Source organism: Equus quagga, chromosome 7, assembly GCF_021613505.1.
Source record: "Equus quagga isolate Etosha38 chromosome 7, UCLA_HA_Equagga_1.0, whole genome shotgun sequence".
In the NCBI taxonomy this organism is placed as follows: Eukaryota; Metazoa; Chordata; class Mammalia; order Perissodactyla; family Equidae; genus Equus; species Equus quagga.
The window spans coordinates 26,006,952-26,079,040 of NC_060273.1; positions in this window are offsets into that span (position 1 = coordinate 26,006,952).

Sequence of the window (72,089 nt, forward strand, 5' to 3'; positions counted from 1 at the left end):
GCACTTAGATCCACCAGGTGCCAGGCCCTTCCTCTGCCTATCTACATGTCCTTCCCAATCTGTCCTTGGGCCACCAACCATCCACCTGTGGGGGCTCCCCTGGTTCCTCTGCCCCACCAACTCACTCGGATAGAGTCTAACCACGTCCCTCTGTCTTGGAGATTGGAAAGAAAAAGAGGGGAAAGGAGAGTTCCGGGGGCACTCGAAGAGCCACAGGGTCTTCCTGATGTTCCTCTTGAACTTCAGCTCCAAGTCCCAGGGGTAAGTAAAGCTTTCATGTGAGCGTTGGCCTTCTTTGAGCAGGTCATGAAATTTGGCTTCCAGAAAAGGGGAGCCGAGGCAAGCTCTTTCCATTGCAAAAGGGGATTGGCCGATTAGGCGCCATCCGAGCTAGAGTGGACAGGAGCAGTTTATAAAGCAGTGGTGGCCCATTATCTTGCTTGATGCTCACATCAGCCTTACCAGGGGAGAAGGTGTGTATTGCTACCCCATTTCACAGAGGAAGACCGAGTCTCGGGGTCACATCTCCTGAAGGGGCAGAGCTGGGAGTTCTTTGCTGTCTTTTCTGAAGACCTACCTACCACAATTGTGAGCAAAACCAACTTTTCATCCAAATGTTGAGAATGGCTCCTTAGTAACTACAAATTGGAGGCTTCGTGTATTGCGTGTTAAATATTTCTTCCCCAGTGGATGCTAAAGGAGGTTGCCAGTTGCTCCGCTTGGTGAAAACAATCCCCCTGCCTAAAGGTGAAGAGAGGCAGAGAGGGGCAGCTCTATTTGGGGGAGGTCCAGTCCTGAGGCCCCTCTGGGAAGGGACAAAACAGGGAAAGGTCAGCAAGACATGCAGGGGCAGTTCGGCACTTCCTGGGAAGCTCCTCCAGCCCGTGGGCTCCAGCTGAGGCTGCCCAGCCATCATGCATTCGGAGCCCCATGGAGCAAGGACAGTGGAAGAGGAGAAGGGACCACAGGCAGGGTCTCATGGAATGAGCCTTGGGGGATGGGGCCCCATTTCTGAAGAGGCCCGAGAGCTAGACCACCAGAGGGCACGGGAGTTCCCCCAGGGGAGCCCAGCAGGGAGCCCAGCGCTCTCCTACTCCTGGGCTGTTTCTTTTTACTATTTGCTTGTTTGTTTCTTGCACCCCCTCTGTGTTTTCCTACCATTAGCGTGTTAGGGGCTTCCTGCCACCTGCCTTTCCCCAGTCAACCTCTAGTTCCAGGCCTGCTACAGGCAGGAGATGTGCCAATACACAGACTGGACAGATGGACCTGGGCCTTGATCCTCCCATAACTGACATTCTATTGAGGGAGACACCAATGAACAAGTGGACTAATAATTACCAGAATTCCAGTAGGGATGAGGGCTTTAGAGGAGGGAAAGCAGGATGGTGGGAGAGAGTGGCCAGAGAATAGAGAGACCTTTGAGCAGAAACCTGAATGATGAGGAAGAGCCAGTCAGAAGATCCAGAGGAAGAGCATCCAGGGAGAGGGAACAGCCAGTGCAAGGGCCTGGAGGTTGAGCAAGGTCGGCATACTCGAGAGGCGCGTGAAGGTGAAGGCGAGCATCAGTGGGCTGGAACCTGGAGGGATGCAGGAGGTGAAGGTGGGGTTGGAGATGTAGCCGGGGGCACAGCATGCAGGCCAGGCATGGGGGTTGACTTTCACTCCCAGGATTATGCGGGGACCTTGGAGGCGTTTGCACACAGGTGTGATGTGATCTGATATATCTTTCAGAAAGGTCACTGAGCTGCTGTGCAGGTGGCCAGGATGGGAGAAGGCAAACATGGAAGCAGAGAGAATAGTCAGGAGCCTCTGCAGTTGTCTGGATGAGATGATGGCAGCTTGGCCCTGCGTGCTAGTGGCAGAGGATGAGAAGTGGTCAGATTAAGGGTTTATTCCCAAGGTAGTGCTGCTGGGACTTGCAGATGGATGGCTTGAGGAGTGAACAAAAAAAGGATTTAAGGAGCGTAGGGCTTTTTAGCCTGATCAAAGGGGGCCATTTACTGAGATGGGAAGACTTGGGGAGAGACGTGTTAAATTTGAGATCGCGGATATGCAGTGCCAGGCTACTGTAGAGGCTGAGTGAGTGTAGACATAACTAAGAATGCTTTCCCCCATGGCTGCTGCACTCCAGAGCCAGGTGGAGGCAATTCTGCTTCAGAGACAGGGCTCTGCACCCCCACTTCAATCTTGGGACAAGGGTCACCAGTACCAGCTTTGGCACCAGTATGCAGAATAGGAACTCCACAATGGAAGGTCCTTGACTTAAACTCAGAGCAAGCTGATGGATCTAGAAGCTGACACCTCACACAGAATCATGGCCTGGCCGCCCTGCCCAGCACCACAGCCATCTGACTTGGGCCATCCCTCAGACATACATGCAATTTGGCAATTATTATTACTCAGAACTTCTTCTAGGCTTGACCATGTGCTAGGAAGTGGACATAGAAAGATGAATTTAACAACTTCAGGGAGGAAACAGACTCTTAAATAAGTGACTTCACATAAAATAGCGGGGGAAACATGCTACTGGAAGCATCAGCAGGATGCAGTTGGCCTGTACAGGGAGAATTCATTCTGCCTGAAAGGATCAGAGAAGCTTCATCAGGAAGTGTTATTTGAGCTGGCCTTGAAGGATGATGAAGTGGGTAAGGGTATTTCTGTTCAACAGAACAGCAGAAGAAAGAAACAAGGTTGGGAAAACATGTGGCCAGTGGGCAAAGCCCGGAATGTTTGGAGAAATGTGATGAGCCTGAGTAGCAGACTGCACCTCCCAAAGATGGCTGCACAAATACATATCCCATCCTACCTGCTCTTCTCACAATATGACATTGACAATCCTCTAGCAAGAGATAGAAGTCTTTGTTCCCTCTCCTTGAACCTGGGCGGACCTCTGGAACTGCCTCGACTGATAAAATATGGCAGAAGCAGTGGTGTGCGGCTTCCAAGACTAAACTATAAAAGGCATTTGCAGCTTCGACCTGGCATCTTGGATCATTCACTCCAGGGGAAGACTGTCACAATGCTGGGAGGACACTCAAACAGCCCTGTGGATAGAAACTAGGGCCTCTAGGCAACAGCCAGCACCAACTCACCAGTGAGTAAGCCACCCTGAAAATGGATCTCCCAGCTTCAGTCAAGCTTTCAGAAGATTCCAGCAGTCATCTGACTGCAGCTGAACCCTGACTGCAACATGAGAGACCCCAAGCAAGAATTACTCTGCCAAGCTGTTTCTAAATTCATGACTCACATAATCCATGAGCATAATAAATTCCATTGTTTTAAGCCACTAAGTTTTGGGGTGGTTGGTTTTGTAGCCATAGTAACTGGAACAGACTGGAAGAATTATAGAAGACACTGTACATCCTGCTAAGGAGTTTGTTTTAGTCTTTACAAAACTGATTTTCTGGATGGCGAGTTGTGTGATTCAGTTCATATATCTTAGAAAGACCATTTTGACAATCTGAAAGATGGAATGGGAAGAAGAGACGGGACAATGGAAAGGAGTATCCACTGAGGGCAGCGAAGCTATCTAGGGAGGAGATGAAAGTTTAGGCTAGGCATGGGGAAGGAAAAGGGCAAAGACATTGGGGGTTGGGAGGTCAGTAGAGTGGTGAATGACTGAGAATGTGGAAAGAAAGAGAAAGCCAGAAGAAGGATGGTGTTGATAGTGATTCTGGTGGGTCTAGAACGGTAGACCAGAAGCACGATGATATCGTTAATGGGATAAAATATGAGAGTTTGTTCATTTAACAAATAGGCATGGCTTCATGTAAAGCAAGGCTTACACCTTGGCCTCTTCCTAGGGCTGCCAAGTTTCCTCTTGCCTCTTTACTTCACGTCCCCTGGGGCATGGCCAGCCCACCAAAGCCCTGTGCATCTCCAGGGCCACTTGACTAGATACCCTAGCTCTGTCATTGAGCCTCACTGAGCCAGAGTAGGTGGCCCACTTTGGCTACCTGATTTTCCTCTGTGATCTTCCTTCCCCAAATGCTTCCAATCCTTCAGCAAGTCCTCTCAGCTAAACATCCTGAATATAACTATTACTCTTTCCATCTCCACGAAGGCCTTTTCCCAAGCCACCATCACATCTTATCTAGAAAACTGCTGAATTCTCCTAACTAGTCTCCTTGTTTTTTGTTTTGTTTTGTTTTGCTTAATAGAAATCAGGTCACACCACCCCTGTGCTTAACATCTTCCCCCTGGCTTCCCATTGTGCTTAAAACAAAACCCAAACTCCACCTCAAGGACTCTGAGGCTGTACATCTGGCCCCGTCTCTCTCTCTCTCTCTGACTCTCCCTTGACACTCTCTTAGTTGACCACTCTGTCGAGCCCCACTCACCCTCTTTCTGGCCTTCAAACACGCCAAGCTCCCTCCTTCCCCAGAACTCTCGCACGTTCTCTTTGCTTCGCCTGGAGCCTCCTTCTCAAAGTTGGGGTTTGGAAGCGGGCCCAGTAATAGCACTCCTTTTCCCAACTTGAGTCTGAACAAACAGAGAAGTAAGACAAAGAATGGAAAAAAAGATCAAAATGTCCCCTTTATAACTAGTAAAGGCCAGGCTACAGGATGTAGCTTAATGTGAAAAGTAAATGGTCTGCAAACTGCACCCCAGAACCAGCACAACCTCTCCATGCAGACCCAAGCCTCTTGCCCCAGGCAGATCTCGCCAGGGTAAGACTCAGAGCATGGGGGAACAGAGGAGAAGCCCAGCACCCTGTGGTCCCAAGATGGCAAATGGGAGCAGAATGAGCAGAGGGCCGGAGGGTGCCTTGTCAATTCTCCCCACCTCTACAAATCAGATCAGCCCCTCTACCTCCCCTGGGTCAGTGAGGAAAGGGGCAGAGAGAAGCCAGGTATGTGATGCCACATCAAGAGTAGAGAACGTGCACCCCCAGCAATCAAGGTCTCCAAACACCTACGTCATTCTCAATTCTCAGGTCTCAGAGAGGCCTTTGCTGGCTACTCCATATAAAAGATGCCCCACCCTCACCCCCCGACACACACACACACACACACGCACACACACACACTCAGTCTCTATGTTCATCTTCACTAACTGAAGTTATTTCTTTGCAACCTGTGGAAGATCAGTCATTGCCACTAGAACACAAGCTCTGTGAGGTTAGGGGCCTGTCGACTCATTCACTGCTCAAACCCAGTGCCTACAGCAGTGCCTGGCACGTGGTAGGTGCTCAACAAGGATTTTTTAACGAACTGAAGAGACAAGGGCAGGAATCTCTGAACCTAAATCCCTTCAGCTGTGGCCAGGGGCTGGGGGCTTCTGGTCCTCTCAGTCCCGGAAGGAAGTGCTCCCAGAGCCAGGTGGAGCGGGGCCCAGAGAGAGCATGCGAGTGTGCCTGGTGAATGCACGTCTTTACTACCAGTCTGCAAGCATTAAGCCGCTTCTCACCAAGCACAGATACTATTTTAAGAGACAATTTGTGACTAGCTGCCATGACGACAATGTCTCACCTATTTCCTTTGCTCGGAGACTTGGAGCACTAAAAATGCTGTGCAATGTAATTGGTTTCTTCAGCGTGGGGTCTAAGCTTTCCGGGGTGTGTTATGTTCCAAATGAAAAGGAACAGCAAGATAAACCATTGCCCCCGCTTCCTCTTCCAGAGAAAGCCAGTTCTTCGTGGCTCCTGGCAACCCATAGGGGGTCAGAATGATGGAGAAGCTATCTCCCAGGACCACTCTGTGAAATGCCTCCTCTTTAGCTCTGAGAAAGGAAGCAGGGCAGGGCGAGAAGCCAAACACCTACATGGCAGCCAGCCTTTCAAGGCATCAGCGATATGATCTGAGAGCATCTGACAGGTCACCAGTCCACATCCCAAGCCAGGCTCTCCAGGCGGCTCCCCCATCTCACACTGAAGAAAGTGGTTGTTGCAGCTGACCTTGTTCCCCATGAGCATGTTGAACGTCTGCTTCGTGGAGGAGTCGGGGCAGACATCACAGGACAACATCGCCCCACCCCCCAGGGAGCGTATTCTGAAAGGAGCAGGGAAGAGAAGGCAGCTCTGGGGTTTTTTAGAACAAAGGGGCAAGTGTCTTCTTTTTCACAATAGGGACAGGACAGAGCAAGTCCATCTGCAGCTCCCCACTCAGCATCCAAAGTCCCCAAACACCCGTCACTCCAGCCTCTCAAATCCTGGCTCTCGTTCTCAGTCTGTGGAAAAGAGAAGAGGCTAAAGAATTCTCTTTCATTCTGCTCCATTAATAACTAAGCGGCACTGCCTGAAATATTTATGGTCATGAGCACAGAGCGTGTTCTGGGCAGGACAAGGCAGATCGTGGTGATTTGCAAGGCTGCTATTTCAACCCTTTGCAGAAGAGGCAACTAAATGGCTTTGGTGGCCATGAGGGGCCAGTGATGATGAAGGCAGCCTCCAGGTGTGTGCCATTTGTCTGGGAAGCCCCAGGAACCAAGGGCTTGATCCAGCAGCCAGAGCAGGCACCCATTCTAGGAGGCATTGCTAGGGTTTGCTGCTGACAGTGCCCCCTGCCCTTTATCTGCCCTTCCACCTCCTAACACTCTGATAGGGCCCAAGAAGACTGTCGCAGGCAGAGCTACAAGTACCCTGAGCCTGAGGGGCCCCTGCACTGTAGCTTCTGACAATGCAGATGTTTGGGTTGTTTGGAAGGTGCTGAACTGCAACTGATTTGTGGCCAGAAGAGAATGTGCTCAAGCTCCAGCTCAGCAACAATGACCCAGGTGACCATGGTGTGTCACACGGCTTCTCTGAGCCTCCGTTTCCTCACTTGGAAAATAAAGAGCTTAAATTAGATCTCCCCTGAAGTTGTTTCCAATATTATGACTCCAGTAGGAGAAACTACATTAAGCTTTACCTTTAAAAAGAAAGAAAGAAAGACAAAGGAAGGGAGGGAGAGAGAGAGAGAGACAGAGAAAGAAAGAAAGAGAGAGAGAGAAAGAAAGGAAGAAAGAAAGAAAGTAAGGAAGGAGGGAAGAAAGAAAGAGAAAGAAAGATGATGACGATGTAATGAAAAAGTAAAGGCAAAGGATTCAATTCCAAATAAAAATGTGAAGAAGAGTCAGACTTACATTGCTCTCACTGTGAGCCAGACACTTTTCTGAGCTCTACCTCATAGATGCCTTTATTATGCCCATTTTAGAGATGAGGAAACCAAGGCACAGGGAGCTTTAATAATTTGCTGCAGCTTAGCCTCTACAGTGGTAAAGCCATGGTTCCAATCCAGGCAGTCTGGCTTCCCAACCCACCTCTTAATCACAGTGTCATACTGCCATGTCGATGATATTTCATTCACTCATTCATTCAGTCATTCATTAGACAAGAGTGTGTAAAGCTCCTGCCATAAGCCAGGACTGCCCTGGATGATGACTTAGAAGTCTCATCAAGCACACTCATAAATTTGCACACAAGAAGCCAAGCAAGGATAGAGAAACAAGTTTGTCCCAGAGGTCATCTGTCCCAGATGTCCAGACTTCTGGAGTCACTTTGTCCTTTAGGATTTCAAATTAGAAAGTTGAGCCTCATCCCATGTATAGGTCCAGGATTTCCCCAATATATCAGAATTCTGGCTGGAAGGAGCAAGCTTACATTTCTCCTAGCCACTTCTTGATCCAGCTCACTACTTCTGCTGGACTCTTATCTCCTTCTTGTCATCCTTAGTCTCCCTTCTCTCCCACCATATCCACCCAAACACGGATCAGAGTACAGTTGAAAAAAGAAAAAGCACATGAGCATGTCAATCGACGCAGAAAAGACATTTGACAAAATTTCATACCTACTCATAATTTTAAAAACTTCTCAGTGAACTAGGAATAGAAATTCCTCAAGCTGAGAAAGGCTGTCTACTAAAAAAAAAAAAAAAACCTTACAGTTAACATCATACTGAATGGGAAAAGATTGAATGCTCTTCCTCCTAAAATCAGGAACAAAGCAAAGATGTCTACTCTTACCAATTTTATTCAACATCATACTGGAAATCATAGTCAGTGAAATAAGCCAAGAAAAATAAATAAAAGCCATACATATTGGAAAGGAAGAAATAAAACTGTCCCTATTTGTAAATGACATGATTGCCTACATAGAAAATCTCAAGGAATCCACAAAAAGAACTCCTAGAACTAATAAGTGAGTTTAGCAAGGTCACAGGATACAAGGCTGACCACAAGCATCAATTGTATTTCTACATACCAGCAATGAACAACTGGAAGCCAGAATTTAAAAATTAATATCATTTAGGGGCTGGCCCAGTGGTGTAGTCGTTAAGTTTGCATGCTCCACTTCCACTGAAGTTCGCAGGTTCGTAGGTTCAGATCCCAGGTGCAGACCTAGCACTGCTCGTCAAGCCCTGCTGTGGCGGCATCCCACATAAGATAGAGGAAGATTGGTGCAGATGTTAGCTCAGCGACAGTCTTCCTCACACACACATACAAAATTAATATCATTTACAACAAATCCAAAAAATGAAATGCTTTAGCATAAATCTGACAAAACACGTACAGCTTCTGTTCCTGAAGACTATAACGTTGGTGAAAGGAACCAACAAAGACCTATACAAATGGAAAGACATGCTGTGGTCCTGGATCGCAAGACTCTGCGAAGTAAAGTTGTCAGTGGTCCCCAAATCAATCTATATATTTAGCATAATTCCAATCAATCAAAATCATATCTGTATAAGTATATGGAAAAATTAAAGTGCTAGAACAATGACAATTATTTTGAAGAAGAAGAGTAGCGATGGCAGAATCTCACTACCCAGCTTTAAGACTGAGTTCATCACTCCAGTAGTCAAGACAGTGTAGTGTTGGAGAAGCAATAGACACACATCAACACAATAGAATAGAGCCCAGAAATAGACACACACAAATATAAGCAATTGGTTTTGACAAAGATGCAAAAGGCAATTCAATGGAGAAAGCTTTTTCAATAAATAGTATTGAACAATTAGACATCCACATGCAAAAAAATGAACCTTGACCTAAACCTCACCCCTTATATAACAATTAATTCAAAATGGATCACAGATCTAAATATAAACTATAAAACTGTAAAACTTTTAGAAGGAAATAGAACAGAAAATTTTCATGATCTGAGGTTAGGCAAGGAGTTCTTAGACATAATAATCAAAAAGCACGGCCCATAAAAGAAAAAAGGGATTAGTTGGACTTCATCAAAATTTAAAATTTTTGCTTTGCAAAAGACATTGTTAAGAGAATTAAATAATAAGCTACAGACTGGAATAAAATATTTGCAAGCCATATATCCAAAAATGACTTATATACAAAATATATGAAGAACTGTCAGAACCCATCAGTAAGAAACTAATGGTGCAAATAAGAATGAACAAAAGGATTTGAACAGACTCTTCACCAAAGAGGATACAGAGAAGTCAACTAAGCATGTGAAAAGACGCTCAGCATCACTGCTATTAGGGAAATGCACAGTAAACCCATGAGGAGCTACTGCATTGCTTAGAATGGTTTTAAAAAAAAGACCAACTAGACTCTTATGCATTGCTTGTGGGAATGCAAAATGGTGCAGCCACTCTGGAAATTAGTTTAGCAGTTTCTTATAAAGAAATCATACCACTTCTGAGAATTTATCCTAGAGAAGCGAAAATTTATGTTAATACAAAAACTTGTACATGAATGTTTATAGCAGCTCTATTCATTCTCACCAAAAACTAGAAACAACTCAAATGTCCTTCAACAGGTAAATAAGAGGTAAATGGAAAAACAATCCATGATATTTCCATATACATGGGAATACTACGCAGCAATGAAAAGGAAGGAACTACTGATATACACAACAACTTGGATAAATCTCAAAGGCTGCGTAAAGGAAGCCAGTTTTAAAAGCTTCACTCACACACTGAGTGAAAGAAGCTGAAAGACTGTGTACCATATGATCTCATTTATATGACATTCTTCAAAAGACAAAACTATACTGATGGGGACTAGATCAGTGGTTCAGGGGTTGGAGTCAGGGGAGGATGTGACAGCAAATGGGTAGCAGGAGGGAATTGTCTGGACTGATGGAACTGCTCTGTATCCTGACTGCATTTGGTTACGCCAGTCTATACAGGCGTTAAAATTCATAGAACTGTACACCGGGGGGAAACAGGCAATTTTACAATATGTTAACTTTTAAAATAAAATGTTAAAAATGCCCCCAAAATAGCAGCCACAGTCAGCTCACTGTCTCCTTTTCACTGTGCTCCCCCACAGGAGGGGCTTTTCCTCTTAAGGAGAACATCACCAACCCAGGCCAGGTGTGGTGCACCTGCGTTCCCATAATTCCCAAGTTAATGAGTATATGCACACGGATCTCTCCACCTTTCAGACTTGGAGCATTCCGCAAAGCTCAGACCTGGAAATTGTGTGACGCCAGTCTCTGTACAGAACCGCATGCAGAGAATTGTGCGAGCAGCCCCAGAATTTTAATAAAACACCTCTCCTCAAAATAAATAAATAACAAGAAATTCCCGTCTCTTGAGAAATGTTGAAGAGGATGCAAACATAACCTCAGTGACACTTGTTGCATGCTCTTTTCTCTCTTCTCGAGAGTTCTCTACTACACAGGCTCCAGAGCCTCTTACCGCCAACATTCCTATCCTCACCACACTTGAGAAATCTCTCTCCTCCCTCTGCAGGCTTTAGTTCCCACGCAAGTGGCTCTTCCTCCCTTTCTCATGCCCCTCTCAGCTCCTTCTTATGCGGCTTGGCCTGGCCTTTCTCAACAAGTCCTTGCCCTCCTCCTCTCATCTCTCTAGTTGATCCTTCCCTTGCTCACTGTAGGAAAATTCAACAATTTAGCACTTTTTTTGATTGCAGGAAATCATCTGACTAAGCCTGGATTGCCTAGCGGGTTGGGAATTTGAGTGAGTCAAAGACTATATACTCTTTATAGGACAAGGTGAGGAGAAAGCATAAAAACTGGGAACATTGACATATTACTAATTGTTTGCCCTATCGTATAACTATAATTGAAAGTTACTGAGGCCAAGGTTGAGAATTTGATTCTTGCACAGTGAATAATTCTGCTTCCTACACACAGGTTAGGCCCCTTCCCCATCATCCATCTCAGCAAACACACCCTATACATTACAAGAGGCCCTAAGAGTAGCCTCACTCTAGCACTCATTCAAATTAGATAGATCTTAGCATCATCTCGTACATGAAGGGTACCGCGGAAAAGCAATGTTCAGGTCCAGTGAATGCCTCACCTAGAGGCTCTATTGAACCCTTTTACACATATATACAGTTTTATCATATTTTCCATTCTCCATTTCTCTTAATCCAATTAATGATGTTAAATGTATTTAATGATACTAAATAGTATTTTCCAGATTGCTCTTTCATTTCTAGTTCTAGGAAAGCTGATGCATTGATGTCTGTGACTCTCTCTCATGAGAGCTGTAGTTTGCGTTATTTCAATCTTTGATGGCAGAGGAGAGAGTCTTCCCTCTGAGATTTCATGCTCTTTGAACTGTGGTTGAGTCTATAAACAGCACTTTTGTATTTGCTCCCAGCAGGACAAGTTTTATACTAATTTGAAATTCCTACCCATGGTGGTGGTGTAAACAAATCCACATCCTTGTACGACTGCAGCTTGGGTTCCAGTTCCTCCACGGTGTAAATACTGGAAGCCAAGAGTCTTGGGAAAGTTCATCCAACCTTGGATCAGTCTAGGAAAAGATGGAGACAGGTGGGCCTCTCCCACTTAGAAATAGTTGGTAATTTACACTGCCAGCTTTGGAAAGACCCCACCTGTGATGGTTAATTTTGTGTGTCAACTTGATTGGATCACAGGGTGCCAAGATATTTGGCTAAACATTATTTCTGAGTGTGTCCGTGAGGGTGTTTCCATTCGAGACCAGCATTTGAATCAGTGTACTGAGTAAAGCAGATGGCTCTCCCCAGTGTGGGTGGGCATCATCTAATTTGTTGAATAGAACAAAAAGGTGGAGGAAGGAAGAATTTGCACTCTCTGCCTGACTACTTGAGCTGGGCTAATGGTCCTTCTCTGCCCTCAGCCTGAGAGTTACACCATCACTGCCCCTTGGTTCTCAGGTATTTGGACTCAGACTATATTACACTAGCTTTCCTGGGTTCTCCAGCTTGTAGAAAGCACATCATAGAACTTGTCAGCCTTCCTAATCTTGTGAGTCAATTCCTCATAATAAGTCTATTTATGAATGTGTGTATATGTATACACACACACACACACACACACACACACACGTATCCTATTGGTTCTGTTTCTTCAGAGAACCCTGACTCATACCCCAGCCACTTGTTTCTGATTGAGTTTTAAAAGGAGGCCATAGTTATTTGTCTACTCCCTGGCAGTAGAGTTGAGAATCTTATGTTGTAGACACAGCTAATGGTCCAGCCAACAGCCTGTCCCCTTTCCTCCTTTTCTAGCCATGATTGGTTCAGGCAGCATTGTGTCAGCCTTGGGAGGGGCGGGGGGGCCTGAATCCTGATGGGTCCAAGACAGTTGTGGAAATCATGTTGAATTAGTGCATTTTCACCTGCCCTGAGAGGTAAAGGTGGCCACATAAATACAATTCTAGCCAAAAAGAAGCCAGCGGCGTTCTGGGTGAGAGTCCTCCTCTCTGATAGAAAGGTGGAAGCTCATGAGACTAGTTTTCATTCAGCTACCACCCCTTTCTTCCTGTCTTTGGTGTGATGCTCAGAGGTGCAGCCATCATCATGCAGTCATGAAAATATGTATGAGTCACAGAGATTCAGATTCAGAACTCTGACATGTCTGAGATGCTAATCCAGCTCCAAAACTGCCTACTTCCAGACTTTTTTGTTGTGTGAGATCATTTCAAATGCCTTTGTTATTTAACCACTATTAGTCCATCTGTTGCTTTTGAGTGAGGGTGTTCCTAAACAGAAACAGGGCTGCTACTTTGTTTGGCTCCTCCTCACAGCCTGCACCAGGTGAGAATTCAGGATGCCTGGGACAATAAGCATCTCTTCTGTTGGGTGCTCCGGAAGTGAGGAGAGGGTGATATGGTTCAAGCCTAGCCTTTATATGTTCTATGTGTGTGTAGCTTGTGCAACAGAGCTGAGTGTAGCACTGTGCAGTCCGCAGGTTCACATCTTTCCAAGCCCTGTGAGCGCCAGAATACAACCCTGGCTAAGCTGCACAAAAATATAGTATTTTTGGAAGGATACCAGGGCAGCTCATACCATTAAAAGATATGCAGAACAACAAATTCTTAGCAAACGCAGGAAGCAGAACAGGTCTGAGAACCTCAGCAGCAGGAGTCCACAGACCTTCTATCTAGGATGCTGCCATTGATTGAATCCTACTATCTCTTTTCATCAATTCGTGTCTCTGTTCAAGTTTCAAATTCCCAGGAGAGAGAATCCAACTGGTGGAGGTTGGTTGGGTACTCACCCCTTAGAAAACTAAGCGTGCCCAGTAGCTGAGAGGGTTTGTTGGTCAAGCCTCACTCACTGCCCATCGCTATAACCAGGGATGGACCACAAGACCTCAGGGAGTGGGGTCTGCCTCCAAGAGAGCAAGGAGAAAGAGGTGTTGGCAAAGAGAAGCAATTGCTGCAAGAGCACTGCCCTTCTTGAAACGGTGGTCCTAGCTGTGACTCTGGGACTGCTAACTGTATCCCCAGACTTGCTCCCCCTCCTCGCCTCTTCCCATCCCCCCAGCATCTCAGTGGGGAGGGAATAAACCTTGGAAGACCACTGAGGAAAGAGCTCCTTACCTCCCCCATCTACACCTACCCTATCCACTTTGCTTCAAGGGTTCATTATAACTTTTTTAGCAACCGAGAAAAGCAAGAGGAATTTGAGGCTAGACTGTTGAGCTGGTTTTGTAATTACTTTCCCTACTTGAGGTCCCCCCTGCTCACCCTCATCCTTCAGCGAAACTCAAGATGTAGATCCAACAGCACAGCAGGACTTCCTTACTCCACTGAGCATGCGTGTGACATGCCGGCCGGCTGTGAAGACCTAAGGGAAGAAGATCCAGATGGTCTTTGGCTCAGGGAATATGGCTGATCTCAGCAGCCAAACTTCTTGGGGCATTTAACAGGAAATTGGGGCCAAATAACAGCATTTTGTCTTGGCTGGCCCTCAGAGTTGCTCTGGTAGCTTAATTTTAAAATTTAAGATAAAAAGTACTTTAACATAAGAGAAACCAAAAAGAGGGAGCACATTTCCTTTCTTTTTATGACATTCAGCAGCTGAACTCTACTCGGGGGATGGGGAGCCCATGTTCTTTGGAAGGAGAAGTAAGTCTTGTGAAAAACCAGCTGTCGCATGAGTCCTGGACCTTCCCACGGTGGCAGAGGAGAAAGGCCGAACCAGGGCCATCACAGCAGAGGACTCACAATTACAGGTCTGTCTAATGAAGCTCTCCATGCTGGGGGCCAGGCCTCCCTTCAGAGGGCCTTGTGGATCCTGCTCCAAGAAACTCTCAGCAAAGACTGGACTGACCATGCCAATGCTTTCTCTATCCTTGTCCACTGAGCCACACTCTGAAAACACAAGTGCCAGAAAGCCTACCCTTTCAGAACCAGAGAGTGCGAAGCTCCAAGTCCTAGCTTCTCGCTTTCCAGAGGCCCAGAGAAGGTCAGTGACTTTTCCTGGGACACAGAGAAAGGTAAAGACTAATCCCAGAGTGGATATCAGGGTCGGGAGGCCCGAGTCCTTACCAGGGGGCCCTGGCTCGCGTCAGTTCTCAGAGCTGACTGATGAGGCTGGGTGTACATCAATGCCGCCAAGCAGCAGCACTCTGCCACAGCCCCGGGTCTCTGCCTTAACTCAAATGTGCCCAGCAAATGCGCCAAACTCCTCAGGCTCAAATGCATGCAGACAAAAGCCTTCAAGCACTTGCAAGAATGATGCTGGCTGCCCTGGGAAGGGAGGTGGGAGTGGGTGCCATTGCCCCTACTAGCGCCAGAACCCACCCTGTCATTTAGTGCCATCATTGAAAAGCAGACATCCTGTTTTGTCCCTTTGCAGATGGAGGTATGATAAATAATAGTATATTTATTTTAAAGAAAATCCTGTACATCAATTTGCTTTGGGAAAAAACAACTTTTGTTACAATGGAACACCTTTGTCAGAAAAGGAACATTTTTCCATTTTGCACTTATCTATACTGTGTAATATGCATTGTACACTTGCTCATTCAATCATCAAACACTTTGAGCCCTGATCCCGTGTCCGGTATGAGGGACCCAGAGTGAACATGTCTTCCGCCATTGAATGATGGGGAAGGGGACCACACAGAGTGTGAACTGGAGAGTGGAGGTTGGACATGACAATATTGATTACAAAGAAACACACTTAAAATATAAGGACACAGACTAAAGTTCAAAAGATTAAATCAAAAGATACATCAGGCAAATACTAACCCAAGGAAGCTAAAGTAGCCATATGAATATCAGCTAATGATTTTGCCTCAATTCCTGTTTTGCACTTATCTGTACTGTGTAATATGCATTGTACACTTGCTCATTCATTCATCAAACACCTTGAGCCCTGATCCCGTGTCAGGTGTGAGGGACCCAGAGGTGAACATGCGTATTGCTTTCCATAGTGGTTGCACCAGTTTGCACTCCCACCAACAGTGTACAAGGGTTCCCATCTCTCCACATTCTCCCCAACACTTGTTTGCTGTCTTGTTAATTACAGCCATTCTGACTAGAGTGAGGTGATAGTTCATTGTAGTTTTGATTTGCATTTCCCTGACAGCTAATGATGTTGAGCATCTTTTCATATGCCTGTTGCCCATCTGTATATCTTCTTTGGAGAAATCTCTGTTCAGATCTTTTGCCCATTTTCTAATTGGATTGTTGGTTTTTTTGTTGTTGAGCTGTATTAGTTCTTTGTATATTTTGGATATTAACCCCTTATCTGATATATGGTTTGCAAAATCTTCTCCCAATTGTTAGGTTGTCTTTTCGTTTTGTTGATGGTTTCCTTTGCTGTGCAGAAGCTTTTTAGTTTGATGTAGTCCCATTTGTTCATTTTTTCTTTTGTTTCCCTTGCCCGGTCAGACTTGAAAATATGCTACTCAGACCGATGTCAAAGAGCATACTCCCTATGTTTTCTTCTAGAAGTTTCATGGCTTCGGGTCTTATATTCAAGTCTTTAATCCATTTTGAGTCAATTTTTGTGCATGGTGTAAGATAATCGTCTCCTTTCATTCTTTTGCATGTGGCCGTCCAGTTTTCCCAACACCATTTATTGAAGAGACTCTCCTTTCTCCATCATATGCTCTTGGTTCCCTTGTCGAATATTAGCTGCCCATAAATGTGTGGGTTTATTTCTGTGCTCTCGATTCTGTTCCATTGATCTCTCTGTCCATTTTTGTGTCAGTACCATGCTGTTTTGGTTACTACGGTTTTGTAGTATATTTTGAAATCAGGGCATGTGATACCTCCAGCTTTGTTCTTTTTTCTCAGGAATCCTTTGGCTATTCGAGGTCTTTTGTTGTTCCATATAAATTTTAGGATTCTTTGCTCTATTTCTGTGAAAATTGCTGTTGAAACTTTGATAGGGATTGCGTTGAATCTATAGATTGCTTTAGGAAGTATCAACATTTTTCAGGTGCCAATCTTTAAAAAAAAAGTAGTGTCAAGTCAAAGACGCAAATGCCAGAAATAAAGTTCAAAGATGGCCAAAGCTAAACAATATATTGTCTAATGGTGGATAGCTAGATAGGAAAACAATAAGGAAAATCAAAGGAATGGTTAACACAAATTTAGGATCATCGTTGTCTCTAGAATACAGGAGTAGGAATTGGAGATGTAATCGGAGAAGGCAACCTGGGGGCTTCTAAGGCGTTGGCAGTGTTCTCTGTCCTAACCTGGGTGATGGATACACACACGTAGGGACCCTCTTGAGCACATGCATCAGGAGATGTGCATAGGAAAGCTCACGGCAGCATTGTTCATCATGCATGCATGTTCATTTTATTGATAGCCTTTAAATTGTATGCATACATTTCATACACACTCTTTATTATATATGAGATCTTAAAAAAAAAAGGAAGCACACACACCATATTTGAATGAGAATGGTCTCAGGGTGGGTGGAAAGCTTATGGGTGATTGTATTTTCATCTTTATACTTTTTTGCATTTTTTGAATGTTTTGTGATAAGTATGTATCACTTTTACCATCAGAAAAGAAAAAAAAATTGGAGAAGTGATGAAAGAAATCACAAAAGAAAAGATTTGGGTTTGACTCCATGAAAATATAAAACTTTCATGTCTAAAACTGAATAAAATCAAAAGGTAAATACTACAATGAAAATAATTTACTCTACGTGGAACTCTTACCAATAAATTAGAAAAAGGCACACGAATAAAGGATGTCAGCAAAGAATTCACATAAAAGCAAACACAGTTGTCAAAAAACGTATGGGAAAATATTCAACCTCAACTAGCAATCCCTCCAAAAATGCACAATAAAGCACAAGAGAGGCAAGAAGATGCAGCAGAACTGCCCCACGCCTCCACAACTAGGTAACCTGGATGTGAACTCTTGCACTGTCAGTTTACTAGCTGTATATCCTTTGACAGTTATCTTTAACCTTTTTGAGTCTCTGCTCACATATAAAATAAAGGAAATAATTAACACCTTGCAGGATTGTTCTAAGGATTAGGAATAATGAATTCAATAATGCACAAGGCTTGGCACATGCAATGTCTAATAAATGTATTTCCTTTTTCAAGCACTGAGGGGAAAGCAAAAGAATGGAGCAAGCATGTATGGACGGTCCAGTGGGGAAGACAGACATTAAATCATCGTTCGGAGAGTGTGACAAGTGTCCTAATAGGGAAAGGACAGGGTGTTGAGATCTCAGATAAAAAGGTGACCCAATCCTGCTTGGGTGATCCCAGGCCTTCCTGAGAAAGAGATAGTTAAGCTGAAATCTGAGGGCGAGTATGAGTAACAGAACACAGAGAGAGGAGTGAGAGGTTCTATTTTCCAGAGGTGGCTACATTCCCTCCCACCACACATGCATTTCTTGCAATGCAGCTTCGACACTCCTCCCTTCTGAAGATGGAGCCTATGTCCCCTCCTCTTGAATCTGGCAGGCTTATAACTATAGTTAAAGTGGCACTATGTGACTTCTAAGGCTCAGTCATGAAAGATGATAGAGCTTCTGCCTGGTACTCTTGGGACTATCGCTCTCAGAACCCAGCCACGGAGCTGTGAGGAAGCTTGAGCGGCCCAGAGAGAACTGAGCCCCCAGCCACTAGCCCTGGCCTAGCGCCCACTGACAGCCCACCGTATGAGTGCACCATCTTGAAAGTGATTGCTCCACCCCAGTGGACCTGCTCAGCAGAGGCCACGTGGAGCAGAAAGGAGCCAATCTCAGTGAGCTATCCCCAGATTGCAGGTTCGTAAACAAAGTAAGGGGTTGCTATCATTTTAAGCCACTAAACTAGGATGGCTGTTATGCAGTCACAGATGATCAGAACAGGAGGAGTGTTCCACGCATCAAGAGAAGCATGTGCTAACGTCCAGAGTCCAGGACCAAGGTGGCTAACTCCTGTTCAGTCTGGACTTTGAAAAACCCAGTTGTTAGCAGGAGGGTGGTGAAGCACGGGCTACAGAGGTAGGCAGCAAGCAATCCTTCCTCCTACCTATACAGGAGATGGGACTGCGGCCTCCAGGAAATGGGGACAACTGAAGAGTTTTAAGCATGGTCTCCTATAATCGGAATTGTGCTTTTCAAAGATCACTCAGGTGGTAGCTTGGTGAAAGAACAAACACAAAACCAGGGAAAAGAATAGACAGGAGACAAAACCAAAATGGCCAGAATTAGCCAACCAGCAGTCCTCCAGCAACTGCGCCATCCAGGGAGAAGATCCAGAGCGGAGATGAACTGCACTCCCTTCCACCGCCCCTCAGATGTCTGTGGACTCATCCTCCACCTCGAGCTCACGGGGCAGAGGGAGATGGCTTCTCGGCTGGAAGAAGAGCTGGCCGACCGTCCACAGGTGGTGGGCTGTGTCTGAATGCTGACTCTGAGCCCGTCCCCTCAGTCGGAACCCACCCTCCCCTCCCACTTGTCACAGCCTCCTCTGTCTTCCCTCCTTCTCTCTCTTTCTTCTGTCCTAGAGGAAAACTAACTCATGTGTCCTTCTAAATCTGTGTGTCTCCTACCAGGCCCTAAGCCAAGATCTTACCTCGTTTGTTCTCTTCTGTTGGGGAAATGGAGGCCTCTTGTCCAGCTTCCCTAGATGGTGCGGGTCACAGGATAGTAGGAAATGCTTTCAGCCAACCCAAATCTTGCTGCAAGATGGTGGTGGCTTGGCCTGAGGATGGGGAAAGAGGGGGGAGAGGCATGAAAGGAGCAGAGGGACCCCAGGAGGCTGCCTGTGATGAGATGGCTTGGCCAATCCCTGGGAATGTCATTCGAAGACAAATGAACAGCTTTTTCCTGAATTTGTTTTCCCTGCTAAAGGTTCTCTCCAGTGACACTCAGTCTGTCACTAGAAATCAAGTCTTTGGGCTATCTGCTTGCTGTCAAATTCCTGCTAGCTGATTCATTGTCATGAGCTGCTGTTAGAAAGGCTGTCAGTATGTGTTAGAAAATCTGGGCTCTGAAGAAAACATTCACAAATACCGCCCATGATGGGCTGTGTGTCAGGATCCCAGAAAAACACTCCAAAAACCCTGCCTCGGGCCCACTTTAAAGGATGCATCTGGGCTGGCCCAGTGGCACAGCGGTTAAGTTCGCACGTTCCGCTTCGGCGACCCAGGTTTCACCGGTTTGGATCCTGGGTGCGGACACAGCACCGCTCATCAAGCCATGCTGTGGCAGGCGTCCCACATATAAAGTAGAGGAAGATGGGCATGGATGTTAGCTCAGGGCCAGTCTTCCTCAGCAAAACAAAAAAGGAGGATTGGCAGTAGATGTTAGCTCAGGGCTAATCTTCCTCAAAAAACAATAAATAAAGGATGCATCTGTGACATGCCTCCCCTCCTTCATCTCTCTTTTTCCTGTGGCACAGCTTTCTTGTCCTCTTCCTCCTCCAGCTCCTCCTTGTCCTCCATGTACTCCTTTACATAGAATGAGGTCTCCACAAATGGAGAAAAAAGGGCAAAAACTGATCTATCTGAGGCTGCATTAATAGAAGCATAGATTCCAGAATGAAGGAAGTAAGATTCCTATTGTTGCCTTCATGTTTTTTCCTATCACAGACTATTGTACTAAATTCTGTTCCCTGTGGCAATCTTTCTTGAGGTAATGGAAGCCTCAGATCTAGCTGTGTTACTAAGAAAGAGTTATAGGATTAAAACAAATATCTGTGAGAAAAAGGCCTATAGCAAATGCTATCCCACTACAAGATGAGGGTGACTTGGGCTGGGCTGGGAGCCGTGGCAAAAGTGGGCCTCATTTTAAGGGGGACGTAGACAAAGAAAAGAGCATCCAGAGTTGGGAAAATCTCAAGCCCCCATGGGGCCTGTCATTAGCCTGAAAACCATTGCCTTCCAAATGTGGAAAAAGCAGAGGAGAGAACGAGGACCACAGAGCAGAAATTAGTTGCCGAGAGAGAGTTTTCAGCTCAATATAAGGACGAACTTTTTAATAGCAAGGAACCTTCCTAAAATAGGAAGAACTACCTTAGAAGGTGGTGAGCTTCCTGTCATTAAAGGTGTGCAAATACAGGCTATTATGGAGAAGCCATGAGCATTTGCCGAACTGTTGAATTTTTTAATTTTGATTTTTAAGGTCCTTCCCTAGAGCTTAGAAGCGTAAACCGTACAGGATGACATATTACTATAAAGAGTTCAGCCTTGGCTGCAGAGCATGCTGGGGACTCCGTGAGTAAGCTGGGGGCTAGGTCAGGGCTGGAGAAAGCTGACAGAGACAATGGGGCTGGGCTAGCCCCCAAAGGAAAGTCAATCAGCTAATTCTGATAGCACAAGTCCAAGGTATGTGAGGCAAACTCAAGTCTAGTTTATCTCTTTATTCTCACTCACTCACTCATTCATTCAAAAAACATTTATTGAGTGTCTGGGTGCACCAGCCCCTGATCTCCAGGAATCCCCAGTCTGGCTGGAAGGACAGACAAGGAAACGATGGTACACTATGATGGGAATGCATTAGTCAGAACTTTTCCTGTTGCAGATAACCCAAACACAACTCCACCTAGTTTAAGCAAGAAGGAAGACTTAGTGTTTCACATCCTTGGAAGGACAGGGTGATGCCAACATCGGACAGGACTGAATCTGAAGATGTTGATGACGCTGTGGGATTCTCTCCTTCCATCTGCAGTTCTGCTTCTGCACAGGTGTCTGCTTCCTTTTCTTCTGCAGAGGGTGAGCTTTTTTCCCATGGGAACACGGCTGCATTCTCCCTCCTCATGTCAGGACAGAAGTACCCAGGAGGGCTCTGATTGGCCAGGCGTGGGCAGAGCTCTATGCCTGGAACTGGTCCCTCTGGAACTACATGATTGAAGAGCAAAGGAGAGCAGTGTGCTCTCCCAGCAGAAGAGGTGAGGGTCGGCCAGAAGAAGGAGGGAAGAGGGGGCAGCCCCAAACAACAGACGTCCTCCACCGGAAGGCAAGCACACAGGAGAAGCTCACACCAGCCTTGGATGCCCAGGCAAGCTTTGGGGAGGACAACATGCTTACACTGAGTCTCGAAGGGTGAGTGTGTCAGGTATGGTGTCTGTGTGCCGTGGGGTGTATAGGGAGGGGGGAGGTGGAGTGGGGGTGGTAGGGAGAGGTGGGAGATAAGCAGGGGCCCAGCTAGGGGCAGAACTCAAAGCTGGATTAAGTATAGTGTTTGCAAGGGAATGGGAACACGGAACCATCAGGCCTGAGGAGCAGGTAGGGCACTATAGCAAGAAGTCTGCGCAGTGGTGGCTTCCCAGTTCAGGATGCCTGGGCAAAGCCACATGAGAGAGGACCAGAATTGTGATCAGCCTCGGGGAAGGGCTGTCAGGAACCAAGCAGAGGGCAGTTAGAGTCCACCAGGAGTGGACAGTAGCTCTGGCTCCTCTCCTAGGCTTGGTCTCCCCTGCTCCAGGTCTGGGCAGACAGAGGCTGCAGAGTCCAGTAGGTAGGCTTAGAATGATCCAGGTAGACCACAGTAGATGGGACAGTCTGTGGGACGGCAGGACCCACTTGCATGAGTTAATGAATCAGCTAGGAGTGCCTTGGGCCTCAAGTAACAGAATACAAGACTAATAGAGACTCAAATCATAGTACAGTTGTTTACTTCACAAGAAGGCTACAGGGAGGCACTTTCAGGGATGGTTGAATAGCTTCGCAATGTCAGAGTACTGAGTCAGCATTATCTGTCATTCTCTAGACCTTCTCTTTGTGGTTGCAAGATAGCTGCCACAGCTCTAGGCATCACATCCTCACATAACCATATCCAAAGGGTACAAGCATGGAGAAGCCAAGGAGGTAAGAAAAAAAAGCTCTGCTCACATGTCTTTCTTCCTGTCAAGAGAAGATCTTCTACCTGGAAGCCCACTGACAGATTTCATATTGTGTTGGATTGGCCGGAACTGGGGCATATGGCTGCCCTAGCTGAAAGGGAGACTTGACAGGGGGAAGCAGGCAAGACAAAGAGCTGGGAATGGCTGTTGGATAGGTACGGTGACCACTACAATTAAAAGCAGTAGTTTTCTGCCCTTTCTCCTAGTGTTCTGGGTTGAGTGGATGATGTGATTTCAGCTTAAGCTGTTCCACCTGGAACAGAGCTGAGAAACAACCAGAAGCTCCAAGTAAACAACAGCGCTATCTCATCAGCTTGCAGTAGAACAAGCTTGAGGTTGCAGATAAAATGTGGAGTCAAACTTCACACATAACAAGGATGGGCTTGCTGGGCTGGTGGAATAGCCCATACAACCCAGCCCCAGCTGCCCTCCACCTTTACACTTCTCTTTCCAGGTGTAAGTTCGGCTCCCCTGCCAGGGTGACCGATTGTCCCAGTTTGCCCAGGAAAGTCTCATACTCCAGGAAGCCCTCCAGTCCTAGGCAAACCGGGAGGTTTGATCACCCTACTTCCATCACCCTGGCCAGGTCTTGGACCTCTGAGACTTCCTCTGCCTCCTAACCTGAGTTCACACTATGTCCCAAGAGGGACGTTCCTCTCTTTGCACAATTCCTTCCTTTATGTTCTTTAAGACATCATTTGTGAAGGGCTGCTGTGCCCAGGCCCTAAGCTATCTGAGCCAGTTCTTACCACAACCTTGTGAAATAGGCATTTTATTCCCATTGTAAAGATGAGAAAACTGAGACTTAGAGGGACTGGTAATTTCCCTAAGGTCATAAAGTTAGTGAGTAGAAACTGGGAATGTGGTATCGGGCTTTGGGGTCAGACATCTTTCTCTTAACCGCTATGCCAGTTGATCTCATACTTCCTGTGCATATGAATCACCTTGTTGAATTAATCATCTTATTAAAAATCAGATTCCTAGACCCATGCCCCAGAGATCTTGACTCCACAGGTCTAGGATGGGGCCCAGGGATGGGTACATCTAACCGGGATCTCAGATGTTTCTAGTGTCTGTGGTTGTAAGGCCTCACTCCATGGGCTCTGCGCTTCACAGTCTTCCAAAGACTCGAGTCCTGCTTCCACCACAAAGCCTACTGGACCAGTCATCCCCCATTTTTCTCTGCACCACCCTTCTGAATAGTTATCGTACCCAGTCACAAGCACACTGCCCATCTCAGATATATATAAGGGCCTTGAGAATAGCATTTGTCTTATATATTTTCCTTTGTCCCAACATTCCCAGTACAGGGCAAACTCCATGCAGGAGTTTGATCAATATCTTTGGTTTGCATTGATTTCACAGCATTTCAAGCTGTCCAGACAATGGGCCCCTGAATAAAAACATGGCTTTTGAACAGCAGGCATTGTCTGATTAGTGAAATCATCATAAACATATTGAGTTTACTTGATAATAAGTATTCACAATCAACTGATAATGAAGTGAAATACACAATCACTTAATTGAGAATAATTGGATTGAATGACAAACTTAGACTCCTGATTAAAATTAATTGTATTATTGAGACAGCCATGGACTCCCAAATGCAAGTTATTAAAACTTTCTCAGGTGAGGAAGGATAAATTCTCCTGTTCAGTTGTCCAAGAGAAAGAGATCTGCTTACAGTCAATTTTTAAACTAGATTAAGAGATGTAATGATGGCATTACCTTTGGGCAGATGCTTCAATGGGAAGCTAGAGCTGGGTTAATTGGAATGAGCAAATATTGAACCTTTCTAAAAAGAGAACCCCTTGATCTGGCAGCTCTGGGGGGGCTTTACTAATTAAGTGAGGATTTGGGTTGAAGAAAAATGCAAACTGAGCACTTGCAGAACATTTAATAGGTGGGTGGGTCACCAGCTCAGGTCCCAGATAAGACTTTGCTGCCCATGCATTGCCTGGCCAGCGCAGGAGCTCCTGAAGAAAACTGAGCCTCATGTCAGTTATATCAGTTCTTCCAAGTCTTCAGTGCAAGACATAACCCGAAATCTTGTTAAAATGCAGGTCCTGATGACATAAATCTAGGGAGGTACCTGAGATTCTGCATTTCTAACAAGCTTCTAGATGACAAACCACACTTTGGATAGCAAAGGTCTATAGCACACCACATTAGACCATGCTCAGCAGTAAGATTGGTTCCTAGAACTTCCAGCAACATTCTGTGGAGACAGAGAATCAACCTTCAGAGATTGTCTTGGCCGGAATTATGTGAGCATTGTAGGTTACCCAGTAACTGCACAGTTCCAAAACAAGCCATACTCTTTCTCATCTATGGACCTTTTCACACATTGCCTCCTCAGCCAGTAATGACTTTGTCCCGAAAAAGATCCAGGAATCTGAGGTCAAACCACAGAAAAATCTCTGGATGCCTAAGGGATAGCTTTCTATCTCACCTCCCTTGGAGCTTTGATGAAACTGACATATTTGGGATACCTGGGGGCTGCTGAGAGCAAGGGAGAACAGGGGAGGCTTACTACAGCACCAGAAAGACTGCAGTGCCACAGAAAGAGGCCAGGACAGCTCAGTGCAATCTAGAGAAGACACCTAACTTGTAGACTCTCCCTTGTGAGAAAAGCATAAGATGGGAACATGTGCCCAGCATTCTAGCTTTTTGGAGGACTGCCTGAGGGACTGATATGTGCCTCACCTGACTCAGGGCACTGATGGGAGCTGGCACACTTTGGGTGCCTATGGCCACTGAGAACGAAGGAGAGCAGGAATGCTTGCTGGGGCACCACCAGAGAACCTGCCGTACTACCTACAGACACCAGAGGGAGCAAGAGACTATGAGCCCCTGAAAAACACCAGCAAAATTCTCTAATTGGGAAATTAAATGTGCAAGGCCAGAGAAGCCACATCTTTCCAAAGTAGTTTCACAGGTTCCTAAAATCTCTAGCCAGGCTGAGGGATGAAGGCCTTCCCTGTACATAGCCAGTCTGTAAAGACTGGAAGGGGTGGCTGTTTTTCAGATACATAAAACTCAGCAAAAAAAAAAAAAAATGGCAAGGCACACAGGGAAACATGGCCCAAACAAATAAGAAAAAAATGCATCTCCAGAAACCAACCCAAAGTAAGGGAGATCTATGAATTATCTGACAAATAATTCAAAACAATCATATTAAAGAAGTTTAATGCTCTACAAAAGAAGACAGAAAGACAACAAAACAAAATCAGGAAAACAATGCATGAACAAAATGAGAATATTAATAAAGAGATAGAAACTATTTTTAAAAACCAAACGTAAATTCTGGAGCTGAAGAATACAATAACTTATTTCAAAAATACACTAAATTAGTTCAACAACAGATTTGATCAGGCAGAAGAAAGAATCAGAAAACCCAAAGACAAGTCATTGAAATTATCAAGTCAGAGGAACAACAACAAAAGAATGAAAAAAAGTGAAGAAAGCCAGAGGACTATGGGACACCATCAAGCAGATCAATAAACACATTATGGAAAGGATACCAGAGAAGCAGAGAGAGTGTACTTAAAGAAAAAAATGGCTAAAAATTTCCCAAATCTGAGGAAGGAAATGGACATCAAAAGCCAAGAAGCTCAAAAAACTCCAACTGTGATGAATTCAAAGAAGCCCACACTGAGATGCATTATAATCCAATTGTCAAAGTCAAAGACAAAGAGAGAATTTTGAAAGCAGCAAGAGAAAAGCAACTCATCATGTCCAAGGGAGCTCCCATAAGATTATCAGTGAATTTTTCAGCAGAAACATATAGGCCAGAAGGGAACGGGATGATTTATTCAAAGTGCTGAAAGAAAAAAACTGCCAATGAAAATACTATATCCAGCAAAACTGTACTTTAAAAATGAAGGAGACATAAAAACTTTCCCATGTAAACAAAAGCTGAGAGAGTTCATCACTACTATGTGCCTTACAAGAAATGCTAAAGACAGTCTTGCAAGTTGAAATGAAAAGATTCCAGATGATAACATGAAACCATAATAAAATACAAAGCTCGCTGATAAAGATAAATATATAGGGGCTGGCCTGGTAGCACAGTGGTTAAGTGTACATGTTCTGCTTCAGCGGCCCAGGGTTCGCCTGTTCAGATCCCGGGTGTGGACATGGCACCACCTGGCACGCCATGCTGTGGTAGGCGTCCCACATATAAAGTAGACGAAGATAGGCATGGATGTTAGCTCAGGGCCAGTCTTCTTCAACAAAAAGAGGAGAATTGGAAGCAGTTAGCTCAGGGCTAAACTTCCTCGAAAAAAAAAGAGATAAATATATAGACAAATACAGAATACTGCAGTACTGCAATGTTGTTGGATAAAGCACTTTTAAATCTGGTATAGAATTTAAAAGACAAAAGTATAAAAAATAACTATAACTATGAAACTATGTTAATGGATACACAATATATAAAGATGTAGTTTATGGAATTAATAACATAAAGTTGAGGGTGGGGAGATGTAAAAGAGTAGAGTTTTTGTATACAATTGAGTTAAATTATTATCACTTTAAAATAGATTGTTATAACTATAAGATGTTTTATGTAAGCCCCATGGTAACTGAAAATAAAATATCTATAGAACATACACCAAGAAAAAAGAGAAAGTCAGTACAAAAAATCAATGAAACACAAAGGAAGGCAACAAGAGAGGAAAAAGACAAAATAGCTTCAAGACAGAAAGAAAACAATTAACAAAATGGCAACAGTACGCCCTTCTGCATCATTAATTGCTCTAAATGTAAGTGGATTAAACTCTCCAATCAAAAGACACAGAGTGAATTTTCAAAGAGGAGGGGAAAAAAACACAGAGAAACAATATTTAAGATCTATTCTCTTATTAAATTTCAAGTATACAACACAGTATGTTAGAGTCTCAAAACTTATTTATCTTATCACTGAAAGTTTGTACCTTTTGACTAACCTCTCCCCATTTCTCCCATGCTCCAGCCCCTGATAACCACCATTCTACTCTCCATTTCTAGGAGTTTAACTTTTTTTGTAGATTCCACATACAAGTGATAAATGGTTTTTGCCTTTCTCTGTCTGGCTTATTTCTCATCAGAAAAAAAAAGTAACTATGTGAGGTGATGGATGTGTTAATTAACTTGATTGTGGGAATCATTTCACAATGTATCATTTATCAAATTATCACATTGTACACTTTAAATATATTACAATTTTATTTTAATTATACCTCAATAAAGCTGGGAAAAAAGTAAATAAATTGCCAATATGTGCTCATAAAAAAATAGAGTGGCTGAATGGATTTTTTAAAACAAGATGCAATGACATACTGTCTATAAGAGACTCATCTTAGATGTAAAGACACATGCAGGCTGAAAGTAGAAGGGTGGATAAAGATATTCCATGCAAATGGCAACCAAAAGAGAGCAGGGGTGGCCATATTTATATCAGGCAAAATAAGACTTTAAGTAAAAAACTGCCACAAGAGACAAAGAAGGACATTATATTATGATAAAAGGGTCAATTCACCAGGAAAATGCAATTATAAATATATATTCACCTAACATCAGAGCACCCAAATAAATGAAACAAAAAATGACAGAGAAAAATAGACAGTAACACAATTACAGCAGGAAATTTCAATACCCTACTCTCAATAATGGATTGAACAACCAAACAGAAGATTGATAAGGAAGCAGAGAGTTTGAACAACACTGTAGAACAGTTGAACCTAACAGATATTTACAGAACACTCCACACAACAACAGCAGAATATACATTATTCTCAAGCATACATGGAACATTCTTCAGGATAGATGATATGTAATCCCCCCCAAAAACGAGTCTTAACAAATTTAAGAAGATTGAAATCACACTGAGTATCTTTTCTTCCCACAATTGAATGAAACTAGAAATGAATAGCAGTAGAAAGACTGTGGAAATTAAACAACACACTCTTGAACAACCAATAAGTCAAAGGAAAATCACAAGAGAAACTAGAAAATAGATTGAGATTAATGAGAATGAAAACACAACATATCAAAACATATGAGATGCAGCAAAAGCAGTACTAAGGGGAACATTTATAGCAGGAAATACCTACATGAAAAAAGAAGAAAGATCTCAAATAAACAATCTAACTTTACACAGCAAGGAATCAGCAAAACAAAAACAAACTAAACCCAAAGTAATAGAAAGAAGGAAATGATAAAGATTAAAGCAGAAATAAATAAAATAGAGAATAAAAAAATTCAACAAAAATTAGAGTTAACTTTATGAAAAGATTGGCAAAATTGACAAATCTTAGCTACCCTAACTAAGGAAAAATGAGAAGACCCAGATAACTAAAATCAAAAGTAAAAGAGGAGACGTTACAACTTATGCCACAGAAATAACAAAGATCATAAAAGACTACTATGAATAATTATATGACAATAAATTGAATAACCTAGAAGAAATGTATAAATTCCCAGAAAAATATAACATTACCAAGACCAAATCATGAAGAAGTAGAAAACCTGAACACACCTATAATTAGTAAGGAGATTGAATCCGTAATCAAAAAATCTCCCAACAAAGAAAACCCCAACACCCGATGCCTTCATTGGAGAATCCTACCAAACATTTAAAGAAGAATTAATCCCAATCCTTCTCAAACTCTTGCAAAAAAAGAAAAGAAAAGGAGAGAACACTCCCAAATTTATTTTATGAATTCAACATCACCTTGATGCCAAAGCCAGACAAAGATACTACAAGAAGAGTACAGACCAATATCCCTCAAAATATTTATGCAAAAATCCTCAACAACATACTAGTAACTGAAATCAACAACACATTAAAAGGAGTATACACTATGACCAAGTGGGATTTATCCCTGAGATGCAAGGACAGTTCAACTGATACAAATCAACAAATGTAATATACCACATTAACAGAATAAAGGACAGAAATCACATGACCGTGTCAACTGATGCAGAAAAAGTATTTGACAAAATTCAACACCCTTTCATGATAAAAACACTCAACAAACTAGAAATAGAAAGAAATTACTTCAACATAATAAAGGTCATTCATAAAAAGCCTACAGCTAAGATCATATCCAATGGTAAAAAACCAAAAGCTTTTCCCATAAGATCCGGAATAAGGCAAAAAAGCCCACACTCATTGCTTCTATTCAACATAGTACTGGAAGTCCTAGCCTGAGCAAAGGCAAGGGGAAAAAAAAGGAATCCACATAGGAAAGAAAGAAGTAAAATTATCTCTGTTCACAGACAACACGGTCTTATATGTAGAAAACCCTACAGATTCCATTAAAAAACTGTTAAAATGAATAAACAAATTTAGCAAAGTTGCAAGATACAAAACCAACACTCAGAAATCAGTTGTGCTTCTATACACTAACAAAGAACAACCCAAAAAGGAATTAAGAAAACAATCTCATTTACAATAGCATTACAAAAAATAAGAATAAACTTAACCAAGGAAGAGAAAGACTTGTACAATGAAAACTAAAAAATATTTCTAAAAGAAATTAAACGACACAAATAAATGAAAAGACATCCCATATTCACGAATGGAAAGACTTAATATTATTAAAATGTCTATACTACCCAAAGTGATCTACAGATTCAATGAAATCCTTACCAAAATCCCAAGGGCATTTTTTGAAGAAATAGAAAAATATCATCCTAAAATTCATATGGAATCTCAAAGGACACCAAATAGTCAAAACAAACTTGAGAAAGAAGAAAAAACTGTAGGTCTCACATTTCCTGATTTCAAACATATTACAAAGCTAGCGTAATTAAAATGGTACAGTACTAGCACAAGGACAGACATATAAACCAATGGAACGAATAGAAAGCCCAGAAATAAAGCCTAACATGTACTGTCAAAGGATCATTGATAAGGGTGCCAAGACTACATAACGGAGAAAGGATAGTCTCTTCAACAAATACTGTCAGCAAAACTGGAGATCCACATTCAATAGAATGAAAAAAAAACCTTACCTTACACTGTATACAAAAATTAACTCAAAATGGATAAAAGAACTAAATATAAGGCCTGATTATAAACTCCTAGAAGAAAACACAGGAGGAAAGCTTCATTACATTAATAATTTCTTGGATATGACACCAACAGCAAGGGCAACAAAAGCAAAAATGGACAAATGGGACTACGCCAAACTTAAAATTTCTGCACAGCAAAGAGAATAATCAACAGAGTGAAAAGGCAACCTACAGAATAGGAAAATCTATTTGCAAATCATATATCTGATAAGGGTTTAATATCCAGAATATATAAGAACTCCTGCAACTCAATTAAAATAATAATAATAACGCAATTAAAAATGTGCAAAGGACTTGAGTAAACATTTCTCCAAAGAAGATAAACAAATACCCAACAAGCATATAAAAAGATGCTCAGCTCCACCAGCATCAAGGAAATAAAAACCAGGACCACAATGAGTTATCACTTCACATCCACTGGTATTGTCACTATCAAAAAAAAAGAAAAAGAAAATAACAAGTATTGGTGAGGATGTGGAGAAATTGGAATACTTGCACGCTATTGCTGGGATTGTGAATTGGTACAGCCCCTATGGAAAACAGTGTAGAGGTTCCTCAAAAGTTTAAAAATAGAACTACCATATGATCCACCATTCCCCTGTCTAGGTATATATCCAGTAGAATTGAAGTAGGATTTCAAAGGGAAACTTGCACATTCATATTCAGAGAAAAATTATTTACAATAGCCAAGATGTGGAAGCAACCTAAAAGTCCATCAATGGACGAATGGATAAAGAAAATATGCTACAGTAGTTCCCCCTCATCCATTTGCTTTCCATGGTTTTATTTACCCACAGTCTGAAAATATTGAATTGAAAATTCCAGATTTAACAATTCATAAGTTTAAAATTGTACACCATTCTGAGTTGCGTGATGAAATCTTGCACTGTCCTATTCCACCCTTCCCAGAATGTGAGTCATCCCTTTGTCCAGCTGGTATCCACTCTGTATACACTACCCGCCCATCAGTCACTTAGTAGCCATCTTGGTTATCAGATAGAATCTCATGGTATGGCAGTGTTTGTGCTCAAGTAAACTTTATTTTACATAGTAATAGCCCCAAAGAGCAGGGCTAGTGATGCTGGCAATTCAGATATGCCAAAGATAAGCCATAAAGTGCATCCTTTAAGTGAAAAGGTAAAAGTTCTCATCTTAGTAAGGAAAGAAAAAAAATTGCATGCTGAGGTTGCTGAGATCTATGGTAACTTTTATTACAGTGTGTTGTTATAATGGTTCTGTTTTATTATTGTTGTTAATCTCTTACTGTGGCTAAATTATAAATTAAATGTTATCATATATATGTACATATGGGAAAAAACACTGTATATAGGGTTTGGTATCATCTGCGGTTTCAAGCATCCAGTGGGGATCCTGGAACATATTCCTCTCTGATAAGGGGGGACAACTGTATATACACACAATGGAATATTATTCCACCTTAAAAAAAGAAGGAAATCCTGTCATATGCTACAACATGGTTGAACCTTAAGGACATTATGCTAAGGAAATAAGCCAATCACAAAGAGACAAATACTAAATGATGCCATTTATATGAGGTATCTAAAGTAATCAAACTCATAGAAACAGAGATGAGAATGATGGTTTTTAGGGGCCGTGGTGGGGGATGGGGAGAAATGTGGAGTTGTTGTTCAATGAGTATAGTTTCAATTTTGCCAAGTGAATAAGTTCTAGAGATCTAGTTACAAGAATGTAAATATAATTAACAATAATGTACCATACACTTAAAAATGGTCAAGAGGGTAAATTTATGTTATGTGTTCTTTACCACAAAAAGAAAGATAATGGGGGAGGGGACTTTTACTTCCAGGAAGGTTGGTAAGAAAGCTTTTTCCTATTCTTCCATCTAAGTGCAACTAAAAACTCTAGTCAGTATATGCAGGAAAAAAAAGCATAAGACTGGAAGATAGAGAGAAGAAAGCAGAACAGCTAGAGACCTTGGGACCTGAGGAACAACATACAAATGAGTTACTGGGTTTTCTGTTTGCCTCCTATATTCAGACTTGAAGCTGAAGAAGCTAGCAACCCAGAAATGCCAACAAATGCAGACCCAAAAAAAACCCCAACAAAAGCCTGTTCTCTCCAATCAAAGGACCAGGGAAGAGGCACCCTAGCAAGACAGGAAACTTTTAGACAATAACCACTATTCTGCAGTCAAACACCACAGAATAAGACTATGTGCCCACTCCTACTCATGCTAATTCAGAAGCCTAGACTTCTGCCCTCATGAGGCTGTAATGAGATGCCCCAACGCTCACACAAGGGTGGTGTCAGAGAAGGCCAAGTAGAGAACAGGAACTTACATCCCCACTGGCCAGTAACAAGTTTCCTCACTCTACAGTGTCAATGAAGACCATGTGGGGAGCCTGGATTCTGCTCCCCAACCCAGCAGTAACAAGGTGTTCCTCCACTTCCAAACTGTGTGGTGTCAGTGTAGGTACAGTGGAGAGTCAAGACTTTCACCATTGCCCAGTGGTATGAGGTCACTCCTACTGCAGTGTCAGTGGAGACCAAGTGGGAAGCTAAAACTCTCATCTGCATCCAGTAGTAACAGAAAGCTCCACCCCACTTGAGTGTTAACACAGGTGAGGTGGGAAACCTGGACTTCTATCTCTACCTGCCAGTAACAAAGCAGCACCTCTCTTCCCCTGTCTTAGGAGTGTCAGAAAAATCCAGCTAAAAAAAAGGTTCAAGTAAGATCCAGAATCTCATTACATAATACAAAAAAAATGCCCAAGGAGACAAAATAATACAAAAGACCTAGGAACCAGGGAGATCTCAAACTGAATGGAAAGAAGCAATCAATAGATGCTAACACCAAGATGACAGAGATGTTAGAATTATCTGACAAAGATTTTAAAAGAGTCATAACAATATGCTTCATCAAGCAATTATGAACATGCTTGAACCAAATGAAAATTTGAAAGTCTCAGCAAAGAAACAGAATATAGAATGGAAACTTGAGAACTGAAAACTACAATAGCTAAAATAAAAAGCTCAGTGAATGGGCTTAATAGTAGAATGGGGGTGAGGGAAGACAGAGGAATGAATCAATAAATTGGAAGATAGAAACAACAGAAATTACCCAATCTGAACAGCAGACATAAAAATAACTAATAGAGGCTCAGTGAACAGTTGGGCTACAATAAAATATCTAACATTCATGTCACCAGAGTCCTGAAAGGAGAGGGGAAAGAGGGTAGGGCTGAAAAAGTGCTCAAAGTAATAATGGCTGGAAACTCCCCAAATTTGGCAAGTAACATAGACCTACAGGTTCAAGAAGCTGAGCAAACCGAAAACAAGATAAATGCAAAGAAAACCATGCCAATACACATCATAAATAAACTTCTGAAACCTAAAGGCAGAGAAAAAATCTTGAAAACAACCAGAGAAAAATGACACCTTATTTATAGTGGAAAGAACAATTCAAATGACAGTGGATTTCTTATCAGAAACCATGGATCCCAAAGGAAATGCCCCAATATTTTTAAAGTATTGAGGGAAAAGGACTGTAAGCCCAGAATCATTCTTCTATCCAGTGAAAATGTTCTTCATGAATGAAGGAGAAATAAAGACATTCTCAGATGAAGGAAAAGTAAGAGAATTTGCCACTAGCAGTTCTATTCTAAAAGAATGGCCAAAGGAATTTCTCTAAACAGAAAAGAATCAATAAAAGAAAGTATCTTGGAACACTGGTAAATACAATAGACTTTTTTTCTCCTCTTGAATTTTCTAAATTATGTTCGACAGTTAAAGCAAAAATTACAATAATGTCTGATGTGGTTCAAAATGTACATAGAGGAAATATTTAAGATAATTGTGTTATAAACGGGAGAAGATAAAGGGACACAAAGGAATATAGGGTTCCTATACATCTATATTTACCAAACTGATAAAGTGATGACACCAGTAGGCTGTGATAAGTCCTGTATCTTTAATGCAATACCTAGAGCAATGATAAAAAAGCTATAGAAGGAGATACACTCAAATACACTAAAAAACCTAAAAAAATAAAATTCCAAAAATTGTTCTAGTAACCTACAGAACAGCAAGAAAAAGCAAAGAAAGAAATGAAAAATAGAAAACAAAGAAAATGGCAGACCTAAACCCTAACATATCAATAATTACAATAAATGTAAATGGCCTAATTGCACCAATTAAAAGACAGAGGTTGACAGAGTGATTAGAAAGGATGACACAGCTAAATATTGCCTACAAGAAATTCATTTCAAACATAATGATATAGACACAATGAAAGTAAAAGGATTAAAAAAAGCTGTATCATATAAACATCAATAAAAGGAAAGCAAGAGTGGCTATTTGAATATCAGATAAAGTATACTTCAAAGCAAAGAAAATTGCTTTTTCCTGGTTTCAAAGCAGAGAGAAGGCTATTATATCATGATAAAAGGGTAAATTCACAAAGAAGATATAGCAATCCTAAATGTGTATGCATTAAATAACAGAACTTCAAAATAATATGAAGCAAAAATTGAAAGGAGCAATAAACAAATCACAATTATAATTGGAGACTTTGACACTCCTCTCTCAAGAATAAATAGAATAACTAGACCGAAAATCATCAAAATGATGTGGAACTCAACAATGAAATCAATCAACATGATTGATGCTTATAAGCACTTCACCAAACTACAGAACATATATTCTTTTCAAGTGCCCATGGAACACAAACCAAGATAGAACACACCTTTGGCCATAAAATAAACCTCAACAAATTTAAAAGAATTGAAATCATACAGAGTATGTTCTCTGACCATAGTGGAATTAAACTAGAAATAAATAAGAGAAAGATAAGAAGAAAATCTCCAAATATCTGAAAACTACGCAACACACTTCTAAATAATCCATAGGCCAAAGAGGAAGTCTCAACGGAAACTTTTAAAATACATTGAACTTAATGAAAATGAAAATACAACATATCCAAATTTGCGAGACACAGCTAAAGCAGTACTAAGATGAAGGTTCAAAGCACTAAATGTGTATATTAGAAAAGAGGAAAAGTCTGAAATCAATAATCTAAGCTCCCCCCTCAAGAACCTAGAACAAGAATTTAAAAATAAACTCAATGCAAACAAAAGGAAGGAAATAATCAAGATATAGCAGCATCAATGAAATTGAAAACAGAAAATCAATGAAACAAAGAGCTGGTTCTTTGGAAAAACTCAATAAAATTGAAAAAATTCTAATAAGACTGACAAAGGAAAAAAGAGTAAAGGCACGAATCAGCAATATCAGAAATAAAATAGGAGGTATCACTAACAATCCTGCAGACATCGAAAGAATAATAGGGAAATGCTACAAACAAGTCTGTACATGTAAATTAGACAGATGAAATAGACACACCCCCCAAAACAAAAATTACCAGAACTCACACAATATGAAATAGATCATTTGAATAGCCATATAAAAATTAAGGAAATTGAATTCATAGTTTTATAACCTACAAAAAATAGATTTCTAGGCCCATATGGCTTTATTAGAGAATTCAACCAAAGAAGAATTAACACTAATTCTACATAATCACTTCCAGAAAATAGAAATGAAGAGAAAATGTCCTAATTCATAAAGTTATCACTGCCCTCATAGTAAAACCAGACAAAGAAAGCACAAACAAAAATGAGTACTACATTCCCATATCCATAATAAATATCAAAAATCCTTAACATAATATTAGCAAATAGCATTCAATAATATACAAAAAGAATTGTAAATGATGACTAAGTGGGGTTTATTCTAAGGTGAGTTCAATATTTGAAAATCAATCAATGAAATCGACCATATTAACAGATTTAAAAAGAAAAATCACATGGTCATATCAATCAATGTGGAAAAAACATTTGACAAAATCTAGCAACCATTCATGATAAAAACTCTCAGAAAAATAGGAATAGAAGAGGACTCCTTCAACTTGGATAAAGAGAATTATCTTAGTGTGCTAGGGCTGCCATAACAAAGTTCCACAGACTAGGTGGTTTAAACAACAAAAATTTATTTCTCACGGTTCTGGAGGCTAGAAGTCTAAGATCAAGGTGTCAGCAGGTTTAGTTTCTCCTGAGGCCTCTCTCCTTGGCTTTCGGATGGCCACCTTCCTGCTTTATCCTCACATGGTCTTTTATCTGAGCTTATGCATCCCTGGTATCTCTCTTCCTCTTCCTATAAGGACATAAATCAGATTGGATTAGGCCCACCCTTATGACCTCATTTAAACTTAATTATCTCTCTAGAGGCCTTATCTTCAAAAACAGTCACATTGGTGATTAGAGCTTCAACATATGAATTTGGGGTAGATAAAATTCAGTCCATAATAAGCATCCACAAAAAACTTACAGCTTACATTATGCTTAATGGTGAAAGACTGAATGCTTTCCTCTTAAGATCGAGAACAAGGCAAGGATGTCTACTCTCACCATTTTTATTCAATGCGGTGCAGGACATTCCAGCCAGTGCAATAGGCAAGAAAAGGAAATTAAAGGCATACAGGTAAGGAAGGAAGGAAGGAAGAGAAATAAAGTCCCTATTTAAAGATGGCACAGTTGTCTATGTAGGAAAATACCAAGAATTGTACACATGCACATGCACACAAAAGTTCCAACAAGATTTTTTGTAAATAAAAACTAGATTATTCTAAAATTATGAGAAAGTGACATCATAAAAATGTTGAAATAGGAGTTCTCTACCATTGTCCCCTCAAAGAACACCAATTTGGGCACTCACTCATGGACAAGAGTGCCTTTGTGGAAGGCCAGTAGAAAAGTTCCAGCACACCTCTGGAGAAAAAAAAAAAACACCTGTGATTGGACACATTGAAAAGGGTATAAGGAACAGTTTTATTTTACCTACATCATCTCTCCCACAATGCAGCACAGGTCAGTGCCAAGAGAGACCTTCCCAGCCCATGATACCTCCCACAGGAGAAAATGAGGGCATGTGAGTGTCCAGTTTCTCCAGCATGTGGGATGCTGCCAAAGAGACCAACTTCTTTCTTGCTTCATCCAGAATAATGAGGTGTGCTCCACGACTGGGGGGCTGAATGGGGCTCAGAGAACAGCATCTGTGGCTCTTGGAGGGTATCAAAAGGACGCAAAGTCTATTAACTGTATCATGGACTTCACCTGTGGATCCCCAAAACTGGCAAATGTGCACCACCAACACTCCATGCGCCTCATCTGTGCACACCATCACTCCATGGCTGCTCCTTGTGCATGCCACAAAGGCCAGCAAGAGTAAGCCCTTGCAGAAGACTAGTGAGCACATGCAGAAAGCCAGCCTGAATCTGGGATTGAACAAAAGCACACAAACTTGATCATTCAGCACTGACCTAGGGAAAGCAAACAGGAGGCTTTGAGCACCCAGCCTGGCTTTGCAGGATCAAAAGAAGGCACACAATCTTAAGAATTCCCTCCCAAAAATGAACAGGAAGTGTGGAGCAAACATATCCATAGAAAAGGTTTGAGAAAGCCTCAGAAACCCTAACAGGGCTGAAGGAAGGTATTTCTCTCCTGAAGACTGTGAGTAAAGACTAGAGGAGGTGATTACTTCCTCAAATGTAAAGACAGCAACACAAGACCTCAAAGAACATGAAAAATCAAGGAAACATGAAACCACCATTGGAACACAATATTTTCTAGTAACTTATCCCAAAGAAATGTAGATCTGTGTTTTGCCCAACAAAAAGTTCAAAATAGTTGTTTAGAGAAAGCTGAGTGAGCTACAAATAACACAGAAAGACCATTCAACAAAATCATGAAAACAATAAATGAACAAAACAAGAGGTTTAACAGAGAGACAGAAATCATAAAAAAGAAACAAAGAGAAGTTCTAGAGCTGAAGAATACAATGAATGAAATGTAGAAATACAACAGAGTGCATCAATAGCACACTTGATCAAGCAGATGAAAGAATCTGTGAAGTAAAAGACATCCTTTGAAATAATCCAGTTAAAAGAAAGCAAAGAAGAAAAGAACAAAAAAGAGTCAACAAAGCCTACATGAATTACCATTAAGAGAAACAAATCCATGCATTACTGAGGTCCTAGAAGGGAAGAGAGGTAGAAAGGGGCAAAATCATTTCTGAAAAGATAATGGCTGAAAACTTTCCAAATCTGGGGAGAGATTTGCACATCCAAGATCATGAAGCTTATAGGTACCCAAAAAATTTAAACTCAGAAAGATCCTCTCTAAGAAACATTATAATAAAACTGTCTAAAATAAAAGAAAAAGAATTTTAAAAGCAACAGGAGAACCTAAAAGTATTAAGCAAATACTAATGGTTCTGAAGGGATAAATAGACAACAATACAATCAGAACAAGGGACTTGAATACTCCACTTTCAAAAGTGGATAGATGGATCATCAAGACAGAAAATCAACAAGAGAACATTGGACTTGAACTATACTTTACACTAATGGACCTAACAGACATATACAGAACATTCCATCCAATAGCAGCAGAAAACACACTATTCTCAAGTGTACACAAAACATTCTCAAGGATAGATCACATGTCAGGCAACAAAATATATTTCATCAAGTTTTAAAAGATTAAAATCATACCAAATATCTTTTATGACCACAATGATATGAAATTAGAAATCAAAAACAGGAAAAAATTTGGAAAATTCAGAGATTTGTGGAAATTAAACAATACACTCCTGAACGATGAATGGGTCAAAGAAGAAATGAAAAGGGAAATTATAAAAAATATTGAAACAAGTGAAAAGGGAAATACTGCATACCAAAACTTATGAGATGAACCCAAAGCAGTTCTGAGAAAGAAGTTTATAGTGATAAACGCCTATGCTAAAATAAAAAGAAGGATGTCAAATAAACAAGCTAACTTTACACCTAACTAGAAAGAGAACAAACTAAGCCCAAAGTTAGAAGAAGAATGGAAATAACAAAAATCAGAGCAGAAATGAAGAAATAGAGACCAAAATAAAAAATAGAAAAGATAATGAACTATGAAGTGGTCTTTTGAAGATAAACAAAATTGATAAAACATTAGCTAGACTAATTCAAGAAAAAAGACAGAGGACTCAAATAACTAAAATCGAAAATGAAAGAGGAGACATTACAACCGAGACCACAGAAATACAAAGGATTATAAGAGACTGCTATGAACAATTACAGGCCCACAAAGTTGATAGCCTAGAAGTAATGGATATATTCCTAGAAATATACAACCTACCAAGACTAAATCATGAAGAAATAGAAAATATGAACAGACCAACAAGTAAGGAGATTGAATCTGTAATCAGAAGCCTCTCAACAAAGAAAATCCCAGGACCAAATGATTTCAATGGTGAATCCTATCACATATTTAAAGAAGAATTAAGGATAATCCTTCCCAAACTCTTCTAAAAATTGAAGAGAAGAGAACTCTTCCAACTCATTTTATGAAACCAGCATTACACTGATACCAAAGCCAGATAAAGACACTATAAGAAATGAGAACTATAGGCTGATATCCGTAATGAATACAGATGCAAATTCTCAACCAAATACTAGCAAAGTGACTTCAACAGCACATTACAAAGATCATATACCATCATCAAGTGGGATTTATCCCTGGGATGCAAGGATGTTTCAACCTACACAAAGCAATAAATGTGATACACCACTGTGATACAACGAAAGATAAAAATCATATGATCACCTCAATAGATGCCAAAAAAGCATTCGATGAAACTCAATATCCTTTCATGATAAAAAAAACCTCTCAACAAATTGGGTATAGAAGGACCATACCTCACCATAATAAAGGCCATATATTACAGGCCCATCATACTCAACAGTAAAACGTTAAAAGCTTTCTCTCTAAGATCAGGAACAAGACAGTGTTCCCAATCTCACTGGTTCTGTTCAACATAGCACTGGATGCCCTAGTCAGAGCATTACGTAAGAAAAAGAAATAAAAGACATCCAAACCAAAAAGGAAGAAGGGAAACTGTCTATTTTCAGATGACATGATCTTACATACAGAAAACCCTAAAAACGCCACAAAAAACTGTTAGAACTAATAAACAAATTCAGCAAAGTTGCCAGATATAAAAATCATTATTATCATTTATTTAAAAATTGGTTGAATCTCTATATACTAATGACAAATTATTTTTAAAAGAAATTTTTTAAAATCCCATTTACAATAGCATCAAAAACAATAAACTACTTAGGAACAAATTTAGCCAAGTGGTGGAAGATCTGTACACTGAAAATGATAAGACATTGATGAAAGAAATTGAAGAAGACAAATCAATGCAATGATATCCTATGTCCACAGATCAGAAGAATTAATATTGTTAAAATCTATCTATAGAGTCAATGCAATCCCCATCAAACTCAAATGGCACTTTCCCCAGAAATAGAAAAGACAATCCTGAAATTCTTATGGAACTACAAAAGGCCCTAAATAGTCAAAACAATCCTGAGAAAGAATTACAAAGCCTGCGGCATCACACTTCCTGATTTCAAACTATAATACAAAGCTATGGTAATCAAAGTAGTATGGCACTGGCATAAAAACAGACACACAGGCCAATGGAATAGAACTGGGAACCTAGGAAGTAAACCACTGCATATACAATTAACTAATATTTGACAAGGGAGCCAAGAATACTCAATGGGGAAAAGATAGTCTCTTCAATAAATGGCCCTGGGAAATCTAGATATTCACGTGCAAAAGAATGAAATTGGACTCCTGTCTTACACCACTCAGAAAAATTAACTCAAGATGGCTTAAAGATGGAAATACAAGACTTGAAACCATAAAACTCCCAGAAGAAAACATAGGGCAAATCTTCTTGACATTGGTCTTGGCAGCAATTTCTTGATATGACACCAAGAGCACAAGCAACAAAAGCAAAAATCAACGTGTGACTACATCAAACTAAAAAGTTTTTGCACAGCTAAAGAAACAATCAATAAATTGAAAAGTCAACCTATGGAATGGCAGAAAATATTTGCAAACCATACAATTGATAAGGGGTCTAATATCCAAAATATATAGGGAACTCATATAAATCAATAGCAAAAACATTAATAATTCAATTAAAAAATGGGCAGATGATCTGAATAGACGTTTTTCCCAAGAAGACACAAAAATGGCCAACAGGTACATGAAAAGATGGTCAACATCACTAATCATCAGGGAAATGCAAATCAAAACCACAATTTGCTATCACCCCACACCTGTTAGAATGGCTATCATTAAAAAAAAAGAGAGAGAGATAAGGGTTGGTGAGGATGCAGAGAAAAGGGAACCCTTGTGCGCTGTTGGTGGGAATGTAAATTGGTGTAACCACTATGGAAAATAGCATGGAGTTTCCTCAAAAAATTAAAAACAAAATTACCATATGATCTAGCAACTCCACCTCTGGATATATGTGTGAAGGAAATGAAATCACTGTCTTGAAGAGATATCTGTACTTCCCTATTCATTGCAGAATTATTCACAGTAACCAAGATGTGGAAGCAACCTACATGTCCATCAGTGGATGAATGGATACAGAAAAATGTGATTATAACTATAGACAGATGATAGATAATAGATTAGACAGATAGATGATAGATAGACAGAAAGATAGATAGATATATATAGAGAGATATAGATAGATTATCAGTGTATAATGGAATATTATTCAGCCATAAAAAGGAAGAAAATCCTGCCATTTGTGACATCATAGATGGACTTTGAGAGCATTATGCTAAGTAAAATAAGACAGACAAATACTCCCCATTTCTATAAGATCATATCATCTGCAAATGGAGACAATTTTACTTACACGTAGAATCTAAAAAAGTTGAATTCATAGAAATAGAGTAGAATGGTGGTTGCTAGGGGTTAGGGGGTTTGGAGAAATGAGGAGATGTTGGTCAAAGTGTACAATCTCCCAGCTATAAGATAAGTAAGGTCAGGGGATCCAGTGCACGGACTGGTGATTCTAACTGACAATACTGCATTATATACTTGAAAGTTGTTAAGAGAGTGGATCTTGAACATAATCATCGCACACAAAAAAATTGTAATTATGTGAGGGGATGGAGGTTTTAACTAACCTTACTGTAGTAATCATTTTGCAATTCATTCACATATCAAATCATCACATTGAATGCTTTATACTTACATAATGTTATATGTCAGTTATAGCTCAATAAAACTGGGGAAAAAAGAAGAAATGAAAGTTGGAAATTAAAACGGATGGAGTGGTAGGAAAAAAACACCATGCAAGTGTAGATCACCAGGAAAAGATGGCAGATAAAGCACATGCATATCATTTCACCAACTTGCAAAACCTTAGTAAAACTACATTAAAACTTCTTCTGGTTTTTTTTCCCCCAAATAAAAGCTAGAAGTATACAGGACACACATCATTCCAGCTGGATGCCAAATGGCCGAATGTTAAATCAATACTCAGCTGACATCAATTGGCACCATTATATAATGAACTTCTGTGATACAAGAATAAATACAAAACAATTTTAAAAATAAAACAAAATTTATATAGAAGGCCAAGGGAACAAGATCAGCTCAAATAGTTTTGAAAAAGAAGAATAAAGTGGGAGAGACCAGCCTGTCTGATCTCCAGACTTATTATAGAGGCAGAGTAATCACGACTGTGGAAGTGGGAGAGGGCACACATACAGATCAACAGAACAGAAGAGAGAACCTCGAAATAGGCCCACACGGATGTGCGTAACTGATTCTTGACAAAGATGCAAAACCAATTCAGTGGAGGAAAGATAAGCTTTTCAACAAGTGGCGCTAGAGCCATTGGACATGCGCAGTTAAAGAGTAAACCTCAAGTCCCATACCTTGTGCAAAAATTAACTCAAAATGGATCACAAACTTAAATGTGAAACTTAAAATTATAAAGCTTTTAGAAAAAAACAAAGAGAAAGTCTTCAGAATCTAGGGCTAGGCAGAAAATTCTTAGACTTGATACCAAAGACACAATCCTTAACAGCAAAATTTAACAAATCGGACCTTAAAATTAAAAACTTTTGCTCTGTGAAAGACCATATAAAGAAGACAAAAAGACAAGATACAGTCTGGGAGCAAATATTTCCAAACCACATATCTGACAAAGGCCTAGTATCAAGAACGCATAAAGAACTCTCAACCTTCAACAGTAAAAAAATAAATAAAATCAATCCCATTAGAAAACGGGGAAAGACATAAACAGCCATGTCATCAAAGAGGATTTACAGATGGCAAACATTCACATGAAAAGATGTTCAACATCTTTAGCAACTAGGAAAATGCAAATTTTGGTATCCCTACACACGTATCAAAATGGCTAAAACAGAAAATAGTGACAAAGTTTGGTGAGAATGAGAGGAAAATGGATGACACGATCTGCTGATGGGAATGCATGTATTCAAAATGATACAGCCACTCTGAAAAACAGTTTGCACTTCCTTAAAAACTAAACATGCAACTAACATATGACCCAGCACTTCCACTTCTGGGCATTTACCCCAGAGGTATGGGACTTATGTCCACACAAAAACCCATATACGAATGTTTATAGCAGCTTCATTCATAATACCCCAAAATAGAAGCAACTCAGCTGTCTTTCAATGGGTGAGTGGTTACACAAATTGGTACATTCATATCATAGAATTCTACTCAACAATAACAAGGAACAAACTAGTGATATGTGCAACAACCTGGACAAATCTCCAGAGAATTATGCTGAGTGAAAAAAAGCCAACCCCAAAAGGCTACAAACCACATGACTCCGTTTATATAAGATTCTTGAAATGACACAATTTATAGAAATGGAGAGCAGGTTAGTGGTTGTCAAGGGTTAAGAATCAGGTGGGGGCAGGATAAAAGTGGGTGTGGCTTAAAAGGGCAACATGAGGGAAGCTTGTGGTGATGGAAATGTTCTGTGTTTGACCGTTTCAGCGTCAGTATCTTGGTCATAATATTGTAGTATAGTTTTGCAAGATTACCCTTGGCAGAAACTGAATAAAGTGTATACATCATCTCTCTGTATTTTGTATATATTTTAAATAGGCTCTTCAATACAGACTGATTGTCCACTTGTTTTTGTTTTTCAGGGGGAATAATATTTTTTTAAGACTTTATTTTTTAGAGCAGTTTCAGGTTCCCAGCAAAATCGAGAGGAAATTTCAAAGAAATTCAGAGATTTCCTATATACCCTTTGTCCCTACACATTCACAGCCTCCCTCATAATCAACATCACCCACCAGAGTGGTATATTTGTTACAACTGATGAACCTACATTGACACACCATCATCACTCAAAGTCCACAGTTTACATCACACTTCACTCAGTGTTGTACATTCGATGGATTTGGATAAATGTATAATGACATATATCTATCATTATGATATCATATGGTATCATATTTTCACTGCCCTAAAAATCCTCTGTGCTACTCTATTATTTTTTACAACTGCATGTGAATCTATCATTATCCCAAGATAAACAGTTTAATTAAAAAGAAAAGATAATGGAAAGCTCACATGCTGTCTGGTATTAGAGAACCACACCTGAAGGTTCCAAGGCCAGGATGAGGTCTAAAGTCAAAGTACAGAACGACCATTGAGAAGGTACCACTATTTTGCCACTGCTGGGCCTAGAGGTCCTGAAACCACTGAGGCCAAACCCTGGACACTGCTGATAAAACTAACACTACTGCCCCAGGACAGTGAAGCATCCATCCCTGCAGAAGAGACCTCGCACAGACTGCATCACCAGCTCCCAAGTCAAAGAGGGTGCAAGTGCGCAGATTGGTGGAGCCTGAGTCACACACCCCTCTCCCTGAGAGAGAGGCTGAGAATGAGTATCTGACATTTTTGGCTCCCACAATGGTGGTCTTGCCTCTTACCAAGACTTGCAAGATGGGGATCTCCCCAGACGTAGAAAGGGGGTTCAGATGCTGGGTGGTCTTGAAATGGCCAGTGTCCACCATACCCACCCTTTCTTTCTCTTCCTTTCTGTCACCCCACCCCTTACACATTCCTTTCACATACCTCAATTCTCGTGCTTCAGGACACATGTTAGAGGCCACGTCCTCAAGAAAGCCTTCCTTGACCTGTCCTCTCCCAAGGCTGGGTTTGGTTCATTTCCCAAGTGTTTCCATATGTTGGGTTTGTATCACGTCAGCCCACTAGGCTGTGAGGACAGAAATCCCATCTGACCCAGCATAGGACCCAAGGCTCAGTAAAGGTGAGGTGAAAGGAGAAGGAAGGGAGCGAAGGGGCCCTCTGCCAGTCAAGGTCACCTTTCCCAGAAAGAGACCAGGACACACAGCACTGAGCAGTCTACTGGGAGAAAAGGGGGACAGGGAAAGGATAAGACCAGGTGAATGGACAACCTTGAACCACCTGGGACTTGGCAAACATGGGTGGGGCTGATGGTCAGAAACCAACTCACTGAGCTGGCTGAGAGAAGGGCCTTCTTCCCAGACAGAAAAACCTGTAATCATTGTAAATATGCTGGAACTGTCCAAAGCCCATGATATATCCTCCACATAAATTATGAAATGTCACGGTTTTATTTGCTCTATGTCAGTATTTTTTTAAAATCTCAATTTTTTCAAAAGATGGAATGTTAAAACTTGTCACTAACGTGTCTAACTACTCTTTTCCTGCCACCATCTACCATTCCCCCACCAAAAACAAAACAAAAAAACCCTCCCATTCTTCGCTGAGGCCCAGGTCCTGTCTAAGCGGAACTGCAGCAAATTTGTGCTAGTAGCAAGGAGGAGGCAGTCAGGGGTGCTTCGCCAGAAGTTGCAGCAATGGGGCAGTTTCAAAGCTAAGTCATCCAGAAAATTCTTAAACGGTCCTAGAAGTGAGGCAGGGGGACAAGCTGGCCCCATGGGTTAAGGGCAGATCACCCCCAGAGGGCTCCAAGGCCTGTGGCCTGAGCACAGCTAGGACCCTCAGGTGGATCAGCCTCTCCTGGTTCCAACCCACCTTGGTCAATGGACAGAAGGCTGCTGCTCTCCTGTTTGTTTTTCCGCCTTGTTCTGGACCCAAGACAGAAACAGGCAGCCTGTGCGCATGGGTTCTTTGTATCGTCAATTCCCTGCTTGCTCCAGCTGCACTGTTAAAGGGAGCCAGTACCCACAGTGTACTCATTTCCCTAGTGGTGGGGGAGCCCAGACTTCCAGCAGACTGGTTCTCACCTAGACTTTGAAACCCGCATTCCACTTAAATTCCCTTTGATGGTTGTTTGAATAACAATGCATTCTACTAAGCCAGGCTAATGGGAAAGTAATCTTTCTCTTTCAGAGCTATTGCTCTGTGAAGTGCTTACCAAATAAGGTTTTTAAATAGCAAGAGAGCCAAACTCAATTTGGGAATTAATGTGTTTAAACCCAGCTGGAAACATTCTTCTTCATTCCCAAGGCAGAAGCTGGAATTGGAAATGCCCAGCTAGCCCAGGCCTCCTCCATGGGCTTGGGGGCGGGGCGGAGCCAGCAGTGGCCATGGTATGTCTCAGCAGAGTCAGGTGCCACTAAGGCCACCTGATGGCTATGCCCTAAAGATCTTCCTTCCTGGGCCTGGAGTTCTTCCCTGCAGCCGCCTAAAAACCCTAAACACCTGCTCAATCACCTCTGGACCAACGGACCAAACCAAAGAGAAGGTCAACTTGTGACACTAGAGTTTATAGGGGTCAGGTCTCAGAGACACTATTACCACACAAAAACGAGGTTCTCCTACCCAAGATGCATAAAAAAGCCGATCAATTATAGCATCAGCTTTTGGAAAAATAAAACAGCTTTATTGCTAGATCAATATGCAAGGAGACAGGGGAGATGTACCCTCAGATCTGTCTCCCCACTTCAGGATTTGGGGCGAAATTAAGAGGTTAGGGAGAACAGGCTGGTGCATGGAAACGCTGGCAGGACAGGTTTTGATTGGTGGGCTTTAAGCATTTTGGTAAGGTTCTAAACATTTATGGTGAGGTGAGGAAGGGATTTTAACTCCCATCTTCCTGGATGACAGACCTCTTGCTTCTGATGAGGCTCTGACTTGCGAGTTCCAGTCACATCCTGGTCCTTTGATTGTTATCAAGAGGAGAATCTTTGGTTCTGAGGTCATTTCATGTCAAGATTTCTTCTTCTGTGCATGTTTTGGCTAGTTGACTTTGCAAATTTTCTGAAAAACAATTCTTAATCACTCTGTTGATAAGAAATGTGGTCTTTTCAAACTGGCTCTAGTGGGCTCATGGCTACAAAACCACCCTCTGCATCCCCATGGACCAGTTGCCACTATGGGTTTTGGCACCATGTTTTTCTCTCCAAGATATGGCCAGACCTTTGGGCTCAGGTCCTTTCAACTGGAGACTCCAGTTGGCTGTTGGGAGCTGGGGGCTGCTCCCTCCTCCTCAGGTTGGCAGCCTGGGTGACACCAAGCCAACATCTATGCCCGATAAGTCCTCCTGCAGACTGAAAAGGGCCCAGGCCAGGCCTGCAGTGGAGAAGCTGCCTTGGCCAGAGGAAGAGGATACAGCTCCTCCCAGCACCCAAACTTGGCTTCCTTGCAGCACCCCAGACTTCCCAACCACTTAGAGGCTTCTTCAGCTGGAGCTCAGGCCAACTCCACAGCAGCCTCCCAGTTACAGAAGTGTGGGAGGTGCAGACCAAAACACTGACCACCAATAAATGCCTCAACAGCAGCAGAGGCCCCAACTCTGTCCCTTTCTCTCACTCTCTGCAGCTTTTTTCTGTTCTTCCCAGAGTTCCAACCCTCTCTCCATCCCCCCACCTCCCCAGACCGAGCCAGACCTCACAAGCCCTGAGCATCCCACTGAGCCAAGCACTGTCTTGGCTTTGGGGAAGAGCTGCACACTGGGAGTGTGGGAATGAGAGCAAGTAGCATTCGTGTCTTCAGGGAGAGTAGAGACTTATCAGGCAGAAAAATGATTGAATTCTTTTGTGCGTGTCTTTTAAAACTGGGCAAAATCACCTCCAAATTATGATGGCTTTCAGGAGCTGGAGGGGAGAGGAAATTGAATATGTGCTTTTCTAAGTTCTGAGGTATTGATTGGGCACTAATGGAGGGAAATGGATAATTGGCTAATTGATCAGGTAATTTATATTCTCATACAGTCACCAGCTGGATATGACCTACTCCCTTGTTAGATCTGTCAAGATATAGAAGACTGGAGACCCCTGTATGCCATGCTGTGTCAGGGGTCCCCAAGACCACCCTTAGGTTTGATGATTTCCTAGAATGACTTACAGAACTCAGAAAAGCCGTTATACTCTTGGTTACAGTTTATTACAGCAAAAGGAGACAGATTAAAATCAGCAAAGGACAGTGAGACACAGGGCAGAGTCCAGGCATGAACTTCCACTTGTCCTCTCCCAGTGGAGTCACATGGATAGTGCTTAATTTCCTCAGCAACAATGTGTGACAGTGCATGTGAGGGATTGCCAACCATGGAAACTCGATTAAGACTTGGTGTCCAGGGTTTTTATTGAGGGTCATGTAGGCGTGAAGCACCCACATGACTGACCCTGGCTATTCAGTCTCCAACCTCCCTCCCACTAGAAGTCAAACTGATACAGTATGGCCCAGAGCCCCAGGCAAACAAAAACAAGCATTCACCATAAATCACATTGTTAGTGTAAAGTGTCAGGTGTGGCCCCAGGCCCCAGGCATGCAAAGACACGCTTATCATATTCCAACGGCTTAGAGGTTCTCTCCCAGGAGCTGGTCAAGGGCCAGTTCTGAAGACCTGGAATGTGTAGGGTTTGGACAACCTAGGCCTGCTGAGTTAGCCTTTTTCTGCATATGTGCCATGACAGCTCCACCTACCAGAAAGCTCAGGGGAAAGGAAGACTTCTGATTCATTAAACCCTGTTTTTTTCTTCATTATTGGAAATCTTCTGTCAATTCTGTCTCTCCGTACAGACCAGTCAGTTGGCCATACTGAATCATTTCTGCGAGCCTTGCCAGCCCTCAGGGCTATAATTTTTTTTTAAAAAAAACAAACTTTTTATTTTGGAACAGTTTAGATTTAACAAAAAATTGCCAGATGGTAGAAAGTTCCCAAACACTCTCACCCAGTTTCCACTATTATTAACATCTTACTTTAGTATGGTACATCTGTTACAATTAAGGAACCACTGTTAATATATTATTAACTAAAGTTCATACTTCATTCAGAGTGCCTTAATTTTTACTTAACACCCTTTTTCTGTCCCAGGATCACATCCAGGATACCACATTACATTTAGTCATTGCATCTCCTTAGGCTCCCCTTGGCTGTAACAGTTTCTCAGATTTCCCTTGTTTGTTTGTTTGTTTTGAGGAAGATTAGCCCTGAGCTAACTACTGCCATTTCTCCTCATTTTGCTGAGGAAGACTGGCCCTGAGCTAACATCCATGCCCATCTTCCTCTGCTTTATATGTGGGACACCTACCACAACACTGCTTTTGCCAAGCAGTGCCATGTCCGCACCCGGGATCCAAACCGGTGAACCCCAGGCTGCCAAGAAGCGGAACGTGTGAACTTAACTGCTGCGCCACCAGGCCAGCCCCAAGACTTCCCTTGTTTTTGATGACCTTGATGATTTTGAAGAATACTGGTCAGTATTTTTCCAAATGTACCTCAGGTGGGATTTGTCTGATATTTTTCTCACGACTGGACTGGTGTGATGGGTTTTTTGAAACACCACAGAGATAAAGTATGATTCTTATCACATCATATCAAGGGTACATACTATCAACATGAATTATCACTGTTGATGTTAACCTTGATCACCTGGGCTGAGGACACGTTTGTCAGGTTTCTCTAGTGTAAAGTTAGTCTCTGCCCCCACTCTTTGGGAGGAGGTCACTGCCCAGCCCACATCTAAGGAATGGGGAGTTATGCTCCACCTCCCTGAAGATGGGGCATCTACATAAATTATTTAGAAGTATTCTACATGGGAGATTTTACTCTTCTTTCCCATTTATTTTTTATTCAATTATTTATATCAGTATGGGCTCATAGATATTTATTTTGTACTTGGGTTTTAATCCAATACTACTTTATCTATTTTTTTGCTCAAATTATTCCAGCTTTGGCCTTTGAAAGCTCTTTCAGTTGGCCCCTGTGTCCCTTGGATTTACTCTGTTATTATGGCATTGATGTTTGTTTGTTTATTTGTTTTTACCACTTCTTTACTTTCTGATAGAATAAGATGCTTCAGGCTCATCTTGTTATTTCATGCCCCATAGACTCAGCCAATTCTCCAAGGAGTTATCATTTTTAGCTTAGCACCTGGCATCTTGAAATTGCAGAATGTCTTATTGAAAGATGCCTTGAGACCATGTAGTCCATGCCCTCATGTTATCAATGGGGAAATGGAAGTGGGAAGGGGGCAGTTTGGGTAGACTTTGGCCACAATCATGTATCAAAGCACAGTGAAAACAAGGACTCAGATGCTTGGGTGGACTGGTCTTCCCACCATCCCACAGTAATGTCCCTCACTAATTTTTATTTACAGAAGAAAAACAAGAAAGAGATTGGGTTGCACTCCAAAATAGCTCCTGGAAATTGTTTTCTGAAATAAATTTTTATTAGAACTTGCTTTCATATTTTTTCCTTTCTCCAAAACTTCAAGGACTGAAATAAAACTTCTGATTCATAAAGACACCTAGTTAGTGTTGCTGCTTAATGAAAGTCTTCTGGGATGCGCTCGAAGCCAGAGCCCTCTTGTTAGCAAATGTAATACTGCACCTTCTTCTATACAAGTATTTGGTTACATTGGCTTCTTGCAGAGCCATTAAGTATTTGATGATAACTACTCCCATGGATACTGTAAATTTCACTTTCTTAGGAAAATACAATTTCTTGCATTTTAATATTATGTTTATTGCATAATTGATTTTAATGCTATGGAATTTGGGGCAAAAACTGGGCAGGATTCTAGAAGGAAGCAATGTCATGGCCAGGACAGCATAGGACAATCAAAGGTACTAACTTAGAGTCCAGGCCAGGAAGCATATTAAAGGATTAACAGTGCATCCTGCTGGACAAGGGGATCTTTTGACCAGAACCACACATCTGTGCAGCAGGGAGCCAGCAGAGGAGCCTCCTGGGATCCTTCAACAAAAACAAGACCCCAGGTAATATGGCCAATAGGAGTGTGAGTAGTTTATTAAGAAGTCTCAACTCTTCAGGGGATGAACATGAAAAGGTTTCATTTTCACAAGAACCGCACTCTGGAGATTCTCCCTATCTGCTAGATACCTGTAATGACAGTATGATTCTATAAGGTATTTGAGTTATTGGAAGAGCTTCATTTTGGCTTTTAAAGACTCGGTCTTGTTCACTTTAAGACTACAATTTTATATTCTATTAAAAAGCCTTAAAGATCTGCTCTCCCCATCTCTCCACATTCCCAGCACAGGCTCCAGCAACTGTGTGTCTACTTGTGCGCACTCTCTCTCTCCTTCCCTCCCTCACTTCTCTGCCCTCCTCCCTCTCTTCCCTTTCCTTCCCTCCTCTTTCTTTTTCTCCCTCTCCCTGTCTCTCTCTGCCTCTGCCTGTCACCCAGGAGCCGCCTCACAGCCTCACTCCCGTGTCCCCCTCTCCCAGCAGTGGCACTCTGGTGGCAGTCGTATGCTGGGGAGGGTGATTACCAACAAAACCTTCTGCGATGTCCCTTCTCTCCAACACAGACTCCTGCCCTGTGAGTGGTGGCCATGAAGGTAGCTGCCCACCTGCAGCTCTCTCTCCTCAGCTCCTCCCTCTCTCTCTTCAGCCCCTTTCTCTCTGCCCCAGCAGCAAACACTTTCAAACAAAACACCACAGCGGAGTGGAGTGGGGTAGATTCAGGTTTTGCCAATCTTATAAAGCATCCTGAGATGAATCCCCCATCCTCTGCAGAAAAGGGAGGGCCAGGGATGTTCACTAGCCCCGTCAGCTTCTCTGATCTTGCCCCGGATAGTGAGGTTGCTCTTCTCAATGGCACGGGACTTCCCCCTTCACATCACCGTGGGCAGGAAGAGCTCTCCACAGTTCCCTCTCCATCCTGGGCCTGTGGCCGTCTCAGTGGAGATCAAGGATGCCTGTGGACCAAGGCCAGCACAGTGGTTCTCAAAGTGTGGCCCCAGGACCAGCAGCCTCAGCATCACCTGGGAACTTGATAGAAATGCCAATTTTCGGGTCCCAACCCAGATCTACTGAGTCAGAAACTCTGGGGGTGAGGCCTAGCCATCTGTGTTTTAACAAGCCGTCCAGGTGATTCTGACCAACTAAAGCATGAAAACCACAGCTTCCAGGTGCAAAGTATCTTCCTTTATTTATTTTTTTAGCCATACCTCCATGCTCATATGTTCCACTTCTTTAGCGCTCCGTTTCTAAGCCATTGAAGTGACTTTTCTAAGTTCTACAGCTACTTAGTAGCAGTGTTTAGAACCACATGTCTAAACAGGTATCTAGTGATCTCTAGTGGAGCTGTTGCCACAGTGCAAGGCCACATCAGCTCTCAACACCCTAAAGGACAACTATTGTCCTCTACTCTACTCACACTTCTGACACTAGAGATGTGGATTTTTCTACACCAAGCAATTCTCCAGTTCTTGGTGGACGCCAACAGGGTGTCCTACAATTTAATGCAATTCTGACACAAACTGCCCAGCGTTAGCACAGAACCCCACAGGTTAAGGGCTCAGTCCCACAAGACTGCCCCTACTTCAGACACCAATCGCAAGTCCCAGCCATTTGTACTTTTGACCAACCGGCAATAAGTTGGAGATTCCAGGACTCCTTCCTCAGCTTTGATAATTTGCTAGAGTTGCTCACATAGCCCAGGCAAACAGTTTATTTGCTATTATCAATTTATTAAAAAGGATATTTAAAAGGACACAAATGAGCAGTCAGATGAAGAGATACAGAGGGTGAGGTCCAGACGGCTCCCCAGTGCAGCAGTTTCTGTCCCTGTGGCGTTGGGGCGTGCCACCCTGAGTTCTTGTTCCTCAATCCAGAAGCTCTCCAAACCCCTTCAGTTAGGGTTTTATGGAGGCTTTACTAGGTAGGCATGGTTGATTAAATCATTGGTGACGAAGTCAATCCCCAGCCCCCTCCCTTACCCAGAGGTTGGGGGTCTGGCTGAAGGTTCTAACCCTCTAATCACATGGTTGGTTCCTCTGGCAATCAGCCCCCCATCCTTACGGACTTTTCAAAAGTCACCTCATTGAGATAAACTCTGGTGTGGTTGAAAGGGGCTTCCTATGAATAACAAAAGACTCTCCTTTCACCTTTATCTCCAGGAGCAAGGACAAAAACCAAATATAACAAAAGATGCTCCTATGGCTCTTATCACTTAGGAAAGTACAAGGGTTTTAGGAGCTCTGGCCAGGAGCTGGGGATGAACACCAAAATATATATTTCTTATTATATCACAATGCATTAGTGAGGCTCATCAAGCTGAGCATCAATGTAAGACGCCCATCTGGCCCTGAAGGATGCAGTCAGGACCACCCAAAGAAGAGTCTGAGGGTGAGTCCCCGAAGAAAAGCAGGGGCTCTTACCAGAAGAGGGGACATGATGCTGGATAGACATGGACATCAGATGCCCACTGCATTATTTGCATAAAGAGAAGAAGAAACCTTGGTTTGATAAGGAAGTTAATCACTTGAACCATAATGTCGAACTGGCTTTAAATTCACGTCTAGGAAATGAAAGGAGCACCCAGAGTTTAAGAGACTTGTTCAGGGTCACCTGGCCAAGAGTTTTGCTTCTGAGGAACCTGGGATTCTCAGGATTTCTAGAACCCTCTCCCCCATTCCATGAAGTCTTTTCTTAAGACAAAACAAAACAAAACAAACCTCTTTCTAAACTGTTTCCTAATGTGGACCATCCATGTGAATGCAGCGGATGCACAAGTTTGGGGGTTTACAGTGAAGCTGCCAGCTGAGAAGCCACTTCTGACCAAACCCATTTTGCCCTGAGAAACTTCCATGGCTCTAATTCCCCAAGGTTGTGAGTGGCTCTATTGGTCTGCTCAGGCTGCCATAAAAAAGGACCACAGACAGATGGTTTAAAAAGCAGACATTGATTTGCTCACAGTTCTGGAGGCTGGAAGTCCAAGATGAACGTGTCGGCAGGGTTGGTTTTTCCTGAGGCCTCTCTCCTTCACTTGCAGGCAGCTGCCTTCTCGCTGTCCTCACACGGCCTTTCCTCTGTGCGGGTAACCCCCCGGTGTCTCTTCCTCTTCTTGCAAGGACACCAGTCCCTTTGGATCAGGGCCCCTCCTATGACTTCATTTAACCTCAATTACCTCTTTAAAGGCCCTATTTCAAAATACAGTCACATTGAGAGTTATGGCTTCAATCTATGAATTTTGGGGGGACTCAGTTCAGTCCATAACAGTGGCTGAAGCAATGACGGCAGGGCTCAAGCTCCCTGGCTAATCCTCACCCTGCCCCATGGACCCAGTTTATGTCCCTTTAACCTGGGGCCTTCATTAACCAGGCCTCCCTCCCCGACATGGTGAGACTCCCTGTCCTTTTCCTCCACAGCACCTAGCAGAATTATAATCCTGTGTTCACATGCGTGAGTGCTCCTTTCTTGTCTGCCTCTTGCATCAGATGACAAACTTCAAGGGCCGTGTCTGCTTTGTTCTGTTTCTAGCACATGGCAAAGTGCCTAGCACATAGTAAGGTATTCAATAAATACCTTTGGAATTAGTTAATTTATCAATGCTTACTTATTTATTAAAAGATGCCAGAGAGTCCATCTCAGCAACGTTTAGGTTAGATGCAACTAAAAATACAAACAGAATTTTTTAAAAAAATCAACAAGCGTAGTTTTCCAATAACGTCAGTGTGTCCGGCATCCAGCCAGCCTCATTTCTGTCCCTGACAAATGCCTAAGTGATGGATAGTTTGAGAGAGAGGACATCGAGTGCAGGATCAATGATTCCGTAAGTTGATGTTGAAGGCAAAACAGCAAAGCACAGTCTCAGTTCGGGATAGGGGTGGGAGTGACAGAATTACCCAAAGTCATAACGGGAATACAGCTGAGTGTGACATTGGGGACATGCCATCCCCCAGGTTGTCTGCCCTTCCTCATGAGGCTGGCGCCCTGTGAAGTCCTGCTATGTCCACCAGTATGCCAGTTCCTAGGCAGGCTCAGGTTGGTTCAGGTGTGCACAGACCTGGACAGACAGACATCAGCTGAGAAGCCTTCTTTGTTCTCCACTTGGGTTTCCTACTGGCACTGCATCTCCTCCCCAAGTGTGTAATCTTGAATGTAATTCAATCAGAGTAATTGGTCTCTTTAACATTTTGGCCAATCCCAACCTCAGCACACACACAGTATAATTTTCACAATACAGAACAATGCTTTTCATTTTCTAGCACAAGCAATTCCTCTATAGTCTTGCTACTCAAAGCGTGATCTGAGAAGCAGCAGCATCAGCAACACCTGGAAGTTTGTTAGAAATGCAGAATCCCAGGCCCCGCCCCAGAGCTATAGACTCAGAATCTGCATTTTTTTTTTTAAAGATTTTATTTTTTCCTTTTTCTCCCCAAAGCCCCCCGGTACATAGTTGTATATTCTTTGTTGTGGGTCCTTCTAGTTGTGGCATGTGGGACGCTGCCTCAGCGTGGTTTGATGAGCAGTGTCATGTCCCCGCCCAGGATTCGAACCAACGAAACACTGGGCCGCCTGCAGCGGAGCGCGCGAACGTAACCGCTCGGCCACGGGGCCAGCCCCTCAGAATCTGCATTTTTGACAACATCTCCAAGAGATTCATATGCACCTTAAAGTTTGAGAAGCACTAACCTGGAGCAACTTCACTGGAAAGCTCCCCGAATGCAGTTTCTATTAATGACCACATCATGGGATGACGGCGTCACGGGATAACTGCGTCATGGGATGACCGCATCACGGGATCCCACCACAGCTCTTCAGGGGTGGTCCAGGACACCAGATTTTATGACCGCTCAGTATAAACCTCAAATATATCCAGAATCTCCCAAATTTGTGTAATCATAAAAGAACCATGGGGTGCTATTTCACCAAAAAAGAAAATAATAAGTTTAGATATAGTCTAAATCTCCCATTTTAGAGTTAAAAAAAAAAGTTTGACCCAGGCATTCTGAGTGCTTTGGATGACACAGCAAGGAATGTTGCCCAAAACAACCCTAACTCTGCCTGAAATACCTTTATGCTTTAGTTTGTCTCCCCTCACTTTCTACCGGTGTTCTCACAACTCAAGGCTAGTTTGGGGCTTTGAAAGGTGAAAATGATAGTTAATGAAAAGCAAATGCAGCTGTGTGATGTGAATAATGATTTCCAAAATCCCTCTGAGCTGCCAACAGCCTACTTTGCAAGGCACTTCCACGTGTAAAATCCCTGGGACTCAGAGGCAGCAGGAGTTAGCACGTGTGGTCTTATAGCTAAGGATTCCCAAGTGTTTCAGATCACTGGGGAGATTGTCTACGGGACACCAGCTGGCAGTGTCCAACCAAGCCGAGAGCCTAGAGCTGTTGCACTCCTGGTTGGATAAAACACATTTTGTGGCTAAATTCCCAAGAGTGTAGGTCACCATCCTCATTACAGGATCTGAGTGTAGACATCCAGGAGACAGTCATAACATAGAAGGTACGGGAGCTTCCCCAATGGTTGGAAGCCCCAGGTTGTTTGGGTTTGCATCAAATTGTTTCAGAATGCTTTTCCAACTTTATCAAATCAATGCACATCTTCCAAGATTACAAGATTACGTGAAAACAAAACTGAGGTTGCTGCAAGGTGTTGAGTGTGAAGGAGTAATTTCGCTTTTTCTCAGAGACCCCTCTATGTGTCTTCACCCCATGGGCATATCAGAAAGCCTCTTGGGAAGACCTGGTGAACGCTAGAGGGAACAACAGTTGAGGCGTTCTTGAAGGAATGTCGGCAGATGTCCCCAAATACTGTCTGAAAGGGGAGGGCTGCAAGGCTGAGATCCTGAGGTTCTGTTTGGCCAGTGTCCACTGGAGAGGACTAGAAATGTCCGTGTGCGGCGTGGTCTCACACAGTGGTTCAGATCACGAGCAGACTGCCGGTGTTTGAGCTCTGACTCCACCGCTTACCACCTGTGTGAGCTCAGGAACGTTACTGCAGGGCTCTGAACCTCAGTTCCCTCCTCTATAAAATGGGGACTAAAAGGAGTGCAAATGGCTGAGGGTTGTTGGAGGATTAAGTGAATGACCATAAAGCGCTTGGCATAATGCAAGGCACATAGATGACACTGATCAACTTTATCATTATTATTTCACTAAGAATTTTATTTACTAGAGCCTGAGCCCTGACGGTGGCAGCTAATTTGTCTTGGTCCTTGAAGCCCAGAGCCTGGCGGGGTGCCCGCACATGACAGGGACTTGATGAATGAATGAATGGATGAAGAAAGATCTCAAACCAAGGACACGGCCCCTTTGGGTCACTCTGGTTGTGACTGTCCTAACGGTGGGTCGTCTTCTGAATGCAGAGGAGCAAGAGGAAGATAACAAACAAGAGGAAGTCTAGAGGAGAACACCATTAAAATGATATTTATCTCGTGAAGCAGGAAGCTTTGAAGTACAGTTTAGAAATACGAGAGCAAAGAAGAGCAGAGGACAGAGCGGGCCAGGGGTGTACGCAAAGGGAGGTCTCAGGTGGCTGATGTGAGAGGAGCCAGCCCTCAATGGAGGAAGGAAGGGAAGCAGGAGGGCTACGGGGGGTGCCCTGGGCCTCAGCAGTCTGCCTGGGCTGGACCGGGGGGCAGTAGTGCCCATGCCATCTCTCCGCTCGGTAGTACCTCCTCATTCTAGCCAGTGTTAGGATAGAAAGTTCTCAGAAAGCTTGTGAAGTCAGTGGTGTTACTCGTGCTAGGAGTTCCTTTACACGGGTGTGGTCCTAGCGGGACTTCAAAGAAGAGAAAGAACAACCTGCAGCAGCGGCTTCAAAGATGACAGTGCTCTGGTGCAGCCTGGAGCCACATGGACGTGACAGTGTGTCTCCCGGAGTCAGGGCTGTTCCTACGGACCAGGACGCTTCTCCCAAGCTTCTCCCCTTTCAGCCCTTTTCCCTCAAAGGCTCCACACGCACCTGAGATGCATGTTTGGAGTGGGGAGGCAGGGGGGTCATGGTCCACTGAGTTACTCACCAAATCTGACAGGTAAAAAAAAGACTTGGATTGAGGGCCCAGAACTCCATTTGTCCTCCTGTTGGGTAAAAAAGCAGATTTGTGCCTCGTCCGGGAGTCAGCAAACCCCCCAGAGGCCACCTCCTGCTGCCTCCACGTTCTACCTCTGCCTTCCCAGCCTGCTCCCAAACGGCCTCAGCAGCTTTCTGTGCAGGCCCAGCTGCCTGCCCCCTCTCTGTCAGAACCGTGGCGTTCAGAGTCCAGGCCACCAAAACAAAGAGGAAGAGCTCTTATGCCTGAAACCAGGGGCTGCTGCAGAGACTGCCCCCAAGGAGGTGTCTCCGTCACTCCCTGAGGCACTGAGAGGAGGAGGCTGGGGGGCATGAGGCCAGAATGGAGGGGCAGGGGCAGATCCCTGAGAGAACAGTGCTCTGAAGGGAACCGTTCTGAGCCCCTACATCTGCTTTTCCGCAAGCTTCAACCCCTGCCCTTCCCCGCAGCCTGAGGCGGGCCCAGAGGTAGCAGAGAGCAGACAGCCCTGAGAAGTAGGACAGCAGTGGTCAGCCGCCTCCTGTTCTTCGGTTGTTTTTCTAATTGTGGTGAAATAAACATAAGATAAAATTTGCCTATAGTAACAGTATATTCACAATGCTGTGCAGCCATCACCATTATCTAGCTCCAGAACATTTCCCTCACTCCAAAAGAAAACCCCATACCCATTTAACCGTCACTCTGTATTCTCCCTCCCCTGCCCTCACGACCACTAATCTACTTTCTGTCTCTGTAGATTTGCTTATTCTGCACATTTCATATAAATGGAATCATACTACAGGTGGTCTTTTGTGTCTGGTTTCTTTTACTTAGCAAAATATTTTCAAGGTATATCCACTTTGTAGCATGTGTCATTACTTCCTTGCTTTTTATGGCCAAATAATATTCCACATAAGATTTTGTTTGAACATCTGTTTTCAATTCTTTGGGTCTGTACGCAGGAGAGCAATTGCTGGGTCATATGGCAAGTCTGTTTAACTTATTGAGGAACCACAGGTTTTCCTCGATGTTGTTTTTTCTTATTTCTTTTTAAAAACTAACAGCAGCATCCAGTTACCTGGCAGCTATGTGCCAGAGGCCCTGCCAGCCCTGTGTCCTATTCTTGCATGAAGCGCTAAGAGACTGCTGAAGTCCAGGTTGTCTAATCATCCTCATTAGACAGATGGAGAGAAGTCGGGTCAGAGAGTGGAGAAAAGTGCCCAGCATCACACAGCCAGCCACGGCAGACCCAGGATTTGCACCCAGAGTTTCCAACTAGAAAGCTGGGTCCTGCCTCCCCCTCAGCCATCTTCATGCCTACCCCACTTCTCACTTGCTACATGACCTCCTAGAGGGACTGAGAGAGAGAAGGGTGACAGGCAGCCGTCACAGTTGGGAAGAATTTGTGGGGGATGACCCAGGTGACATGGTGGCTTCTCAACGATAATGTCAATACAATTTCAAAAACAATGGTGCAGGCTCTTTTCCCTGATGACAATGCAAGAAAACTAGAAATGAATAACATGTGTTTAGTAAAACCAACTGCAAACGGGTGAAAATTTTAAAGTGCACGGTCTCATTGGAACACCTCTGAGAAGGCCTGCAGGGAGCGGGCCCAGGGAGCGGGCCCAGCACTGGTCTGTGAGGGAGCCTCGGTGGGCCTGGCTGGGTGGGACAGGGGTGTTTGGAGATCTCCAGGGAGCCAACAGGCTGTTTTGTGCACGTCTTGAGGACTGGACGACGCATCTTCATATAAAATTCTCCTGTCTTATCAGAGCCACAGATATGGGACAGCGAGAGTAATCCGTTCACTAGGCTGGGCTGTGACACCTGAAAGTTCATCTCACCAACTTCCACAGCCATCCTGCTCAGGCCTCGAGCCTGTGGAACTTCCTGGGCAGCTCCAGTCTGGTGTTTCATGAATGAAGCGAGATGGGTCCAGGAACTCATCTGTGAAGAAACCCTACGGACGAATTTGGAAACAGCAAAACCATTTGGCTGTGGAAGGATAGATTGCCTGGCGCTCCAGGGACACGGGCGGGCGGTGAGCTCCGAGGCTAATGGCAGGAAAGCTGAACTGGCCGTCTTCAGGCCCCTTCATGCCTGGAATAGGAAGTCTATTAGGATAAATTACAACAGAAATAATAACAGCTATCATGTATTGAACACATACCCCATGTCGAGCACTGCATCCAGCACCTCACGTGCATTCATAACTTAATCCAAACAGCAACTCTATCCGGTATATGCTATTATTTTCCCCATTTTGCAGATGAGGAAACTGAACTGAGACATAAAGAGGGTCACAAAGCTGGTACGTGGTGGAGCAGGTGCCCCGGGCAGAACATTCTAGGGAAGCCTCAGCATTTGACCCTCTCCAGGAAGGGTGAGGCTTCCAGCACCCGCTGCCATCGCCTTCGTGAATGGAAGACTCTGGCTGGTCTCTAAGGGAGTATCAAGGATGAAAGCCAACTGCCCTCACAGGTGAGCATGCTCCCACACTGGCCTGGCTGCCCTGGGGCACGAAGCCACAGCCAGGAGCCACCTCACTGGGGGAGGGGCCTTCTGTCAGCTTCTAGCCCACAGGCAGGCAGTGGCTTCTTGGAAGGTTATTGATCACAAAGGGAGGGAGCCTGACACGGCCATTGCAGGTATACATGAAGTTGACCTGGACAATTCATCCTTCTCCTGCCTCCTGGCAACGGTTCTGAAGCAGCCTGATGGGGACAGCAAAGCCAGAGAGGGTGAACCAAGAACCTCTGCCTGGGTCCAGCCCTTCCCTGCCCAGGCCACAGTCCAGGTCTTTGTCCCCTGACTCACAGGTGCATTTATTTGACTTCTCCCATCACTCTAAATGGACTTTGCTCCTCATCTGTTCCCCTTAATGCCAGCACCCTGCCACAGGGGAGAGTACTCTTTCTGAAGACCCCACATTTAGGGGTGTTCCTTGGAGCCCTGGGCCTTCTCACCAACCCAAACCCTGCTACAGCCACTTCATCCCCTCATCCCCTCAGCCATGGACAGAACTGGCCAAAGAACTTCCTGACGGACACCCATGCCCACACCTAGGGCCCAGTGGTCAGGCTGCAGCCAGTTCTCGCTCCCGTTGCTGCAGGGAGCCTGGCTGTCCTGGAACTCCGAGCCTCAAGTGATGGAGCTGCAGCCATCACTTCTACAGTCCTCAGGTGATGCAGAGGATCTTCCACTCCTGCCCACTGGTCCCCACACTTAAAGAGGCGTGTTGCAAAGCTGTATAACATGGGCTTCAGATCCAAACCCTCTGACTCAAATCCAGTCTCTGCCACTGACTAGCTGTCCTCGAGCAAGTTATTTAACCACTCTGCAGCTCAGTTTACCCCTTCTGTACCGTAGGGATAATAATACCCTCTATCATACGGGGATGTGAGGATTAAAAGCGTTAATGCAACTGAGACAACTAGATCTCCACAAGCAAGAGCTGACTTCAGAGTGAAAACTATAAAACTCTTAGAAGCCTGTGAAAGCCATCTTCATTACCTCGCATTAGGCAAAGCCTTCTGAGATGTAACACCAAAAGCACAGTGACAAGAGAAAAAATAGAGAAATTAGACTTCAGGAAAATTAAAATTAGTTGTTCTTTAGAAATTTTTTAAAATACCGTCTAGTGTAAAGTGTAAAGACAACCCTCAGGATGGGAGGAAATAATTGCAAGTCAGATATCGGATAAGGGACTTGCATCCAGTATAGATTTAAAAAACCTTTACAACTCAACAATAACAAAGACAATTAACCTAATTTAAAAATGGACAAAAGTTCTGAACAGACGTTTCTCGAAAGAAGATATGCAAATGGACAATAATGACATGAAAAGATGCTCAACCTCATTAGTCGTTAGAGAAATGCAAATCAAAACCACAATGAGATACCACTTCACATCCACTAGGATGGTTCTAATAAAAAAGACAAACGATAGCAAGTGTTGGCAAAGATATGGGGAAATTAGAACCCTCACACGTCATTAGAGGGAATGTTAAATGGTGCAGTTGCTCTGGAAAATAGTCTAGCAGTTCCTCAAACGGTTAACCATTGAGTTATAACATCACCCAGAAATCTCATTCCTAGGCAGATACCTGAAAATTGAAAACAAGTGTTCACACAAAAACTTGTAAACAAATGTTCATAGCAGCATTATTTGGGTAACAGCCAAAAAGTGGAAATAGCCCAAATGCCTATCAATGGATGAATGGATAAACAAAATGAGCCATATCCATTATTATTCAGACATAAAAAAGACTAGAGTACAGATGCATGCTACAACATGGATGAACCTCAAAAACATGATGCTGAGTGAAAGAAGCCATTCACAAAGTACTACATGCTGAATGATCCTATTTATATGAAATGTCCCAGACATGCAAATCTATATTGACAGAAGTAGACTAGTCATTGCTAGAGGCTTGGGGGAGGGAGGGAAAGAGAATGACTACCAGTGGGTAATGAGATCCTTTTAGGAGTGATGAAAATGTTCTGGAACTCGATAGTGGTGATGGCTGCACAGCTCTGTGCATGTACTAAAAATCATTGAACTGTATACTCTAACTGGACGTGTGAATTATGTCACACTAAAGCTGTTTTGTTAAAAGAAATGTCAATACATGTAAAGTACAGAACATGCGATCATTCTTTAGTCCATGTTCCTGATTCTAGTCTGCATAGGTATCACTGCCGGAGACGCCATGCCCCATCCAGTCTCGGCAGAGAAAATAAAAAGGATTATCGCTCGGCTCCTGGCTACTCAGCCTCCCCTCTGCTGCCCCTGCGGGAAGGGCAGACTGTGAGCCACTCCTGGGTTCTTGCTCCTCAGGGTTTTGCATGTTACAGTCTGGGACACACCATCTGCATCTCCTTCCTGGCACAACCATGAGCTGGACCACTCAGATTAATGCTCCCTCCCCTCCAGTCATTAAGCATAAGCAAGACCACAAGCCAATAGGCTGGACCTCAAGACCCACCGTCCAAAACCAAAGTCCATCACTGCTCTCACGGGCGTTGTGAAGCAGGAGCTTCTCTTTTCTTGGACTGTATGACACGGCAAAATCCATTTACTCTCATTGGTACCCAGCATTCTGGGTGATACGTGTGTGCCAGAGACTGCAAGTGTGGGAAAGGAGAGGAGAGACAAGTAGAAGGGAGAAATAGGAGAGCTTTGGTGGCAGGGAGAGCTGGATTCAAATCCTGGCTCCACCACTGACATGTGCGTCACTCAGGGCCTTTGATTCCTCACCAGTGAGAACACGCAGCTTCATAAGACTGTTATGAGAATAAAATAAAATATGTTAGAAAAATCAAAAGTGCAAAATAACACACGTAGTACATCCAGTCCAGTCTCTGGCATTTAGCTGGTAGTAAACAATGGTAAACACAAGAAATTCATTTTTATGATTTAAATTCGAGGTGATGGTAAATCACTTGAAACCACATTGATGCTCCCTGTTGTCAGGTCCAAGGCCTGCTTCTCCCTGTTGCTCCCGCCCTCGCACCTGTCTCTGCACCCCAGACGCTGTTGACCCCTCTCTTGGTTTCCATCCCCCGTCTCTTCTCCCTGCTCCCTTGGTTTTAGTGCTCCCCCAAAAAACCTGTTCTGAATTCCCTTTTCTTCTTCCAAACATTCATGTCCCTCTCCCATGTGACTTACTCCCTCCCAGGGCTCTAAAGATACCTATAGGCTGAAGATGCTCCAGACTATGTCATTTCCCAAACCTGCCAGTCTGCCCACGGAACTATCTCACCACCACTTCCCAATCAACATATTCAAAGCCAAAAGGATCACCTCTTCTGCTCTTCATTCTAAGTTTCTTATTTCAATCAATGGCACATCATCTTGCCAGTCATTCATTCATCTTCAAGCCCCATCTCCAATTAGTCAGATCTGCCCTTACAATCTTTGAGCATCTCTGTCTTCTTTATGTCTCTCCTATGCTATTCCCATAGCCTCCTCTTCTGGTTATCTTTTCCTGCATAACAATCAATTCCATATTTATTCACATTAAATAAGAACCATTTTATTAGGCTCCCAGACTCTGTGGGTCAGTAACTCGGACAGGGCACAGTAGGACTGGCTTGTCTCTGCTTCATGATGTAGAGTCTCAGCCGGAAGACTCAGAGACTGGGGGTGACCCAGTGGTGAAAGCCTGGGATCACCCGAGAGAGTGTTCACTCTCAGGTCTAGCATTTGATGCTGGCTGTCAGCTGGGACCTCAGTTGGGCTATCAGGCAAAACAACTATGTGTGTCCTCTCCCTGTCTTTGCTTGGGCTTCCTCACAGCATGGCAGCTGGGTGCTAGGACCAAGCATCCCAAGTGTTCCAGGCAGAAATTGTACCACCTTTTATGACCTCTCCTCAGAAGTTATATTGTGTCGCTTATGCCATAGTCACAAGAGTACCTGGATTCAAGAGGAGGAAACATAGACCTCAAGCTTTGATAGGAGAGATGTCAAAGTCACGCTGTAAGAAAAGTGTGTGGGATGAAAATGCTGTGGCAGCCATTTTGGGAAAACACAGCTGCCATGCCTCCTTCTTGGAATTCTTGTTTGCAATCTCTGAGAGCAGAGTGAAGCCAGGATTGGAGCGGTCAGTTGTCCTTCCAGATGTTAAGCCAAAACATCTATTGGCTAAAGTTGATGTTCTCTCAAAGAGAGGCCATAGCTTGGCTCTCCACCTGTAGTAAAAAACCCAAGATCCTGCCTAGTCTGGCCCCAGTCTATTTGACAAGCTCGTCTCCAAGTACCTCCCTGTGTTGTACTCATATCAGATGACCTGCTGTCCTTGAGCTTGTCCTGAACTGTAAACACTTCCTTGCCTCCCCCTGGGCTAATTCTTCAACTGGGGTTGTTCTCCTTTTGAAATCAGTATCGGGCCGAAAGCAAAGTTTGCCAAATGGCCTAGCTTAGCTTTGGCAGACAAGAAGAGAAAAGAACCACTTCCCATCAAGTGACAATTATCTGCTCAGGAAAGGCAGACAGTTGGCTGTGAGGCTACTTGATCACTACGCTTGTCACATTCACCCCTAAAATGAGTGCTATTCACTGCCTCCCAATACTGCCTGCTCTGTGGGATCCCCTTCTCTGTGCCATCTTTAAACATCCTTGCTCCCCAAGTGTCTGTCTTTCTGGAGGTCAAGGGACACTGATTCCAGCCATAAACCCCCTGCGGCCTGAAGATTTCTCTGACTACTCTGACTCAGGGCTGTTAATGGCTGAGTTGGAAACTGACCCTTGTAATGAAGCACCAGAGGCCAAGCAGAATTGTCCTGTGTGCAGACGCCACGACCGCCAAGATGGCTTCAACCAAATAAGAGTTAATTAAGCCCTGATGGTTGAAATCGCTACTGAATCACTAAATTGGAAGGATGAAGTGATCTCTCTGCTCACTCGTCAGCTTGGGGTAAAGGACCAGGTGACGGGGGTCAGGACTTGCAGATAGTACTCCCCCAAGACAGGTTTTTTTCCCCGTTGGTTGTTGGGTGCAGAAAGTTGAGCCAATCTTAACTCATGGTATTCAATCATTGTGATGCGCACACAGGGCCCTCCCATCCTATCCCACCTATCCCCCCCATCCTCCAGCCCCACACCAGAAACGCCCATTCCGATGGGTTTAATATATCCTTGGGTATGTGTGTGTGCATGTGTGTGTGCCCATGTGTGTCCATGCACGAGCGCGTGTGTCGTTGTATTCAGTTCCTGTAAGTGGCATGGTGTTGTGTCTCGCTGTTTCTTGTCATGTTTCGCTCGATGCTGCTTTCAGTTCAGTGCAGAGCTTCCGGACCGCAGGCCGAATCCCCCGGCGGGGGAAGGCGGTCCTCTCCAGCTCCCTGCCGCCACTCACAATGCCGATATGTCTCCTTTGTCAGAGTCCCATGTCCAGTTACAACAGTATTGCTGGTCAATGAGTCTACGCTTTCTTGATTCCATGAAATCCTGCCAGTTGCTCCCCGAAGGGCTTCGCCAGGACAGACTGCCACCAGCAACGGATGCACAGCAGTTCCGCTTCGTCCATCCTCACAACGCTTGCCTCATCTTCACTTCTGAATTTGCCAAATCTGATTGGGATAAGGGGTGTCTTGTATCCACGTTATAATTTGAATTTCTCTGATTACCCAGCAATGTTGAGCATCTCTTCATCTTCATATTAGCCAGTTGGGTTTCTACCTCAGTGAATTCTTATCCTTCCCACTTCTCAAATGGCTTTCTAGTTGAAGGGAGGTGGTAGTGGTGGTCACTTTATACAAAATTCTTATCTAGAATAGCTGTTAATCTCTCATCAGTTTTGGATGCTACAAACATCTTTTTCCAATCTGTCACCCATCTGTTAACTCTATGAGCCCTTCGTTAAACAGGAATTCTTCATTGTGATTAATGACTTGGAGTCATATTATCAGGGTTGGCTTGGCTGTGTGACAAATAGACTCCAACATGTAATAGAAGACAACACAATAGAATTTTCTTTCTCTCTCACGAAACTGTCCAGGAGTTCTAAGTCAGCAATGGAAGATAAGTTTGAGAGTTTCTGCTCCAAAAGTTCATTCAGGGCCACAGACTGATGGTGGCCCTGCCCTCTCCATCTTAGGAGTTGCCATTCCAGTTGTCATAATGGGATGGCTGGTCCTGCTGTTTTTCTGCCCTGCAGTGGCTACTGGGAGGTGAGTGGCAGGCCCCAGCAACATGGGAGAGAGAAAGGACACAAGCAAAAAGCTCTGCCTCAATCTAGTTTCAGTGTCTGCTGTCCCCCGCATAGGACCCTACCGCCCTTTGACTCCCAGAGTGTCTCTTGTTGTTTTTATGTTAGATTCTGGGATCTATAAACTTCCTTCTTCCTTCTGCAACTTCTCTAAGGGTTGGAGGAAGGCAGCTGCCTATGTCAGTTCACCACTTTGTTAGGAATCAAAAAAATGCATCTCGATCCTTACATTTCACCAGAGAAGGCAAGCGGTGTTCTGTCTGCGTGTCTGCTGCCCTAAGGGTCTCTTCCTGGGTTAGCCTAAATTTCTTTCCTTTTCCCAGCTTCACCACAAACCTACTTTAAGGGTCCTAATCTTGAGATCACTGGATCTCTGAAAAGAGACAAGAGCTGAGCAGAGTTTTTCTATAATAAACCCTCTGTATTATACATTTGAGCCGGTGACTCCACCCCACAGATTTATTCATTGTACATAGGCTTCTGTTGCTTAAGGAAAGCTACATGGAAAAACTTCCCTTCATTGATCAAGCTTCTCCACCTAACTCCTTTGAAATTTTTCGGATGGGCTGGTGCAGATCGCCCCCTGGTGGCAGGAGATGAGCTCTCCTCTCCAGGTTCTTTCTAATTCCCTCCAGGATGCTTTCAGAGAATCTCTTCTTTCCCTTGGTGACCTCTTGTGTTCCTCCAGCCACAGTATTCTCTCTGTAATAGCACAGACTCGGCAGCCATGCACCCTCGTTCCCTTGCTCACACCAGGCAGTGTGGCTTCTGCCCACCCCATGGAAATCAGCCAGTGGTCATGCACCTTCTGCTGCTGCATTTGGCCCTCTCTCTCAATCATGCCGAAAGTGCCCCCTCTTCGAGCTCCGATTCCCTGGTGCCTACCGTAAAACCAGGCACCGAGCAGGTACTCTGTGAAACTTTGTGGACCTGACCTCGAAATTTGAAAAGTACGTGGCCTGAGCCTCAGTCTTTGGGCAGGCAAGCAGAGATGCTAACAGTCAGAGTCAGGGCCCCCCAAAGCCGCCCTCTGCCAACAGCCAAGGCTCTGGAGACGGTCTGGAGCTGATGGGCGCCCTGGTTTCCAGGCCTCCTGTTCCCCCCTCTCGGAGAAACGGAGTCCCCTGCAGCTCTGTCATGGGGCCACTCAGGCCCTGGTGTGTCCCTGACTCAGGCAGAATGTGTCTAGACCTTCCAGGGCCCTGGGCACTCAGACTCCTGGTGGTCCCATCACCCCATGTACTGAACACATTCAAAGGCACCCATGTCCAACACCAAAGATCATTCTTACTGGACATATTTGAAAGTCAGGATTTCTTCTCAATACCACCATGCATGTTCACGAATTTTTGCAAAGCAAGAGAAATTAAATCTAAATATTGTTGTCCAACAGGAATGAGCTGTTTACAAAGAGAACACTGAGCAGTTAATGAAGTGGTACTTTTATTAATACTACCTTTATTGGACATTGCAGGGCAGTGCAGTTTCCTTTTGTCTCATTTCCACAGGGCTTTCAACAGCTCCAGGCTTTGGGCCCTGTGGCCATGGATCTTGAAGGGCCAGGTGGGTGGCTGGTGCCCTCACAAAGGGAGCTGGGAGGTAGGAAGGCTGCAGCTGTGTGGGGGGCACTCCGGACAGGCTGGGAACGGGCCAAGGTTTTTTCCTGGGCAGTGGGCCTGACAGTGGCCTCAGGGCAGAGCAGCTGTCGGTGAGACACCACGAGCACCCTTCCTGGACCCCAAGTCAGCCAGGACACGGGCTCCCATGGGACAATCCCTGGGCTTCTCCAAGCTCTGCCATGGGGAGGGGGAGACCAGAGCTAAGGACCCTGCCCTGTCCTTTAGGGAGGGGTCATGTGGAGAGAGAGGTCCAGGCTGTGCACAGAGCCATCCCTGGAGCCCAGAGTTCACAGCACCAGGGGAGGCCCAGTCCAGCCCTAGAGAAAGAGGCTCCCAATGGCAACGGTGGGGCCAGGGGGTTGCACTATAGGCACAGGCTTTGGCCTAAGGCAGACCCCGTCTGTGTCCTGGCTGGTGTTTTGTGAGCTATTTGGCCTCAGGCAAGTTTCTGAACCTCAGCTGTGCCTCACTGGTAAAATGGGAATCATTCAGAGTTGATAGGCCGTGGGGGCCCATTAAAACAAATTGCTGGGTTTAGTAGTTCCTCAAAAAGTTAAACCTAGCATTACCATATGACCCAGGATTGCACTCTCAGGTAGGGACCCAAAAGAGTGGAAAACGGAGACTCAGACAAATACTTGTACCCAAATATTCATAGCAGCATGTTCACCAGAGCCAAAGGTCCACCAATGGATGAATGGATCAACAAAACGTGGCAAATGCACTCAAAAGAATATTATTCAGCCATCAAAAGGAATGAAGCATTAATACATGCTACGACACAGATGAACCTCAAAACACACGGAGTAAAATAAGCCAGAAACAAAAGGGCAAATATTATATGATTACATTTATATGAAATATCCAAAATAGGCAAGTTCCTAGAGACAACAGTAGATGAGTGCTTAGCAGAGGCTGAGGGGAGAAGGGAGCTCCACCTCCCTGAGACGACGGGACTGTGCTGAAATTCGGTAATGGGGATGGTTGCATATCTTTGTGAATATACTAAAAACCACTGAATTGCACACTTTCAAATGTTATAGTATGTGAATTCCATCACAATTGAAAAAATAAAACAATGTTGCTCTAGTACTTACAATTAAATAATTAGAAAAATAATAACATTGAATCAAATAGTGAAAACAATAGTCAGACACCAGTACACTGGATCCCCTGTTCCAGGGACGCATCTTCACATGGTCTTGAGGTGTCCCCTCCCCAGTAGGCTTGAGGGAAGAAGGCACATGCCTCCATCTCCCCACAGGGGCCCAAGGGCATCTCATACACCCCAAGGACTTGCTCAAATGGCAGCCGCCCCCTACTTCCAGCTGCTGTCAGCCTATTCTACAGGCTGCAGGTGGGCGCCACTGGAGGGCTGTCAATCCCCTCCTGATCACCCCCTGTGCCAGTCTCTCTCAGCAGGATGTACTAGTCAGCTGGGGCTGCTGTAACGAAGGAGCACAGACGGGGTGGCATAAACAACAGAATTCATTTTCTCACAGTCCTGGGATCTAGAAGTCCGAGATCAAGGGGTCGGCAGGTTGGTTCCTCTGAGACCTCTCTCCTTGGTTTGCAGACAGCTGTCTTCTCTTGTGTGCTCACAGGGTCATCCCTCTGTGTCCTAATTTCCTCCTCTTATAAGGACACCTGTCGTATTGGGTTAGGACCCACCCTAATGGCCTCATTTTCATTTAATTACCTCTCTAAAGACCAAATCTCCAAATACAGTCACCTTCTGAGGTCCTGGGGGTTAGGACTCCAACATATGCATTTGGTGGGGGATATAATTCAGCCCATGAAAGAGGGCAGCACTTCCCTCCAGAACATGGTGGTACTTGCCAGCTGTTGTCTTATGCCATCAGCCAAAGCTGAGATAGAAAGTGCCATTTAATGTCCATTTAATGTTATGCACCTTTCCTTGTACATTTCTTTGCCAAGCTGTCTCTTGCAAAAGCATCAGAATGACCACTTGCTTCTGGGGCAGTCCCCTGAAAGTCCAGCCGTCCCTACCCATAAACGATGGCCTCCAGGGGCCCAGGTCCAGCCCAGCTTCGTCTCCATTCGCGCCTCACCATCAGCACAGATCGAGGGTAGGGGAAGGCCGGGAGCAGTGGCACTGAGGACTCTGTTGCTGGATGCAGGAGTCCCATCCCCCGGTCCACCACCTCTTAATGATGTGACAAAGCCAGTCCCTCCCCCTCTGAGCTTCCGTTTCTCATCTAGAAAATACAGGGATTTGAACCTAATAACCCACTAGCCATAATATTATAGAATTAATCCCTACAGAACAAAATAATCCCCACCAAATAAAATCCTTGGCCCCGTCCAACAACAAGTTCTAACGCAACTTTTGGCTCCAGGTGGCTCCTGCACAAATATTTCTGAAAAGGACCTAGATTCTTCTCTGGCTCCACCCACAGTTGAATTGAAATACACTTCTGATTCTGAGGCCTAGCCTGAATCCCTTGGGTGTGTCTCCTAAAATTCATCTTCCACATAACCTGGGCAAAGAATTTCTGCCCACAGTTCCCCCCAACTTCCCCAAGTTCAGAGAGCAGGACTCAGAAGTGGAGGGAGAAAAAGATAAAGGCTTTGTGGCCTTGACCTTCTCTGCCAAGCAGACAGTGGAGGGAGTGTAAAATTTGGGAATTCTGCTGCCAGGAATAGCTGCCATGGAGAATGGCCAGAGAATCAGTAAGAGTTGAAGAAGTACATGGCCAGGGGTTCTCACTGCCAGGCTGGGTCAGACAGGATAAACTGGATGGTTTGTGGTTGGGTGGCACCATCTCGAGTTTCAGGCTGTTAGAGCTGGGCTCAGGCATAGACACTGAGACCAGGGGCCAACCCTTGATCAGGGCAACACGCAGGAGGAAAAACCGGATGATCAGCGCCCACACCTGCCAGCTTGAACAGACAGGGCTGCAGCGCATGCGTTTCTGGACAATTGAGCAAGTGAGCACCCCAATCCCGGATCACTTTAATGAGAGACCCCCCGAAGCTCCCCTGCCTCCCGCTAGGAACATCTCAACCGCCTGAAATACGTCATCTGAGCACAAACTGGTGCAGCAACTTGGTTTTTATGCGGATGTT